Source organism: Lotus japonicus, chromosome 5 (assembly GCF_012489685.1).
Source record: "Lotus japonicus ecotype B-129 chromosome 5, LjGifu_v1.2".
NCBI classification, from domain to species: domain Eukaryota; kingdom Viridiplantae; phylum Streptophyta; class Magnoliopsida; order Fabales; family Fabaceae; genus Lotus; species Lotus japonicus.
In genome coordinates, this window is record NC_080045.1 from 47,918,128 (window position 1) to 47,990,216 (window position 72,089).

The 72,089-nt window shown below is 36.2% G+C and overlaps 3 protein-coding genes across 4 annotated transcripts; 2 read left to right on the forward strand and 1 right to left on the reverse strand.

Annotated features, from left to right (window-relative positions):
• The first annotated feature begins 1,400 nt into the window (after positions 1-1,400).
• On the forward strand, positions 1,401-2,777 carry LOC130721088 (uncharacterized). The gene is made up of 2 exons (XM_057571819.1): positions 1,401-1,578; positions 2,060-2,777. The coding sequence occupies exon 2, from the start codon at positions 2,101-2,103 to the stop codon at positions 2,491-2,493; it is 393 nt and encodes a 130-aa protein (XP_057427802.1). The 5' UTR covers positions 1,401-1,578; positions 2,060-2,100; the 3' UTR covers positions 2,494-2,777.
• A 6,079-nt stretch (positions 2,778-8,856) lies between these two features.
• Positions 8,857-10,548, forward strand: LOC130718636 (agamous-like MADS-box protein AGL29). Its single transcript, XM_057569251.1, has 2 exons — positions 8,857-8,992; positions 9,825-10,548. The coding sequence occupies exon 2, from the start codon at positions 9,836-9,838 to the stop codon at positions 10,388-10,390; it is 555 nt and encodes a 184-aa protein (XP_057425234.1). The 5' UTR covers positions 8,857-8,992; positions 9,825-9,835; the 3' UTR covers positions 10,391-10,548.
• Positions 10,549-10,893: 345 nt separating this feature from the next.
• On the reverse strand, positions 10,894-14,327 carry LOC130718871 (epsin-3). 2 transcript variants are annotated; one of them, XM_057569500.1, is made up of 4 exons: positions 13,911-14,327; positions 13,462-13,584; positions 13,168-13,329; positions 10,894-11,695 (listed from the first exon to the last, which is right to left on the reverse strand). In XM_057569500.1, exons 1-4 carry the CDS (start codon positions 14,015-14,017, stop codon positions 11,158-11,160), a joined length of 930 nt encoding a protein of 309 aa, XP_057425483.1. In that variant the 5' UTR covers positions 14,018-14,327; the 3' UTR covers positions 10,894-11,157. The 2 variants fall into 2 exon arrangements, with proteins under 2 accessions (XP_057425483.1, XP_057425484.1); XM_057569501.1 differs by having other exon boundaries at positions 13,462-13,598.
• Between the last annotated feature and the right edge of the window lie 57,762 nt (positions 14,328-72,089).

Sequence of the window (72,089 nt, forward strand, 5' to 3'; positions counted from 1 at the left end):
CATATATGTTTTTAGCTATTATAAAAATGGCCAATACTTTGGTGCCAACAAATTTCCCCTTGCATTTTTCATTTTAGCCACAACACCCTAATAAGAATGCAATGATGCATTTCATCCTATGAGGAAAAAGTTATCATTTGACTCCTATATATCTTCTTATTTTCCAAACTTCAATATTTCCTTGACCAAGCTAGCTTCTCTGTCGACTCTTTATCGTTCTTATTGTTGTCATTTAAACTCGCAACCTCACCTCCTTACTTGCTCCTTAGTCGGTTACTTTCGTATGTCTCATAACAACACCTCTGAAAACCGCAACCACCCCTCCGACCATTAGGGTCATCCCTTCTTCTCGATCTGCCATCGAATATTATTCATCCTTCGCTATGAAATCATCCAAGAGGAACAATGACGAGGGAAGTACTTTTGTCGTTGCACCCATACAAGTTCTATCTCCTTTTGACCTTCCGAACCATAAATAATTTTTAGACCCTTACGCTCAAAGCTACCCTAAAGTCCCTTCTGATGTTGACTGAGTTCATTGGCGCCTAGTGAATTCAAACATCCAATCACATGCATTGGTATTCATTAGTCGCATTCCCTAAAATCTTTAAGTGATGCCCAACAATCTTCGACACTTCTGTGTACTCTGTTTGGATAACGTGTGTAGCTTCGACTAAAGAAGCGTTTATAGTGTATGACAATCAATGGCTTCATGATGTTCCCCACATTGTGGGACGTAGTTACCATTCTTGGGTTACCGGTTGAGGACGATGAACTTCTCCTTTGGCGGGTAAGTTTTGTAGGGATCCATCCAAGCTTGGTATTAAGTTTAGCTGTGGTGGGAGTTCTTATCCGAACTTCCTAACGGTTAGTGCCAGGAAATAGAGACTTCTCTTAGATCCAGAACAAATTCCTTCTATACTAGTTATGCAAATCCTTCATTTGCTCAAATACAGTACTTGTAGTTTCATAACCCCATATTGTCTTTGTTAATAACTCCGGTCATAAATGGCCATTGACCTCTCTTTCCTTTTTTTTCTTTCTACAAATGTATGTTTAATCTTCTTCAAGTTTTGAAAGAAGAGAAAACCTTAGTTTGTAAGGTCGTTGAAGGTCTTTATGATCCCTTCATCTATAGATCATGATGTACTTTTATGAAATGAGTTACGCTCCAACTTTTCGGAAGAAAGCACCTAACTAGTCCAAGACAGTCACTCAATCGACCATGCAACAAAACCGCTATGAATCAGTTCAACTCAAACGGCTCAAGCATAAAACCGGTGTCTCGGCTCAGCCAAGTCTTGGTTGAACCATTAAGTCAGCAATTTTTTTTTTTACAAAAAGGTATAAAACGAAGTCGTTTTGGTAGGGAAAAAAATTGGAGTAAATTTTTTTGGAAGGCAGCATTTTGCAAAATGAATGAGAAAGGGATCTAGGTCTTCCATTCTGGGGTTTCAGTTTCAAGCCTGAACTCTCAGCAACTGGTTCCTTCTCGGCTTCTTCCCTGCCGTCGCCGCACGTTTCGCCGCCGGCCACCGCTATCTCTTCCGTTGGTCCCTGTTTCGCGCAGCTTGCAAGGTGAATGCGTTTCCCTCTCTGTGCTTCTCTGTTCAATTTGTGTTTCAACCCCGAACATGTTTATTTCATCCCTGTGTGAATTGTAGTCCTTTTTTGCTATTTTACATGCTTTTTTCATTCCTTTGGGGTTGTAAATTGTTGTCATTTCTTGCTACTTCACATGCTTCATGACTGAGATGATCAATTGGTGTTTGTTGACATGCATTTCTATGATGTCTGTGTTTTTGGCTCCTATCATTTTTCAATCTGCAATTTCTTTATATCTGGTCTGTAACTCAGTGTTTTTTGTTCACAATTAAGTTCAGTTATTTGACAATGGAACCTGTTTAGATGATGCTTTATTAATAACCATACTATAAGCATAATTACTGTGAAAAAAATGAAGTTTGTAATTGCGTAAACGAAGAATATATATCAACCTAGGAGCTGTTTGTGAATTTGCCTGATTGAATAATTGTTCTAATCTATTTTGCATGTGCAGAGAAGAAGTAAGTTGGCTGCGAAGAGGTAAAAAAGGGGGTTATGGCAGGAAAAGCTGCTGGTTCAGCTGTAAAGGCAATAGCGGAGTACCAATATCCGTGGCGTGAGAAGTTAGCAAAGTATAAGGATGAACTGGCCAAGGGTGTGTGGGGATACTGGGAGTTGGGGGCATGGAAGCCACTGAGTATCAGTGCTCGGCGTCGAGCTATGCTTCGAAAGGAAGTCCTTCTTGCCGGGGAAGATTGGCCCTATGATCCTGAAAGGAAGGAGATGAAGACCAAGAGGAAAGGACACAAGTGTGATAGGATAGCTGCTGAGAAAAGGGCAAACACCGCAAGGTTAATGGAGAAGATGCCGGAAATGTTGCTGGAACACAAGAAGAGAAGGTGGCTGAAGAAGATGAAGGAAGAAGACAAAGAGAAAGGCAAGCTTTGATTTTGCTCCTTCAGAATGGGTTTCTTTGTGCTTCAGATCTTCCTTTGGTTTCCAAGGGTTTGTCACAAACTGTTAACCATGAAAAGTGGATTTACTCATGCAATGTTACACCTGTTTTTTGTTGCTTGTGGGTTGGGAATGTTTGGGGTTAATGGTGATTAACTCTTGTCATGTATTTCTAACAATCCTTAATAAACCCTTTCAAGAGTGGCCTTGAGATTATCCCTGGGGCTTGGGAGGGGGGTTACTTAAATGGAAGTTAATGTTATGTAGTTTTGTTTTTAGATTCTCCTTGGTTGAATGCAGCCTTATTTGCAATTGCTTTTTAGGCACTAGTTACTTGTTTCAATATTATCATCACTTGTAGCAATTACCATTAGTGCACTAAAATTGGTGCACTAATAACATTTGAAGGCACTTGTAATCTCCTTGGCAGTAGTTGAATTATTTCTCCCATTTTAAAAGAGAAAATACTGTCCTATTTTAAGATTGACAATTATAGGGGTGATTGAAAGAATCTGCTAATGGTAAGAAGGGTCAAAATTATTTCAAGTTCGTAAGAAATGTCTCAAAATTGAATTCACTCTTAATATGTAGAGTTTCTATTTGTCATGGATTCATTCTCGATTAATCCTCTTCTTATCAACTTATAACAATTCGTTACTTTTTAGTCTTGAAGCCAACGATTTTGGTTATTCGATGTGAAGTGACAAGTTAAGCAGATTTTGCTTGTTCATTGGTGTGATAGCCATTACCAGTTTTATTCTTATCTACTTTCCTTCTTTCACTTATTGTTAATATCAGATTATACTCAATGTTTTCATTTGGAGTTTTGTATAAGAGAACAAGCAGAGGTTGTCTCCATTAATCCTATCTTATATCTTATATCATATACTATTTTTGAAACTAAAAAGTGACAACTCCGATAAGTGTCACCCCTCATTCTATGTTTTTTTTTTCCATAAGTTTTATCTCTCATATTATAATTAATAGGTAGATAATGTCATATTTATATTTTCTAATTTTTTTAGTAATTTAAATATTAAATAATTCCATATTTTCAAAAATAATTAATATTGCATTTAATAGTTATTAGTGACATTAGAATAATTAACAAAAGTCAATTGTGATTTTTTTCAAAAAATACGTACTATATTAATTTGAAATTTAATGGTTTTTAATGAAATTCTAATAATTGTTAAAAGTCAATTGTGACTTTTCTACCATTAAGATGTATGGTGACAGTTTTTTAAATGATTATGATTATTTTTATATTACTAAATAAAATAAAATTGAATGTAATATCTTACGTTCAAAATGATATCAAATATATCATCAAAAAATTGATATCAAACAGTTTTAAAGGATTGATTTGGAAATTAACTCATTTTTTTTGTATTTTATGTTTTCGTATATACACCTTGAAGATTAAAATGATTTTGGTATATTGATTCAAAGCATAACAAATTAGAATGTAACTAGGATTAGAAAAAAAAAAAAACTTAAATATGTGATATACGTATTTAAAAAAGAAAAACGAGAGAGAAAATATGAAAAAGTCTGTTGTATGCCGAAAAAATACTCTTATTCTATCCGTGCATGGCGCAGGATCAATACTAATTGTATAAGGGAAGACAAATCATCTTTGAGCCCATTCAAATACAAGAAAAAAAACACTAAATAAATTTCAATAAGTATTTTTAAGTTTCCATCCGAGTGGGGGGTTTGATCCACCAATAAACAAATGAAGTCCAAGGCGGTCTAAAAACACATTACAAACATAAGAACGAGCCATTTGGTTGTTTAGGTATTGCTTGACCCAACTTCTTTCGGTCTTAAAACCTATTTTTATGTTAAAGCTCAAAATAAGAGCTTTATGAACAAAGTATAAATTGTTTGTTAATTTTCATTTTTTATTTTTATTTTTTTATAGCTCAAAAACTACTTTTGATTTAAATGCTATTTTCAGTTTGTAAACTCTCGGCAATGAGTGATCACATGATATGATGGTAGAGAGGTAAGGTAGCAGTTGCAGAGGTTGTGGATGTCGGTAGCCGCGACGATGACGGTGGTGGAGGTGGTTGTTATCCTATGACAATGTTCGTTGTGGCAGTGACAACAATGTTGGTGGTAGTGGAGGGTAATGGTGGCGGCAGCGACAATGGTGTTGTGGAGGTGGTGGAAGCGGGTGGAGGCGGTAATGATAACAATGACAGTGGTAGAGGGTGGTGCTGGTAGAGGTGACGATGGTGGAAGAAGGAGGCAATGGTGGTGGTGGATGTGGTCCTGACGACAATGACAATTGTGGAGGGTGGTGTGGTGGAGGTGGTGATGGGGGTAGTGGATGTGGAGGTGGAAGCGATAATGGAGGAGGGTGGTGGTGTTGATGAGTGTTACTTGGTGGCGATGATGGTTGTGGTGGTTGCAAGAGCGATGTTGAAGGTGGAGGGCGACAATCTTATTATTGATGGTGGCGATGGTGGAGGATGAAGGTGGCGATGAAGGAGGCGGTGGTGATGGCGACATTAGTGGTTACATGGTGACAACAACGATTGCGGTCACGGTGATGATGGTGGTTGCGGTAGTGGTGATATGAGGTTGTGTATAGACATTTTGAGTCCTATGATGAAAATATTAAAGTGTCTTTCTTTTGACAAAAATCTTAAGGGCTCATTTGGTGGTCAGGATATGATAGGATAAATAATTGGATAAGGACAAGATATGATAAGAGCATGATAGACTCTTATCCTATCATGCGTTTGAGGTGGACAACATATTGATAGGATATGATAGAAACAATGAAAAATGTGTCATCCTATCCCGTCAAGATAATTTCTATCCTAACTCCCCCCTCAGGATAACTTTTACAGATGATAGAGGGGATAAGATAAGGGGCAAGATATTGTTATCCTATCCTGCTGGCGCAACAAACAACATATTACAGCAGGATATGATTACTGTTATCCTATCCTGTCTGTTTATCTTGTCCACCAAATGTTCCCTAAAGAGATTTAATATATCATATAGATTATCGATTTTTTATTAATCTTTTATCTTTTTTGAGCTGCGAAATTATTTACTAGTGTTTTATAATCAAACAATTCTTATATTTCGCTTTTAATTGATAAGATAACTAACTCAACTTATCTATCTTGTAATATTTTCGACCTTAGATATGATTTAAGCAATTTTAATTTTGAAAAACTTATTACAACATAGCAACCGTTACAGAGATTGCCAATAAAATTTTATTGGCAATATATACATTTGGAAAATAATGTAAAGTTATAATATAACTCAAGACTTATATCAGACTGTTAATTTCTTTTCTAAACACTTCTTTTAGTATTAATAACTTCTCTGAGTGTTGAAGTTTAGAGGGAAGTGAACGGACCTCTTCTCAGCGACGACCCTAAGTTTGGACTTCGAGAACTTCATTTCTTATGCATGGAGAATCAATAAAATATTAGTGACTTTTATGAAAAAAATTGATGATAAAGCAATGAAAGATGGCGAAGGAAAATGCATGATTTGGCGTTGGCATATGGTGACCTAAGTATTTGGGGGTTCTGGAGCGTTTGGCGCCCTCGATGACTTTGGAGCAGTCGAGGACGGGGAGTTGGGCGAAGAAGCTGATAATGTTCCTGTCTTTGGCAGTCAAAGAATATTCTGGGGGTTCCATGATTCCATTGGGCTTCTCAGTCCAATATAGGGAAAAGGGCGGTCCCGTCTCTTCGGGTGAAAAGTTCAGGATAGACATGGTGAATCGCCACTTTGAAGTATTTGCAGGCGAAGGTGTTTTCGGCGTTGCTTCTGTAGGGGTTAAGGCATTTGCGGCCTGGACGAGCCTTTAGGGAAACCCATCCCTTGGATTTTAGGGACTTCGCGTCCACATCGTATAGATAAAATAAGTGGACTACCGACGGGGTGATTTGGAGAGCGTCGCACAGGATCTCCAAGCACCGCATAAACGCCCAAGCGTTAGGGTGCAATTGGCAGGGAACCGCGTTGATGTCAGCCAACACTGAAATGAAGAAGGGCGAGACTGGGAATTTAATTCCCAACTCGGCGAACAGGTACTCATAGACGTAGAAAAAATGATAATAGGTTACGTCACCGTCTACTTTGTGAAGCCAGAGGCGTTCGCTGACTCTGCATGCGGCAACACGGAGTTTTGCATTGAGGGCATCCTCATAGCAGAGCCCGTCGACCGCCTCAATAAAGTCAGTCACAACGTCTCGCTCAACATACTCAGAGGGTTGGTCAATTGCCGATTGAGGGGGAACCACTTGGACGGGGATCGGAAGGGTTGTGAAAGTCCTAAGCCGGAAAGCTTCGACTTCCGTCGTGTCCAGAGGGAGTCCACCGATGGCATGAGAATCCAACGAGTCCTCTGGTGGTGAATCTTGTCGAGGGGTGTCTTGGGCGTTGGATGACATGACGAAGGGAAGGGGAGGAACTTGAAATGAGAAGAAAGCAACAACATGAAATAGAGAGAAAAGGACTCACCGGGGACGAAAGTGAACAAGGGGTAAAGGTAGGGATGGATTGCAACGACAACGGAGCAGGAGTTCGCCGGAGGTTTGTTGGAAGAGATTAGAGAAGAGAAAATTGGTGGTTTCGAAAGTGGTAAATGATGGAGAAACAAGGTTTTTATAGGCAAAGGTTGGTGGTTGGCATGGGGCGCGCGGGGGTCGCGTGAAGTTGGTGGGAGAGTGTGAACCATGATGGAAGGAGTGAATGATTACCTTGGGAAGAGCAGGTGGCGCATTGAAGGGGAAGTTATTGCGCGTGATTGGCTCAAAACCCTTATGATCCAGTTTTCTGCATGACGCGATGTGACGTTTGAGTGGAGCAGTTGGGATTTGAAAGGGCACGCTGACTCTCTAGCTTTCTGCAACGTGTCATTGTGACTAGTGGGGCTCCTTACCGTGATCGCCACTTTCGGACTGGTGGACTCATTGCCGTGATCACCACTTGTGGACTAGTGGGCTCCTTGCCGTGATCGCCACTCGTGGACTAGTGGGCTCCTTGCCGTGATCGCCACTTGTGGACTTGTAGACTTGTAAAGGGTGTTCGCCCTAGGCATTCCAAACGCCATGTTGGCGACTTATATTTCACGCATGCCTTATTAAAGTTAGAGTTAGAAAGTTTGTTGCATTCTCTAAAGACACACTCGGCTCTCATGCTTCGAGTCCGATGTCTTGTGGACTCGTGGACTGGGCGAACCCCCAGTAGGGCAACGCCCATGGGTGCCCGCCCAGTAGGCTCGGCCTTGGTCAGCGAGGCCCAACCGGCCTATTAGCACACGAGGGCCCAACCCTCATTCCTATAAATAGGTAGCAGTTACCATTTGTAAATGACTTTTGCTCATTTGATCAATACACTCATAAAATTCAGTTATCCTCTCTCTAACTCTCTCTCTAGTGCAATCACTTTCCTTGCATTTTACACGACTCTGAAGTTGATGGTAGAGAGACTGCCTATATAAGATTATGACACTTTGACCTCCATTAAAAATAGGTTACTTAAAAAAAAAAAACTCTTTGACACCTTTTTTTTTTCCAAAAAACATTCTTATAATCTCTTTCTCCAATAAAATAAGTTACTTATTTTTCAAAGAGCTTATCCTCAAATGTGTTTGACTGAAATTTTACTTTTAAGTTACAAAAAAGTTGGGTCAAACGCTACCTTAATTTATTGATTCATTTTATTGTAAACATATTGTATTTAAAATTTAATTCTTATAATTTTACATTAATTTTCAGTAAATAGTTTTTACATTAATTTTAGTAAATAATTTAATTCTTATAATTTTTTTACATTAATTTTAATGTGAAAAGTAAAAATACTTTTACATATTACTTAAATTTTGAGAAAATTATTTAATTCATAATTTAAACATTCTTAACAATTAATATAATTTACATTATTATAATTTTTTATATACTTTTGATTTGTATTTCAAAAGTTAAGTTTACAAATGAAAACAAATAAAGTCAAATATTTATTTTATCAATAATTATTTTTACTAACATCTCTTATAATTATTTAGGTAGGAAATACCATTCTGGTATTAACATCAATTTCTTACTAAATTTATTTAATAATAATTTATTCCAATAATATAATATTGAAACTAATAATAGAAGACTAATTAATTCACACAAATAAATAATTTTTGTAATTACAAAAACCATAAAAAAATTAAGAATTAGAAAAAAAAATTTGGCTCTTTGTTTTAGGCGCTATTATTTTTAGAAAATAGCTTTTCTAATTTTCTAAAAATACTAACCCCAACACTAACACTTAAATTATAAAGTGCACCAACACTGCCCCATTCCTCATTCCAATTGCTGCTGCCTTTCATAGAAATGGCAAGTATGTGAAGCAGTACTGCTCGCTTTTCAATTGCTGTCTCCGGCACTCCTTTGCGACTCACCATCCGTTCAATCATATCATCCGGTTGCCGCTTCTAATCTGATTTTTAGGGAATCCGGTTTGTATTTTTTTTATTCAATCAATCTCAGTCACCATCAATTTTTGATACACATTTTTCGATGTTACACGAGCACCAATTTGTATATGTATGTATGTATCTGTGTTGTCTGAGTTCTTATTGCTATTAATACCAATTTTCTATGATGTTTTTATTCTCCATCCATGTGCTATTTCACATTTTGACTAAAATAGAGAGTTTCAGTGATTTAGAAAGTGACTATGGAGTTTTTGGTTTCAATTCTGGCACTACTAGATGTAGATCCGTCTTTTTTAAAGTCAATGATTTGTTGTTTAGATTTGATATGTGAATCTTTTTAGATGTCGATCCACTTGTATTTTATAAACACACATTATTCGTTTTGATTTATGATCGAGCGTGACGCTCAAATTAGAAAATTAAACATCTAGTACATGGTTTGGTGTCTGGGCGGTGATGTAGTGCTTATAGAAAAAAAATTTGTTGGAAGATGTTTATTCGTTTTAGTTCTCAAAAGATTTTTATCAAAAGTCTCTGAAAGTGTAATTTACGGTTCAATTTAGTTTCTACATATACAAAAAGATAAACATTGTCATGTTTAGGAGAAACTAATATGATTTTGATATTCATTTTCCATGGTTTAATTGGATTTTAATATTGCTTTTTAAAGTTTAGTATGAATTTTAATTTACATTTAATTTCACCCCTTTCATATCAGTCAATATATAATGTCCACAAAATATAGCAATAGGAATGTTATAAGAGAAATGCTGAGGATCTCTTTTGCTGAGTGTGTATGTAAATCCCTTACTTTTCTTTTCTATTTTATTTAGTAATTAGAAGTGTGAAGCAGGTGAAGGAATCATGGGTCGAAGGAAGATTGAGATTGCACTTGTGAAGGATCCCAACACAAGGCAGGTCACATTCTCCAAGCGTAGATCAGGCTTATTCAAGAAAGCTCATGAGTTGTCCATTTTGTGTGGATCAGAAGTTGCCATTGTTGTGTTTTCTCCAGGGAACAAACCTTACTCCTTTGGCCACCCAAGTGTTGATGCTGTTGCAGCCAAGTTTCTTGATGAAGAGAGCAATCCAAATGATGATTCCCAAGATGGTAGCACTAGTGATGATGACTCTTCTACTGAAGTTGTTGTTGATGTGGAGGAACGGAATCTACAACTTGCTGATGTGATGGCTCAAATTCACAAGGAGGAAAAGAAGGCTAAGGAACTTGATGAGACCTTGAAACAACTCCAAGAGGGTCAAGAATTGGATGATTTGTATGTGGAAGCACGAGGTATGGTGAGAAAGCGTCTCGATGAGTTTGAGGTAGCGGATAGTATGATCCTCCTTTCACAGAAACCTGTGGAGGGAATCACGGCAACAAAACAAGTTGCTAGAAAAAGAAGAAGAAAGAATTGATGTTTTGTAATATGTTTGCATCTAATTTCTCCCTTTTTGCCTGTAACTTGCATTTTGCCATATGATGGGAGAAAATAGAAGTTGTGGTGAATAATGTGCCTTCTCTATTGTTGAATTCCTGACATTTAAGAGGAAATAAAAATAAACTCATTCTGGAAGATATTTGAAATATTATATAAGATAAATATTGCTCTTGTTTTGAACAGTTTTATTATTTGAACAATCAAATCTGGCCTATTTGGTAAGCTAGTAAACGTTTGATATGATTGTTGTGCAAAAGAAATTATCTTCATATTGAGATAAGGAGTAAACCAAGCAGATTGAATATCATTTTTTATCAAAAAAAATTTAGGCATTAGATGTATGAGTTCTTTAATTACTAGAAAAGTGTTCAACACTTTTATTTTCTTCCAATGTGTGACTTACTCATACTTGATATCGCAACAACAATATCATATATAATTTAAAATAGTATCATATATTTGATGTAAACATTGAAATACATATATTTTTCTATCTATCTCTTAGTTCTCATTGCATCTATCATATAACACATGTATTACTTCTCTCATCCATTTCTTTCTTACTTATTTTTGTGTCTGCATGCAAATGTGTAGTAATAATTTTCGATCGAAGTAGTAAAAAAGTGACTTCACTCTCGACTCAACTAGTAATTATATGCATCTTCAAGAAGAAAATGATATATATCAAATTTTGTACTTCACATCAGACAAAATGGAGACATGACCACATTTGTCTCCTATCCTTTAAAACCAAAGAGAATATTGGCGATCAAATCTCTTTTTAGTCACCTTGCTCCCAACATCAGAGATGCATCTGAATTCAATCTTTTCACGACTTCCCATTTTGCCACTACCAATAATCTTTGAGCACATTTCACTCACAAACCCTTTTGGTTTTCCCACTTCCCCTGCATCCTCATCAGAATCCACCAAAACATTCTTCTCCTCACTTCCAGGACCATCCCAAAGGTGGTTTTCATCCACATGCTTTACATTATTTGATGGGGACACAACATTTTTATGATGATCACTAGAACAAATGTAACTTGCAGGAGTACTCGAGGTAGAAAATGAACTAAATGATGAAGAGCCTGGTGATGCTTCAGAAAACAATGAGGTGGGTGATGTTGATGATGATGGAGAGTTTAGTGAACTTCCAAATCCTTGTATTTCATTAGTTATTTTGAGAGCCTTCAAACGTGCCTCTTTGAGAGCTTCTCCACTCTGTAGGAGTTTGAGTATTTGGTCTGATAGATTTTGCATTCTAGATCCCCAGTTAAACCTGAAACAAATAACAATTTCTATTACAATCTGGGTTAGACAAAACTCAAATTTCAAGATGGTATTAAAGGTTATTCTAGAATCGTTTATTTGAGACCACCCATATATGGGTCACATGCATATCTCAATTCCTGCAAATTTCACACTCCAAATATTCAACCTTGGGGGTGTGCTTAGATCAGACATTGATGAAAAATATGACCAAATAAATCTTTATATAGAACAACCCTCACTTCCAAACTAATTTTGCTTCAAATTAGAAATGAAACTAAAAGTAATGAATTTATAAGAAAATTAAAGTAAAATGAAAGGTATGAATATCAATTAGTGTTCATGTATTTTTGATGGTGTTGAGTCTTTTGCTTAGATTCTGGACACTAAGTTTATTATGAAGCTTTTTGAAGTAATGTAATTATGATATTCAAAACATCATTAGATAGGTTGATAGGTTACATGCTTAAGTTGCTTTTACTTCTGTGGTTTTCAAGAAACAATGTGCTGTCAAGTTGTAGCAGAAATCTTATCCTCACTCTATTTATTTACTCTATTTATTTAGTAAATCTTTCTATGAATGAAATAACAAGCAATTGTTTTTCTCCCATCTTAGACTCAAAAAACCAACAATTCCTACCGGTGAAAACACCAAAACTCTCCCCAACTCCTTCTAATTTCATTTGATGCAGTAATTTAAAACATTTCCTGTTACTACTGATCGTTGTTGTGATGGTAACAGATATACAAATAGTGTAGATATCCAGCAGATGTCTCATTTTTCTCTCAATCTCTTTTTCCTACCATATTATTTCCCTCTCTTCTCTTCCTTTTTCACTTTCAAGTGTCTTTTGATGTCTACATTATGCGTAGGAATACAAATTATTTTTCTTTTTTTACCATGCACTTTGACAAACTTGTATCTTTTAGATTTTGGGTTATGATTGGTGAACCACCAACACTATTACATACACTTTTTAAACACTTTTGTTTTATATATTCCCCACTTCTGATAACATCACAACTATTATTTCTTTTTCTATCTGGGTGTCTACCCCCTTAGTGATCTGCCTATCTGCTCTTCTGTTAGCATGGACATGAATTAGATTCTATTCGGCTTATTTATTCTTAAGAGAACCCCCAACCCGAATCATTCGTAAGAGTTAAGACCACCAAGCTCTCTCGAATGAGTTCTATTTTTTCTGCTTTCGAGATACACTGGGGGCAAAATCTCCTCCTAATTAATAAGTTAAACTTTGTGCCTAGATCGTCCTGAAGACGGATGCGATACTTTGATTTTTTATGTTGTTGCCAACATAATCATAAGTTGTTGTATACCTTACATGCTAATTTGAAATTTTTGCCCTCATTTGCTTCCCATACCTCTCAGTTTATAACCTCGCTATTGTAAAATGAATGAGAATAATCAGAAGATGACATCTTCAATTGATTTCCAACAAATGGCTCGGATTTAACGTTTACCCTTTGTCGTCAATATGAGTAAAACTTCCTAGCTCTTCAATAATTCCCGTATAACATTGAAATTCTCGAGCAAACTCTTCAGGACCATGTGTTAGCATGAATTCAAGAAGAACTAGTGCTTTGTAAGATTGCCTCCATTGTTCCCAATCAATACTGTACAACCTGCCCTTTGGATGATATAATTAATAGTAAACAACAAAAGAAATAAACTTTAGAGGAAGGGCATTTGTAAACTTTAAAGAAATATACTATCTTAAGAAATGTATAAAAAATGTATCAAGTGAACAAGCATACCTTCTATGAAGAATATCAACAATCCTCCAATATTCATCAATGTCAAAGGATGCCTCTGCAATTCTAGTCATTGTTTTGGCATCAGGGCTGCAATCATCCTTATTTGTTGCTTCCTCAGTCAGCCTAAGGATATAGTACTATTAACAAACAAAGAAATTAAGAGTTGTATTTTATTTAGCAGAAAAATGGGTGAGCATGCATAGCATATAATTTTTTATAAGAAATTATACATGTAGTTATTCTTCTTTTACTTTCTTAACCAAATTATTAGGTTCATGTTTGGATACACAATGAAAAAACTACAATGAAGTCAAAATCACGGTGGACAACTACAAAAGCTAAAAAAATTACTTTAGTCCACCGTGATTTTGACTGCATGTGATTTTCCATGAGACATCCATGCACTAAGTTTCTGCATATGCGCTTAAACACACACACACAACACTTACAATTCAATTTCAGTAACATCTGTAAACGTCATCCTAGCAGATTTGTACTTTTCTTGGAGGAAATTTGATGTCTGCTTTTTCATTTGTTCTAGCAATAGGCTACCCATCTCTACTTAGATCAAACTTTCAACTGTTTGATTGTGGATATAGTTCCCTTAATATGTTTGAATTATATATTTTTGGGTGGTACTTTGTTATGATATTGGATAAACTTCCAACAAAATTCCTAGGAAATGACTAAAACATGAGACTAATGACAAATGTGAGAAAGAAGGCAAAGCATGGATGTGAGTTAGTTGCAGGCTATGATAACACATTTATGGATAGCCAAAATTATAGCTCAGACAATGCAGGAAAAATGCTCATTGACAAAAGGAAAACAGAGGAAAAGAAAAACAGAGAGATTGAACCACTATTAGAAAGTTGACCAAATTTACTTTATGAATTTGCCTTTAGCCATGGATTTTTATATAACAGCGGCTATACTGAAAACTAGGATCTTCACATAATAGCAACCGTTGGTTCACAATGTTAGTTTAAAATGAATCAATGGTTAAAATCATTTTTTATCAGGCCAAAAATTCATTAAACTATACAAAGGATACCTTAAATACAACGAAACAAATTAAGAGTTTTCCAAATAATAAGAAAGGATTCACAAACCCACTCACAAAAAAAGAAGTGAAATCCTTTGTAACAGTCTAGTATTAGAGTAGAGGTTTTAGGGTTTTAGCTTGTGTTTCAAGATTTCTTTATGTATGTGGCCATTAGTCACTGACTGGTTGAGCATAATTTAGTTCAGTTCTTTAGTTGAAATAGGAGGTCATGGACTCACAATGGGATGATATTAAATTTAGAAAACATGTTAACTTTTAGCTATTTTTAGTCCCTATTTCAATGAAGCTGTTGTTGTTGTTGTTACGCACAATGTGTCTTAAGGTGAAAATTGGGCATGACCTTTCGTCCAAACACTCAAAGATAGGGAAATGCAATTACCTATATGTAACTTGTAATATCCCATGTCTTGTTGGAGATGCTTAACCTCAAAATCGTTGAAGATTACAGATAATTATTTCTTAGTACGTAGATTTGCCCTCTATCAGCAACAGATTTAATCAAGACCTCCCTACCTGTTGAGGAGAGGAATTTCTCCTTCCACCCTTTCAACTTCTTCCACACTCGCTCCTGAATAAAGCGGAAAACCTATTGTTTAGATCTACCCACAAAGGTTGGCAACCCAAGATACATGGAATGACTCTCAACCGCATTAATTTGCAAGCCTCCCTGAAGGGCATGTTTACAATCTTCTGGCACATTTCGGCTAAAAGAGAGTTCAAATTTATCCAAATTAATAAGTTGGCATGATGTTCACATTTGAACGCAAATACTTATTAAATAGATTCATTCTTAAATATATTTTTTGTGCTCACCGGGCGAACAATACATAGAGAAACCTCATGGGGAATTAGAAGCTCTTCAGGGGACGGACTCGTTTACTGTGGTTTAGTCTTTTTTGTTATGTCTAGTTTTCCGATGAAGAAAAAAAAACTTTAACTTTATAGAATAAAAAAAATATTATTACCTATGTGCAATTTTGCATAATAATAGTAATCTCTTTATGTATATATATGATGTATCATATAAGAATAGCTAGAGCTTTTATGTGAGAGTGAAAGGAGTTACTATGAGCCATTAGATGTAATTATGAACGACTAATGGCTCATAGTAACTCCTTTCACTATCACATAAAAACTTCATTCTCATATGATACATCCTAAATGTATGTTAAACATTTTTAATCTATATTAACTGTATACTTTTAATATAGTTATTTAATATAGAATATGATTTGATTATATTATTTGTAAAATGATATCATTTTCTAATATATGAATTCTAAAAATATATTTTTTAGAATCAGTATATACTACTTTATATTTTTATTATAAAATTCATAAATTTACTAAGTTATTTAATGTATTATAGGAATGTAATTTATTACATTGTTACAAATTTTTTCAAAGGTTACAATATTAAATATGCATATGATGTAGAATGTAAGTTATTTAATATAGATTTTATTTTAAAAAATATAATTTATTGGGTTTTTAATATATATTAATATATATATATATAATATAATGTATTATATATCATTTTATATGGCTAATATATGGTTTCAATAATTTAAAAGCTATAATATTAAATAAAAATTATCTATTAAAAATATAACTTAGTATCTTTATGCTACATAATATATTATTTATTATTATATGGTATGTATAATTTGAAAATAAATAATATACATTAAAAGATTGAATTTGTAATAAATTTTTTTAAGTATTTACATTTAATATGTATATAAACAAAATATATATATATATATATATATATATATATATATATATATATATCCGACCCTTCGTAACAAAATGTGTGTGTCTATATATATATATATATATATATATATAGGAGATGTATCTTATGAGAAAAGTGATCTTATGTGGGAAAATGAGAATAAATCACGACCGTTAGATCTAATTCTGAATGGTTCAGATTAAATCAAATTAATGGTCATGTGATCATTTAAAAAAGTCATGTGAAAAGTCACATGACTTCATGTTTTAATCCAGACCATTCATGATTAGATCTAACGGTCGTGATTTATTCTCATTTTCTCATGTAAGATCACCTTTCTCATAAGATACATCCTATATATATATAATTTAAAGTTATATATTTATTTATTTTGAGTTAATTTATTTTTGAATAAAGGTATTTATCATGGTAAACCTTATCATTATATTAGGTGCTATATATTAGTCAATAATATAATAACATATATTCCTTTTATAAAATAATTTCATTTAAATTTATTTCACATTAAAATGTTTTACTAATTGATATTTTAAATTATTTTGATAGTTTAATTTTGACCCATAGTAGTTATTAATGTTTGAGAAATAAATAAATCATATATTTGATATTAAATTTACTTCTAGATTTAATCAACGAAAAAATATCAACGTTATTATTTTATATAAATGAAAAATTGTCACACTTTTTTTTTCTCTAAATTTATGTAATGATTAGAATTAATTATGAGATAAAATCTTATCTTATCTTATATTATATACTATTCAAAACAAAAAATAGTAATTTCTATAAGTATCACCCCCCATTCTTTGCCTTTCTTGACTTTTCTCTATCTCACACTATTCTTAGTAGGTAGATGATGCCATATTTTAATTTTTCTGATTTTTTAGTAATTTCGAAAATGACCCATGGAATTGTAAAGAGAATCAGTTTCAATCCCTGGAATTGTTTTGCATCAAATTGGGTCCCTAGAATTTTTTTTTTTTAATTCAATTAAGGCCAAATGCAGCCAGACTTCAATTTTATTCTACTCAGCAATTACACGTGGCATTTTAATTTTTTTAATTAAAAAATTCTAAAAATTTATTTTTTAATTCCAACTCATATATTATATCATAAATAAAAAATAAAAAACTTAATAAAATCTATAATTTAAATAACAACCTAATCTAATACTCCCTAACCTAAATATATAATAATCTAATCTAATAATCACTAATCCCTAATCTACCTATTCAGCCTCAAATTGAACCCTAAAATATCTTGAGCCCCAAATTGATGAACACTATCTTCGAAGAAGGAAGAACACAGAGAGAACTCGACGGAGAGATCGACGAAGAAGGCGACGAGCAGTAGAGGGAGAGATAATCGTCGAGAACCGTCAAGGGTGAGTTGATGAAGGCCAAGAAAGGTCAAAGGTGGAGGAATCATTTCGAAGTTGAAAGTGGTGCTGTATTTAGAAAGGTCGAACCTCATCCTTCTTCGAACCAGGTATTACGAAATTAGTTGTTGATTTATGTATTAAAATGTTGTTCGGGTTGTTCTTACTTCTTGTTGGGGATGATTACTTGCTTACTTCTTCTTTTTGCTTGAAAAAGTTAACGAGTAAGGGTTCTTTCTTTCGCAGGAATGACAGAAGGTTTGATCATAACCAGAATCCACCACAAGGGTCGTTTCAGAGGCATTCCTATGAGATATGATAAGGGAGAGTTCATTGAAATTGATCGTGTTGATGTTGACTTGTTCTCATACTTTTCCATCAAATCCACTATGAAGGGAGTTCTGGGATATCCTGATGATGCTTACAAATTGTGGTGGTGCAAGTCAGAACTGAGGTTTGAAAAAGGCTTGAAGAAGATATTGGATGATAAGGATTCTATGGATGGCTTCTGGAAGGTGGTTGATATCTACCTGGAACATACCTTGGATCCACTGAATGAAAAAGAAGATGATGTTTTGCTTGATGAAGACTTGGCTGCAGTGGAAGTGACTGAGCAAGGTTCCACTGGTGTACTGCATGAAGCAGAACGAACTAGTGTGGATGAGAAAGCTTCCACTGGTGTACTGCCTGAAGTGGAACAATCTGGTGGGGCTGAGCAAGTTTCTATTGATGCATTGCCTGAAGTGGAAGTGATTCATGTGACTGAGCAAGCTCCTACTGGGAGAAGACATGTTAGGGAAGTTTCTGATAAGGGAAAGGGAAAATGTTTTGCTGAGAGTGATTCAAATGAGACCGAGATTACATTCTCTAGTGACAGTGACATTGATTGGAGCACTGATGGCAACATAGACAATGATGATGAAATATGTAAAAACCTGCCCAATGATGGGTTTGATGATGTCAATGGACCATTTCATGTGCACCAGGATGGTGATGGAAGTGAGGATGTGAACAGAGCCAGTGGGTCATTGACTTTGCACAATCAGCACCGGGATGGTGATGGAAGTGAGGATGTGGACTTTGACATTCCCTTAGAAGATGCAACCCAACATAACATTGATGATGAGTATGACAATGATTAGCTGATGAGTGATCTTTCTAGTGGTGAGGAAGATCATGGATCCATGGTCAGATATCTAAGGTTCATGAAAGAGGACCTGGACAAAGATTATAAGTTCAAACTGGGAATGGAGTTTGCCTCCACAACAGAGTTTAAGGATGCTATCCTTGCACACTCAGTGATGAATGGGAAGGGTGTGAGGTACAAGAAGAATGACAAGTCAAGGGTGAAGTTTGTTTGCAAGCAAGAAGAATGTGGATTCATTGCATACTGTGCCAATATAAAAGGGACTTCAACATACATGACTAAGACACTTGATCCTAACCACACCTGTGGAAGAACCTTCAATAATAGGGCATCAACTACTAAGTGTATTACAAAGGTTATTGAGAACAACATGAATAATTCCAGTTCAGTAATCCAAGTGAAGGACATTATTCATGAGATGAGGACAAGATATAGTGTATGTGTCAGTTGGGGGACTGCTTGGAATGCAAGAAAAATTGCTAAAGATGTTGTTGAGGGAGATGCCCTAAAGCAGTACACCATGATAACATCTTATGCAACATAGCTCAGGAGGGTGAATTATCAAAACTCAGCAGCTATCATTCTGAGATATGTTCCCACCACACTTCAGCCCAGATTTGGTTGTTTTTATATGTGTTTGGAGGGATGAAAATATGCTTTTAAGCTCGCATGCAAACCATTTATTGGAAATGATGGATGTCACCTCAAAACCAAATATGATGACATCCTTCTCATTGTTGTGGGAAGGGACCCAAATGATCAGTACTTCCCACTGACTTTTGCAACGGTTGAGGCTGAGTGCAAGGAATCTTGTAGATGGTTTTTGAACCATTTGATCCGGGATATTGGTGACAAAAGATTGGTGTTCATTAGTGATAAGCAAAAGGTAACCTAAATTAACATCCATGGTTGTGTTTACTTACATTAAAATCTGATTGTGCTTGCTTACTTTACTTACATTACAATCTGATTGTGTTGGCTAGGGATTGCTACAAGTGTTTGATGAGGACTTTCCTGGTGTAGAGCACTGCTTTTGTGTGAGGTATTTGTACGCAAACTTCAAGCAGATGTTTGGTGGAGGAACTGAGATAAGAGACCTTCTGATGTGGGCATCCAAAGCAACATATACGGAGCTGTGGCAGGAGAAAATGCAAGAAATCAAAGCAATAAATGAAGATGCTTACAAGTGGCTGATGGCTATCCCTACAATACCTTGGTGCAGGCATGCTTTTTCTTTTTACCTTAAATGTGATGTAACCATGAATAATTTGTCTGATGCTTTCAAATGTACCATTTTAGTTGCTAGGGACAAACCCATTATCACAATGTTTGAATGGATTAGGAAGTATTTAATGACCATATTTGATACTTTGAGAGAAAAAAAGTAAAAGATGGAAGAGTAATGTGATGCCTAAACCTAGGAAGAGGCTAGATAGAGAGATAAAGGATAGTGGTAGGTGGGTAGCAACTTGGGTTGCTCAAGGTCTATTTCAAGTTGAGCATACTGTTTTTGAAGACCAATTATAGTTGATATAGAGAAGCAATCATGTACCTGCAACTATTGGGAATTAAATGGAATTCCCTGCAGACATGTTGTGGCTTGTCTCTCTGAGAAGGGTCTTAATCCTGAGAATTATGTGCATCAATATTACCTTAAAGCAGCTTATAACACTTGCTATGGGCACATGATCTCCCCAATTAATGGTGAGAATAAATGGCCAAAGCTTTGTCAAGATGAGATCCTTCCTCCTGAGATTAAAAGAGGGCCTGGAAGGCCAAAAATATTGAGGAGAAGTGAACCTGATGAACCAGATAAGAAGAACCCAACCAAATTGAAAAGAGGAGGCACTTCTTATACATGTAGTAGGTGCAACAAAAAAAGACACAACCAGAGGAAGTGCCCTTTGCCTCCACCATCTCCACCACTTGATGATGGGCACATTGAAGAAGAGAATGAATCACAGTTAGAGGATTTCTCACAGGTATCAACTAAAACCTATTATGCTTATGTTTGTGCTTTTGTTTCACCCTGTCTAAAAATCTCTATTCTACAGGTATTTGGTGCTCCTTCTGCCCAAGATGTGCCTCCTTCTGCTCCTTCAACACAAGATGTTCCTACTTCTGTTCCATCAACCCAAGAAGCTCCACCACCTCCAATGCCAGTCCAACCCAGAGGAAGGCAACAACCAACTGGTTCACAACAAGTTGCAGCTGCCAGAGCAAGAAAGCAAGCAACATCACCTCCACCTCCACAACCAGTTGCAGCTGACAGTGAAAAAAAAAAGCACCACCACCTCCACAACCAGCTGCAGCTGCCAAAAAGCAAGCACCAGCACCTCCACCTCCACAGCCAGCTGCAACAGCCAGAGCAAGACATCAAGGAGAACCTGCTGCCAGATCTGCTGCACAGCCCAAAAAACCTGTAGCTGATGCTTCTAATCAAAAGAGAAAAAAGAGGGGAGCAAACAATGAGATAGGTCATTGGATTCCAGGAGAACTTGTAAGTGGGTCTGATAGAGCTGTTGGAAAATGACATAAGGGCAAGGCAACTGTTGCTAGTCAAGACCAAGGAAAGAAGAGACTTATCAAAAGGAGATGGATCTGAAGAAAAAGAGGGTCACATGATGCCGCAGGACAACTTTGGATGCTCATATATGTCTTTTTTGTAATAGTTATTAAGTAATAGTGTTATTTAGTGGAAGATGAGACCATAACACCAACTATTGTAATGAAATGCTTGGATGACATTACTTTGGCTCCATTACTTTTGTAATAGCTTTATGACTCACATATGCTATGTTCAAGACTCACATGTTTTCAGGTTGTGTTTTCTATAAGAATTGTTGTTTATTAAGCATTAACTCAATTCTGCATCATGTGCATACACTGCCAAAACAGGGCAGCAACTATACATTTTTGTGTGCATGAGTTATGGAACACTGCAGGGAAAACAAGTCAGAATTTAAGTCCAGTATTTATGTTCAAAACAACCAACACATATTGCATTAAATCATAGCTGGAGATTGCATTCATAACATAGGACATCTTAATTCAATTCAATCCTGGCAAAATACAAAAGTCATTCAATACAGGCAAAAGACAACATTTTCATTCATAACAACCTAACACACATAAGAAGATCAACAACAACAAAACACATAAGAACCTAAACCCTAAATCCAACATACCCCATTCCTAGAAGAACTTTAACACTTCTACAACCAAAGTAATGCCTAAGAAGAACAACATGACATTAATCTTGAATCTCTCTCTCTTTTCAGCTTCATCTTCATCCTCTCTATTTTCTTGTCCTTCTCATTCATGTCTTCACATAACTTGACAATTGCCTTGTGCACAATTTTGTGAATATCTTCCCTCAACCTAGAAATCCTTTTTTCCATAATGTCATTTATGTCTTCATTCAGATTTGAAGAACCCTCTTTACCATCTTCTTGCAGCTACACCTCTATCCCACTCGAAAAAACTACAAGTCCCTTTCTCCTAGAACAATTTCGAAATCAAACATTACAAGCAGAAGGCAGAGGAATGAAAATACATGAATCAGTAGAGAAGAAATGACCTTCCAATCAGGGCACCTCCAAAATAGCTTTCATGGGTTATTCTTAGAATTGGATCGGTAAAGAATAACCTCCAAAATAGCTTCGTGGTTCTGATAATTCATTTTCCTCCGCCGACTCTCTCCGTGCTTCGTTCGCTTCTCTCCTTCTGCTTCGTTCGCTTCTCTTCTCGTGGTTCTTCCCCCTTCGTTCGCTTCTCTTTGTGTTCTTCCTTCTGTTCGTCAATTTGGGGCTCAAGATATTTTAGGGTTCAATTTGGGGTTGAATAGGTAGATTAGGGATTAGTGATTATTAGATTAGGTTTTTATTTAGGTTAGGGATTATTAGATTAGGTTTTTATTTAAATTAGGGATTTTATTAAGTTTTTATTTATTTATTTATGCTATAATATATGAGTTGGAATTAAAAAATAAAATTTTAGAATTTTTCAATTTAAAAAAAATTAAAAATGCTGCTGAGTAGGATAAAATTGAAGTCTGACAGCATTTGGCCTTAATTGAATTAATTTTTTTTCTAGGGACCCAATTTGATGCAAATTTTTTTCAGGGATTGGAACTGATTCCCTTTACAATTTCAGGGGTCATTTGACCATTTAAGCCTTTAATTAATTTTGAATATTTTTACGAGGTACATGTATTCAATTCATCTTTAAATTATAAAGTCGTGCCCTATGTACTCTATCCGTGAATGACACATGTTCAATACTAGTTTAGAGTAAAATATGCTGACCCCCACAAGATTTCTCGAAAAGAAACTTCACCTCATTATTATCTAAAATATGCATTCCGACTCCACTTCATTTTAAATATCATATCATCAATAAATATTTTTTTATTTATTTTTCAAAGCATTAACTCATTCTCCCTTAGTATATTTGTTAGTAATTCATACATTCCATGTGAATGAACATCTCCCCCTATAAAATGTCCTCATTATATATGATTAAAGTACTCCAAAAGTGATTTCTCACTTCCTTGCCCTGAACCACCACAATCATGTCTGACAATTCTTCCAGCTTCACCCGACTTCTTTTCTTTGGCCTTGAAGAACACCCCCTGGATAACAATCAGTATGAAAATACTCCATGCATATTGTGCAACCAAGTTTTCTCTGATTCACATTCCTTCATTAGACATATTGATTATCATTATCATATTGCTGAACAAAGCCTTTCTTTGAGAGACTCGACTCTCAACCCTTTGCCTAATTTTCCCAGGCCTCTATTGATACAAGATGTAACACCCCGATTTCGGTGGCGTCACTTTAGCAACCAAAATAAACTTAATGCGGAAAAACGTACATATTTTTTTTTTGATAATAACTAAGACAAGACTGAATTAAATAAAACCCAAATGCGAAAGGCAACAGAGCTAATATACAATATATATAGCATCCCCCGCTGTAAATAGCGACCTCGTCACGAGTAACCTCCAATGACGGAAAGTAGAGAAGTGTAACGCCCGTAGGCAAAATGTACAATCCCAAAATGTTAGGTCAAGTGTCAGCAACACAAGCCCTCAAAAATAAGAATAAGTCAGAGCTAGGACACTAACACCCAACCTTAATAGACTCTAATCACCCATCCCCCATACTTCCATCATCGACTCCCATCTGGTCATGCATGAAGTCCGGTCCACGTCGAAGGCTCAATAGTAGTCATTTCGCTCCGGGTCTTCCCCGAACGACGAGGAATCACGGAAGAATCCACCAACGACATCTGACAAAAAGGGCATACATAGCCCCCCAAACACAGGTAGCACGTGCAAGGGTCAACTTACGGAATATAGTATAGAGAATACAAGACAACAGGTAAAGTATAAGGGGTATAGATATATATGTTATATATATACATATAAGTTCTGCATTGTCTACCCTAAGGTTTAAACATAGAATGTTATCAACACTCTAGTACAATTCCATCATCAAAGCACATAACGATATCTATCAACATCTACTCATCAAAACACATAACGATATTTAATTAGAGTGCATGATATGCCAATGCAACGTCAATCTCGACGATTCCGGAAAGAGTAGGCTGGGCACGTTTGAGTCGGTCCTAACACTGGCATTGTGTCGATCATAACCCCCGAGTGTCACTTACAACCTTGACATAGCCGGATCAGTCCTAACCCTGCGGGTCGACTTTTCCCTCCGCTATGCCCGACAATCAACAGGTCGATCCTAACCTCACGGTCGATCATATCCCCCGTCGATGTCTGAATTACCCGAAGGTATAAACTGTACCCGAAGGCATAAACTGTACCCGAAGGCATAAACTGTACCCGAAGGCATAAACTGTACCCGAAGGTATAAACTGTACCCGAAGGCATAAACTGTACCCGAAGGCATAAACTGTACCCGAAGGCATAAACTGTACCCGAAGGCATAAACTTAACTCATGATGATTCCTCGAATCATCCGACTCATCTCCATCCGATGGTCAAAAACTGCTCAGCGAGCAAAGAGTATCGACATACTCGAAAACTATCAGTCTCCCGGCTTATCCCTCGGATAGCCCAACGACATAACTGCTCCCACAGCACAAGAGTATCAACATACTCAAAACTTCTCAACTTTCTCAACACTTGGATCCGACGACACTTCTCGTTTTCCAAAACTAGGATCTTCATCCCAAGCTTCCTTTCGAGGTTTACGCCATTACTTAAAGATTTAGAGGTTGTTTAATGTCTTATGAGTTTTCTTTTCAAAATAATATCCTTTTAATCTTATCGCGAATCTTATAAGTTCCCGGGATCTCCAAATCCCAAATGACTCCAGAGAATGTCTCGACCCATGAAAAACCATAACAAGGCCCGAATCTCATTCGTCCTATCGAACTTTCTCAAAACTCTCAAAATAAAATCGGCATGACCTGCCCGCTATTCTCACTACTCAGAATCACAGATATGAGTACAAGACATAGTTTAAATCATCACCGTCATCAAACATGACATATGACAATACATCTCAGACTAAACACGTAGCACTTAGCATATAAATCATGCACCACACATCCTAGATTACCCACATAGCACATAGCATGTAAGTCAATCTCAAAAACATAATAGTAGATGCATCATCTACATTGTCAGCCGAAGCCTCAGAAAACATTTTCCCAATCATACACAAACAAGTGCATAAACAGTAAATCAAGTCGAATGCGTCGACACCTAAAGCATTAGCTAGTAAGGTAAGTTGCCCTTACCTCTAGTTATTCCAGCGTTCTCCTCAAACGTTCCTTCACAATGAGCTCCTTGATCTTCAGGAAATTCTTCAAAAGAACCTTTAAAGTAAAACCACAGAATTCTATCAAAATCTATCGGAAACTAAGCTATCAATGCTCACTAAGGTTACACGAAGTAGTTCATACTCCGAGGTACGATAATCTAGCGCGAAAGGACAAGTTTTCGGAAAAGGAATTTTCCCCCTCCTCCCCTATAGGGCTCGACCACTTTTCACAATTGTGGGGCTCGATTTTTCTTCGATCAAACTTGGTTCCTATGCTTTCATTAGCCGTAACTAAGGGTATTCTGAACTCGGAAAAATTATCGGATCAAAAACTGTCGCAGGGGTATTTTGGTCATGATTTTTAACTTAGAAATTTCAAAACTGAAATCCCAAAAACCAAATTTTGCAGGGACGTTACTAACGACGTTTATGACAACTAATCCTACTAACACTAAGCTAAGGCGATAGTTTTTAGCCTAAAGGTTGAAGCTTTACCTCAAAAACTCCAAAAATGGGTATTTAAGGCTAAAATTGATTCCGGCGGAATTCCGGCGACATAACGGAAAATCTAATCCGGCAGAAGTGATCTTGGGCACATATAGAAGAGGTTTAGAATCAGAAATGAAAGATTCAGGATAGTTTTGCAAAAACCCATAAACTATTAGCTCAGAAAAGTCTACAGAAAAAGCTATGGAAAAAGCGATCAGAGGTAAGGATTAGCGACTATACCTCGAAGCCTTGAAGTAGCAACTGATTGATCGACGATCAAGCAAACGATGAAGAAAATATTCTCTTCTCCCTCCCTTGTAGAACTCGCGGCCTTGATGAAGAAAATGGAGGAAAATTTGAGTTTTTCTTCCTTTCTTTGCTATATATAAAGGTTGGAAATTCGCGGGAAAAAGAAAGTTTCGCGAATCTAATTTTTCCGGCGTCATACTCCGTGAATTAATAGATATGTTTTGGCGAAAAAATTCCAAAACTAAAATGAGGTCTCTTTGTATTTTTGGCAACTAAAGCATAGTCGGTATAAAACTATTTTACCCGATAAGTTGCTTTTTGCATCGAATGTCGGAATGGAAAACTTCCTTCGGAAGAAAGATTGAAATCATCAAGAGAAATGAGTGCACGCGTGTAGAATATTCATTTGAAGCTCTGAATAGAAAAAGTCTTCATCGTCGAGAAATTCTAGGGTTTTGAAATACCAGGGATTCGGTTTCGGCAAACTTCCGATGATTGGAATCGGACGTTCGTAGATCCTAGAGTTTCGCCTCGAAACGATTGTGATATATGGAAAAAGAGAAGTTCTAACATTTCTCTGAAGATTTTTGGAATTAACTTCCGTCGTGCCTAAAAGTGAAAATTAGCTATATACTAGGGTTTCTGACCTAGGTTTAAGCGTAAAACGATCGTGCTATAACTTTTATCGACTTCGATACGATCCTTTGACTTTTCCTGAACTTTCTCCTTCATAAATTTATTTCATTTGGTAAACTCTTGTTCAGGTTTCCTTTCACGATACATCAAGCCTAATCGTAAATGGAAATCTCTTCCACTTATTCTAAGCTTAAAAACTTGGGTCTTACATTACTACCCTCCAAAAAGAAAGTTTCGTCCTCGAAACTTAGGGTTCAGTAAAAGCTCTGACTATTGTTCTTGATCTTTTCCTCTAACTCCCATATGGCATCGTCTGTGTCTTTGTTCCAAATAACTCTTACTAAAGCACTCTGCTTTCCCTTCGATTGTTTCACTCTTCTAGTCCCAATGTTGACCAACAGCGTCTCAACAGACATATCATCTTTCAACTTGCCGAGGTTTAACTACAATCATCAATGGTAACACCACTAAAACTCTTACTCGAATATGATCTACAGCTTCTGAAGTCAATCTTTACCCTAAGATTCTCATTCCACTTAGCAAAAATTCACTCGCTAATCTCTAGCTTGTATCACCGAAATCCATAACAAGTTTCATTCACTCTTAGACTTTAAGCAACTTGTCCAAATATGACAACCTCAAGTGTTCATCTTAATACTAACACTTCCCTTTTCTGTAACTTGATCACCATCTCGTCAATCAACTTCTTAATCTCTCTATCAAATTCTAACCAACTTCGAGTCCTAGAAACTTAAGACAACAATTCATAGACTTAAAACCTGAACCCTCACCAAGTTTGGACCTCTAATGTCCGTTAATTCTTCAATGCTTCCTAAATGAATATCCATTTCTTCAAACTATATCTCCTTCGCAAGAGAACTTATACTTAATGCGAACTTTTTCCTCCCAGATCGACTAATCCTCGATCCAATCAAGTTAATCTTACCAATCCTTCTATCAAAGTCCATAGCCAGCTCTGATTCCGAATATCACCCCCTCAATATTAAGTTGATCAAGCCTAATACATCGAAGGTGAAATTTAGAAAAACCCACTGGAACAGTCAATGAGTTCCTATCATCCAATAGTCACAAATATCCTGACCTCACATCCTCAACGATTCCGCTACGGAACTACACGCCCTCGACATCATACGTATACTATCCATAAGAAATCTCTATGAGATTCATCTTCAGCTTCTAACTTCTTGTTAAACGCATTGGTGCAGAACTACTTTCTAGGTTTACCGTGTTATTCTAAACCTCGTGTAATTTCTATAGCTAAAATACGAGCTACGGTCAAATAAGGTGTTAATAGGCGTAATAACTATAAGGTCAAAGCTCAAACAAACAGTTAGTACTCATCATAAGATAGCATCTCCATAACTATACAATATGATTAAGCAATAACTTCAATCAATTTTTAAGCGAAAAATCGCTTGCAGACAATCAATTTTCACTCTTTGCAGAGTCACACAACCTAGCACAGAAGACCTATTCCCCAACAACTCCCGAAAGACTCGACAAGCTCTGATACCACAATGTAACACCCCGATTTCGGTGGCGTCACTTTAGTAACCAAAATAAACTTAATGCGGAAAAACGTACATATTTTTTTTTGATAATAACTAAGACAAGACTGAATTAAATAAAACCCAAATGCGAAAGGCAACAGAACTAATATACAATATATATAGCATCCCCCGCTGTAAATAGCGACCTCGTCACGAGTAACCTCCAATGACGGAAAGTAGAGAAGTGCAACGCCCGTAGGCAAAATGTACAATCCCAAAATGTTAGGTCAAGTGTCAGCAACACAAGCCCTCAAAAATAAGAATGAGTCAGAGCTAGGACACTAACACCCAACCTTAATAGACTCTAATCACCCATCCCCCATACTTCCATCATCGACTCCCATCTGGTCATGCATGAAGTCCGGTCCACGTCGAAGGCTCAATAGTAGTCATTTCGCTCCGGGTCTTCCCCGAACGACGAGGAATCACGGAAGAATCCACCAACGACATCTGACAAAAAGGGCATACATAGCCCCCCAAACACAGGTAGCACGTGCAAGGGTCAACTTACGGAATATAGTATAGAGAATACAAGACAACAGGTAAAGTATAAGGGGTATAGATATATATGTTATATATATACATATAAGTTCTGCATTGTCTACCCTAAGGTTTAAACATAGCATGTTATCAACACTCTAGTACAATTCCATCATCAAAGCACATAACGATATCTATCAACATCTACTCATCAAAACACATAACGATATTTAATTAGAGTGCATGATATGTCAATGCAACGTCAATCTCGACGATTCCGGAAAGAGTAGGCTGGGCACGTTTGAGTCGGTCCTAACACTGACATTGTGTCGACCATAACCCCCGAGTGTCACTTACAACCTTGACATAGCCGGATCAGTCCTAACCCTGCGGGTCGACTTTTCCCTCCGCTATGCCCGACAATCAACAGGTCGATCCTAACCTCACGGTCGATCATATCCCCCATCGATGTCCGAATTACCCGAAGGTATAAACTGTACCCGAAGGCATAAACTGTACCCGAAGGCATAAACTGTACCCGAAGGCATAAACTGTACCCGAAGGCATAAACTGTACCCGAAGGCATAAACTTAACTCATGATGATTCCTCGAATCATCCGACTCATCTCCATCCGATGGTCAAAAACTGCTCAGCGAGCAAAGAGTATCGACATACTCGAAAACTATCAGTCTCCCGGCTTATCCCTCGGATAGCCCAACGACATAACTGCTCCCACAGCACAAGAGTATCAACATACTCAAAACTTCTCAACTTTCTCAACACTTGGATCCGACGACACTTCTCGTTTTCCAAAACTAAGATCTTCATCCCAAGCTTCCTTTCGAGGTTAACGCCATTACTTAAAGATTTAGAGGTTGTTTAATGTCTTATGAGTTTTCTTTTCAAAATAATATCCTTTTAATCTTATCGCGAATCTTATAAGTTCCCGGGATCTCCAAATCCCAAATGACTCCAGAGAATGTCTCGACCCATGAAAAACCATAACAAGGCCCGAATCTCATTCGTCCTATCAAACTTTCTCAAAACTCTCAAAATAAAATCGGCATGACCTGCCCGCTATTCTCACTACTCAGAATCACAGATATGAGTACAAGACATAGTTTAAATCATCACCGTCATCAAACATGTCATATGACAATACATCTCAGACTAAACACGTAGCACTTAGCATATAAATCATGCACCACACATCCTAGATTACCCACATAGCACATAGCATGTAAGTCAATCTCAAAAACATAATAGTAGATGCATCATCTACATTGTCAGCCGAAGCCTCAGAAAACATTTTCCCAATCATACACAAACAAGTGCATAAACAGTAAATCAAGTCGAATGCGTCGACACCTAAAGCATTAGCTAGTAAGGTAAGTTGCCCTTACCTCTAGTTATTCCAGCGTTCTCCTCAAACGTTCCTTCACAATGAGCTCCTTGATCTTCAGGAAATTCTTCAAAAGAACCTTTAAAGTAAAACCACAGAATTCTATCAAAATCTATCGGAAACTAAGCTATCAATGCTCACTAAGGTTACACGAAGTAGTTCATACTCCGAGGTACGATAATCTAGCGCGAAAGGACAAGTTTTCGGAAAAGGAATTTTCCCCCTCCTCCCCTATAGGGCTCGACCACTTTTCACAATTGTGGGGCTCGATTTTTCTTCGATCAAACTTGGTTCCTATGCTTTCATTAGCCGTAACTAAGGGTATTCTGAACTCGGAAAAATTATCGGATCAAAAACTGTCGCAGGGGTATTTTGGTCATGATTTTTAACTTAGAAATTTCAAAACTGAAATCCCAAAAACCAAATTTTGCAGGGACGTTACTAACGACGTTTATGACAACTAATCCTACTAACACTAAGCTAAGGCGATAGTTTTTAGCCTAAAGGTTGAAGCTTTACCTCAAAAACTCCAAAAATGGGTATTTAAGGCTAAAATTGATTCCGGCGGAATTCCGGCGACATAACGGAAAATCTAATCCGGCAGAAGTGATCTTGGGCACATATAGAAGAGGTTTAGAATCAGAAATGAAAGATTCAGGATAGTTTTGCAAAAACCCATAAACTATTAGCTCAGAAAAGTCTACAGAAAAAGCTATGGAAAAAGCGATCAGAGGTAAGGATTAGCGACTATACCTCGAAGCCTTGAAGTAGCAACTGATTGATCGACGATCAAGCAAACGATGAAGAAAATATTCTCTTCTCCCTCCCTTGTAGAACTCGCGGCCTTGATGAAGAAAATGGAGGAAAATTTGAGTTTTTCTTCCTTTCTTTGCTATATATAAAGGCTGGAAATTCGCGGGAAAAAGAAAGTTTCGCGAATCTAATTTTTCCGGCGTCATACTCCGTGAATTAATAGATATGTTTTGGCGAAAGAATTCCAAAACTAAAATGAGGTCTCTTTGTATTTTTGGCAACTAAAGCATAGTCGGTATAAAACTATTTTACCCGATAAGTTGCTTTTTGCATCGAATGTCGGAATGGAAAACTTCCTTCGGAAGAAAGATTGAAATCATCAAGAGAAATGAGTGTACGCGTGTAGAATATTCATTTGAAGCTCTAAATAGAAAAAGTCTTCATCGTCGAGAAATTCTAGGGTTTTGAAATACCAGGGATTCGGTTTCGGCAAACTTCCGATGATTGGAATCGGACGTTCGTAGATCCTAGAGTTTCGCCTCGAAACGATTGTGATATATGGAAAAAGAGAAGTTCTAACATTTCTCTGAAGATTTTTGGAATTAACTTCCGTCGTGCCTAAAAGTGAAAATTAGCTATATACTAGGGTTTCTGACCTAGGTTTAAGCGTAAAACGATCGTGCTATAACTTTTATCGACTTCGATACGATCCTTTGACTTTTCCTGAACTTTCTCCTTCATAAATTTATTTCATTTGGTAAACTCTTGTTCAGGTTTCCTTTCACGATACATCAAGCCTAATCGTAAATGGAAATCTCTTCCACTTATTCTAAGCTTAAAAACTTGGGTCTTACACAAGAAACTATGCATCATGCTAGTAGTAGTGTTTTCCAAACATCCCCACCACCACCACCACCACCTATGGTGATGTCCGAACCCACACCAAACCCATTTTCATACACTGACTTGCAGGTTTCTGCTTTACCGCCACACCAACACCCACCCCAATTTATGGTATCAGCTGGGATGAGGAATAATGTCCTTGAAATTTCACAATTGCAAGCTCCAATTATTCACCAAAGGGATATAGACATGTCTCCAACTGATGCAACTAAGTCTTATATTGAGAAGCTGGATAAACCCATAGACAACAATGTATCTGCTAATATTGATGATGAAAAATTGAATTTAACATTAAGACTCTAAAGTTTTAGTGGAATATTGAGTCTTTTTTTTCATGTAATAAAGTATTATGTTGGTTTTGAAAACAATAATTTCATATGTTGATTTACCTTAATATCAACTATTAATTAGATATCCATGTGTTGAGCCATGATTAATAAGATCGAGCATAGCTGGTAATAGCTGAGCTTCTTAAGCATCTAGTCCAATGTTTGATATCTGGGTAGTGCGTATGGAAAATGATTTGTTGGAGAGGCCTTCACACTTAATGTGATCTCTGAGCCTTGAGAGTATTAATCTCATAGCTGTCAGTTGTGGGGATAATAATAGATAAAGATAAATAGTTCAGAAGAATCATAATGTCAATTTCAGCTTTCCATTAGTGATATTTTTATGCGCAATTGTCTTTTCCAATTAGTAATTATTTGTAATTTTATTAAAATTTTCAATTGTAATTATAGTGTGAACTGTGTAGTAACATTCTAGGCCAATACAGGTAAATAAAATTTGATAATGAAAAGTCACTGATCAAAAGTAATCCTTATTACTCAGTTTAGGTATTGACTTCAAAGCGAAAATTTTCTTCCTTATTTAACCATCTCTCTAACTTTAGAACTCATCAGCTCTGCCGGTGTTGCAATCTGTCCAATCAACACCAACATCAATAAAAATGTGGCTTCCGTGACACCAAATGAAGTCAAGTCATAGTGTCAACACGATAATGAAGAGGATAAATGGCTCTCATAGAAAACCCAAAATAGCAGAGGAAGATAAACATATAGGAGGGAGAGGAAGATGGTGGCAGAAGAGGCGGGGTAGGTTGTGGGGTGATGGTGGTGAGCGGAAAAGGAGAATGTGAGAGAAACAACACGTAGAGAAAAAATGAGAAAATAAAAGGGTGAGAACATGGAGGGGAATAAGATATGGAGGATGGTGAAAGGAGATGGGAAAAGGGTGGTCCTAAATGAGGGTGGTTAGGGGATGCAACAAAATCCTAGCTAAGGAGAGAAGATGACCCGCTTAATGTTGGTCGACCCTTTATTTTGGAGAAAAAACTCCATTACTTTGAGAAGCCCCCATTGGGAATGGCCAAAGAAAGCGAGTAGAGAAAGTCTGAGTTCATGGAATGGAGAACAAGTGGTGGGAAGATGGTTGCGGCCGCTAGGGTTTTCTGTTTTTCACATATGATTAAGGAGTTTAATTTATACTGACAAGATTTATGGAGATATATAAAATTTTAATGAATTACAAATAATTTTTATCTCGACAATATTAATTTATATTCTCCTCCTCCTCCTCCTTAAATTTCAATCGCTCACAAGCTTTATTGAGATAAATAATATTTTAATAAATTACAAATAATGGTTATCTCTAAAAATTTGATTAAACCTCCTCCTCATTCTTCTTCTTCAGGGATTTTCGATTACAATTTCATGTTCCTCCTTCATCTCGGACACTACTTTACCTTTTTCGTGGGATGTAAGTACCCTAAGAAATTTCAGAATTTGACCTACATTCAGTGGCGGACCTTGGTAAAAAAAATTGGGGGAGCTAAAATAAAATTTGATACATAAATTAAAATATTTTAATCATCAAAACACATATATTTATATAGATGTATATAGAGTCTTAAAAAAAATGTGTGCATTAAAAATATTTAAAGAATAGTAAGGATTAATAAGTTGAAAAAATAGTTTTAGCAGCCTGTATCGAAAAAATTTAAAAAAGAGTAAAGAAATAAATACATATACAGAAAGGTACAGAAAACAACTCAGCAAAAAAGAAAAAAACGTAATATTAATGAAAAACAAGAATTGAGGTCTGGCGGGTTCGAACCTTGTCTCTCGTGGAGATAGGAAAAGTGTGCTACCACTAAGCCGCCGAGCTCTATCAAATAATGTGCACATTATTATTAATATAATACTACAATGACTAAAAAATTTATATAAACCTTACTATTTAAGCTTTTTCTAAATTTTTTGGGGGAGCTTCAGCTCCTCCCTGTCTCCACTAAGGTCCGCCACTGCCTACATTCCCTTCTAATATTTCAATCTTCTTCTCCACGGTTTGGTTGACATTTGGGTCACGAATTTCAACCATTGTGGTTTGAAGTGAAGCGTTGTTTGTTGATGAGAACATGCTTGAATCGGGCTGCAGAAGAACTTGTGTTGCATATCAATGATGATATTTTTGTAAAACAAAACAATTAACATCGGGAAATGTATTTTTAATTTCATTGAAGAAACTATTATTTTTTGGCAAATTCTGTGGTACCCTGAAATTCTTTTAGGTACGGTACCCCGACTAGAAGAAAATGTGAAATTGAAGGGCAAAGAAAGAGAGGAGATTATATCTTTTGACTTTTGTTGGAATCTTAGACGTCATGTTGGTTGTTGCAGCTTTTTTTAAGTCAGAATTTAGTGGTGGAAGTGGAAATGTATGCGATGTAAGAACAAGAGAGTTATTGACCACAATAAGAGTGAGATATGGAAATTAGTGTCTGACGAACGACAAGATCTATATATATTAGAAAAGAACAACTTCTAGCATGACGTGTCGCTCTCACAGGCCAAGTTAGTGACGTGTCGCTCCCAGATTAATTCTCATAAAAATTATTCCACGTGTCAATTTGTTAGAGGATATAATTTTCAATTGATATATATTTTAATTTTATATATTCTAACCTAATTAATTGATATTATTTTAGAAGATATAATTTTCAATTGATATATGTTTTAATTTTATATATTCTAAAATAATTGATTGATATTATTTTAAAAGATAAGATTTGGTCTTTTAATTTATTTTTAGAATAAATTGATTTATTTTTATTGAATTTTCGAATTTTTTATTAATTCGGGATTTTATGAGTTTTTATTGTGATTTGCTAGCTTTTGTTAGTTTTTATCTATCTTTATTTAATACCATTTTTAATATTAGATTTGATTGGGATTTAGATTGTTTATTTCTTAATATATTAATATACTAAAGGAAGGTTTAGTATTTGCTAGCTTTTGAGTTTTTCTTTTCTAATATATATAATATACTAAACGAAGGTTTTTTTCTAGAAGGTTTTGCCACGTGTCATCTCCATATCATCCCAAAAAAAAATATGCAAATTTTGTTTTTCTTAACTTTGAAATACATTTTTTTAAAAAATAAATAAATTCGTGCAAAGAAAAGCAAATAATGAAAAATATATGAATAAATATTAGATTTTTTTTTTGAAACTTAATATTGGTTTTCTAAAAGTAAACGTAATATTGGATAAAAATTCCACTACTTATTTTGCTTGATTCATCATCTAAATAATAAGGCAACTAAGATTTTTCAAAAAAATAAAATCCTAAAGTTCTACCTATAAATAAGAGGTAAGAATTCACTTAACACCACCACATATTCGCAGCTCCCAACTCAGGGTAACAAAGGTTTTTTCTGGGTTTTTTTTGTTTATAAACACTAAATCACCCCTTCATGCATGTAATTATCCCTACATACATGTTTATTTTCCCTCTTTTATTTAATTTTAAATAATTGTTGGTTTGATTTACAGTACATTTATGTCTAATTTTTTCTCTAAGGAATTCTTTTTCTTTTCTTGCTTTTACTTTTGCAGGTGAGGTTTTCATCACATCTCATCATGTACATTTACTTTTCTCCTCTCATTTAACTTTTAATTTCTTTTTTCGAGAGCAAAGAGAGATTATTCAATGATCTTTTAGATTTTAAATAATTATTTATTTAACTTACTATCCTTTCGGATCTAATTTTTACTCCAAAAGATTTTGATTCTTTTTTTTTATTTGATTTTGCAGATGTGATTTTCATCACATCCCTTTATACATTTTTACTTTTCTTCTTCTATTTAATTTTAAATATTTCTTGCTTGATTCCTTATCCAAATAATAAGGCAACTAAGATTTTTCTTCTATTTTGCAATGTGTTTATACTTTTTTTTTTATTTTTTTTTCTAGAAGGTTTTGCCACATGTCACCCCCATATCATCCCAAAACAAAAGTATACAAATTTTGTTTTTCTTAACTTTGAAATACATATTTTTAACACATATTAGTATTTGGACAAACTTGCATTTTAACCTTTACAATTTAGTATTTTGGAGAGCTGTTGCAATTTTGAATTAATGTAGACAAGAGAGTTGTTGTTGCAATTTTGAATCAATGGAACTATCTACTATGAAAGCTACAGACCTACAGTTATGGAAATATGCCTGGTCGCAATGGATTAATCAGTGGTTGAGGCAAAAAAGAGACAAAGTGAAACAGAGCAAAACTATGTATGCAACTATTTTGATTAAACCTATCTACAACTATTAAAAAAAGGCAACTTTTATAATATTCGTTTAATTTAATCTTAAACAAAATCCATCTTGGTTGTAATCAATAAAAAAAAGTCAAAATTTTCTTAAAAGAAAACAATGGAAACGAATTTCATTTTATTACATGGAGTTTTAAAAAAATAAACACAGAGTGCACGACCAACTCATTTGACTAACTTAAGCACCTTCTTACCTACTTGATAATTTCTCCAACTTGAGCACCAATTACTCAAACATAGACGCCAGACAAGCTCGATGGAAGAGACAATTGATATTGAGAAATAAAAGAAAAAGACAACATCTCATTAACCATCCAAACATGACTATTGACTATTCGTGATGGCAAGGTTGGACAGCCAATTTATGGCGAATATGAAATTCAAATACCCGATGAAATCCTTATAAAAAAACTCAGAATTTAGTTTTGAAGACTTAGTCAATTTTACTTACCCTGATTTATTGCGGAACATGTCTAAATCAGAATACTTCAGAGAAAGATCCATTTTGGCACCCACAATTGAAATAGTTTGAAAGGTCAATAATGACATGATGTCCCGGGTATCGGCAGAAGAAAGGAATTATTCGAGCTCTGTTTCAATATACATAGAAGATGGCAATGTTGAGAGTGAGTTTGATGCATTATCCCCTAAGGTATTGAATGCAATAAACTATTCAGGACTACCTCCACATAAGTTGACTTGAAAATTGAAGTCCCGGTAATATTACTGAGAAATATCCATCAGTCCAACGGATTGTGTAATGGAACAAGATTGACGGTGAAGAGATTTGGAGATCATGTCATTTTGTGTACCGTTCTAACTAGGACTAAAGATGGATCTATTGTACTGATTCATAGGATGACCATGAATACGAATAACACAAATCTACCATTCCAATTTCAGAGAAGATAGTTGCCTATATGTGTTTGCTTTGGTACGACGATCAATAAAGCGCAAGGTCAAACGCTAGGGTACGCTAGAGTACTATTTTTCCTTCACTAGATTGTTTATTTCTTAATTTTATTTTAATTTATCTTATCATTTATTTTAAATCCAGAAAATACTTTATTTTATTTTAGATTCACTTTTAGAGTATATTAATTAAATTTTCTTAAATTTTCAGATTTTTAATTAATTCAGGATTTTATGAGTTTTTATTATGATTTGCTAGACTTGGTAGTTTTTATCTATCTTTATTTAGTACCTTTTTAAATTTTAGATTTGATTAGAATTTAGGTTGTTTATTTCTTAATTTTATCTTATTATTTATTTAATTTTACTTCCAGGAAATATTTTATTTTATTTTACATTTATTTATAGAGTATAATAATTAATTTTTATTGAATTTTCGAATTTTTAATTAATGCAGGATTTTATGAGTTTTTATTGTGATTTGCTAGATTTTGATAGTTTTTATCTATCCTTATTTATTATTTATTTAATTTTAATTTCATGAAATATTTTATTTTATTTTTGAGTTACATTTAGAGTATTAATGAATTTTTATGGTATTTTTATTGAATTTTCATATTTTTATTTAATTCAGGATTTTATGAGTTTTTTATTGTGATTTGCTAGATTTTGGTATTTTTATCTATCTTTATTTAGTACCTTTTTAAAGTTTAGATTTGATTAGGATTTAGGTTGTTTATTTCTTGATTTTATCTTAATTTATCTTATTATTTATTTAATGCTAATTCTAAGAAAAGGGAGTTGATTTGGTGCTGAGGGTCCACAAAGCTACCATGGACACGCAGAGATTTGATAGCTGCTATTTCTACCTCTGCCACATGTCGCGATCACGACAGAGGTATGCCGTAAGATGATGTTACGTGAAGAAGAGTTTATCATGTTGTGATTGATGATTTGTGTTATTTCAGTTTATCCTTTGTTCGTAATTCAATCCTGGATTCTTAAATTTCACATATTTTGTGTGTTTTGATCCAAAAGTTTACAAATTTTTGCATAGACCCTTTAACGAATCATTGTTGAAGACGTAATGTTTTTTCTATTGTTCTACTTCCGCTTTTGTATTTTTTTAAACCATATTTTAGTATAGTTTGTAGAAATCCATGCGTTTGAAGCCATTCTAAACCAGATTTTGGTATAATTTATAGAAATTTACGAAACTTAGGATAGCCCGAATTTATATTCATTTCTCAAATTTTGCACGTTTTTATTCATCATGTTTGAGCTGTGTGTATAAGCATACTATTTGCACTGTATGTGAATAATGCACAACTTACTAAATTTTTTTTTAATGATGCACAGGTCAGTCAAATTGATGAAAGCATATGAAGAGCTCACATTTAATCTTCATGAGTATGGTTAGCTCATTCTTAAGGTTGGTTCATCCTCAAACTCATTAGTTTTGCATATACTCATGTTTTAGTATGTCAATTGAGTGACTTATCTTACTTTACTCTATATATTTCCTTAAGTTCAATTTAAATTGATTGTTAGTATAAGTTTATTGGTGAAGTAACCACAATTATTTTGGGTGAGATAATTATTTTGTTTTTTTCTTACATATATAGATAATTTGCTGGGGTGCGCACATATGAGGCAATACATCATTTTTTGTTTCTCTTGACTGAAATGTTCCTTTAATTTTTTGTTTCACAAGGGCTCCACCCCAAGATTCACAAATACACTAAATACAATTCTTTCACAACAGTCCTTTCAAATTGGTGAAAGAGGGTATTTTGTTCTTCAAGACTTCATTTTGGGTTTCTGTTTCAATCTTCTTCATGAATTGATTTTGTTCTTCAACTAATTGTAAGATGTCGTATGCTTTAAGGATTCCTGCTTTTATCTTCTTAATCAAAAGCAAAAGGATTGAGGAAAAGAAAATCTTCTAGGGTGCAGAATATTCACTATTTGGGAAAAAAAATAACACGTGTCATTCTCAGATTAATTCTCATAAAAAAAAATACATTTTAAAATTTTAGATTTGATTAGGATTTGTATTGTTTATTTCTTGATTTTATCTTAATTTATTTTTGATTTATTTTTAGAGTAAAAAAAATACATTTTTAAATTTTAGATTTGATTAGGATTTAGGTGGTTTATTTCTTGATTTTATCTTAATTTATTTATTATTTATTTTTAGAGTATTAATTAATATATCCCAAACTTTTTTTTTAAAAAGAGTGAGTTTGAAAGCTATAGCTTAAGTTAATTTGTTAATATATTCCCAAATAATAATAATAATAATAATAATAATAATAATAATAATAATAATAATAATAATAATAATAATAATAATAATAATAATGATAACATGTGTGTGCGGATATGGGCCGGTTGGGTACTATAGTACCCATACCCGCACCCATACCCTCTATTTTTTGCGGGTAATTATCTATACTCAACCTCATACCCATTTAACGGTTTTTTACGCTACCCATAGTGGATATTTTTTGCGGGTACCCTATGATTTTGAGACTCATTGTCATCCATAGATTTAGATTTTGGCAAAGATGGTTAGCTTCCTATAATGACATTGAATTGTCTAAAGGTGGAGAGCTTCGAGTTGCTACCCACGTGAGTATGGAGACGGGTACATGTAATTTTTAAAAACGCGGGTATGGAGATGGTACTATAGTACCTACCCATTGTCATCCCTACTTAGTTGGAATAAACACAATAATGTTATACTTTATGATATATCTTACACAATCCTGATTTGTGCTACTATCACATTAATTTTTTTTAAGATTAATATGTTGATAATTCCTTATATCTATGATTTGTGTTATCGTCTTCATATTTACAAAGAATGTGAAACGAGTTCCTCTTGGTCTCAATCGGGCTTAGAAGAGAAGTCTTTATGTCCACTTTACTCATCAATTCTGACTTTTCTATTTCATTCGTTGTTTAATATATTTTTATTAATCAAAGTATTAATTAATGTATCAAATATAATAGACATATTTTCCGTGCAACGCGCGGGTAAAAAACACTAGTAATGAGATAATCTACTAAAATGCTCATGAATGATGGTGCGAGAGACTTTTAGAAGTTAATTTTTTTTAAAGATAAATAGGTTTTACATCATTTAAGGTACCATACCCTCATTTAAATTAAGGTACCACAACAAGCACCTTTTTTTTTTTTTTTTTTAAATGACCAAAAGAAAGAGCGAAATAACAGGGAAACAAATGATTTTATTGAGGATTTTCTAAAAAGAATGACAAGTGAGCTCTCAAGAACAACTTTATTGTTCTAAACCATGAAGATTGAGTTACTCTAGAGATTAAAAAAATCATAATTCAAGTAATCAACTAGGGCCAGCCACCAACTAGTGTACTGTTCAAAAATGGACCTAAAACATCCACATCCAAATGTCCCTCCCTAGACTACTCATGTCACACAGACACGGTCCCAATTCATGAAGTGACCATGAGTAGGGATGAATAATATATCAGTTTGGCTGAGCTGAGGTGTGCAGAACACTTGACTTGAGAATATTTCATGATTACAAATAAATTATTCGGTGCAGATGGCCTCACAGTGAGTACCCTCAACCACTTCCTACGTACTAACAGTGCACATGAACTAACAAGTAACAAGGACACTAAAACACCTCTATTGGAATGCTCAAGGGCACTTTTCTTTGTAATATGTTTGAATCGAGGCTTGTTTTTTTTTTCTTCTCTCTAATATTAATAAAATAACAAACACCCTTCCCGTGGCTATGATTTTGGCAAAAACAATTTTTTCATCGTACAAAACTAATAAGCCTTCTATTTGGTTGACGTTCTATCGAAAAGATACATACCTCAATTTTACATAAATATCTCAACCTGACCTGGTGCGTAGTGTTGATGCTCCTCGTTTTTTCACCCTTGAATTGGATCCTTGGCTGGCTTTGAATTTGCAAATGGATGCGGGTAGAAGACAGACATCGGAGTGGCATGGGAGAGTTATGATACATACACACTTTTACCAATTTTTTATCTATTTATCTCCTTTATTAATCAAATGACGTATCACATATTTATTTTCTCTCTCATTTCTTTCTATCTCTCTAGCTCTTCTTCCACCTCTCCATACCTAAAAAATGAGGTGTGAAGATATAATTATTCTGGCCCGGTATCTTCTCAACAACGGTTTGGGCTCTGTGGAGGATGTAGAATGAAGTGGTTTTCCAGAATCTCTCGCCGGACTGCAACTTCGTGTTGGCTTACATACATGTGGCAATCAGATGTTCATTATCAGGACGCGACAGTGTCAAGTGTTCCTTTACAGGATTTGCGGTATGCACCTCGTTACCTCTCCACAACAGCACCTCGACTGTTGGTGCAAACCTGCCACTTGGTGCTTAAAATTAACAGAGACGACACGGTTTAAGCGGATAGGGCAGCGGGCTGTGGCAGCGTTCTTCGTGACAGCAATGGAGCTTGGATCACAAGGTTATGCTACAATTTGGGGACCTCGAACTCGCTCCACGCCGAACTCACGACCATTCGTTCAGCGATTGAGATCGTGATTCACTATAGCTATCCTTTGGTCACCATTGAATCAGACTGTCTGGAGGCCATAAACCAGATTAATGCAAAGGTCACCATTAGTGGTCTGTTTATGAAGACCGTGGAGGCTATCAGGAGTGAAATTGGTTTCAATGGAGACATAACGTGCTGTTTTGTGCATAGGGAAAATAACCGTGTAGCCGATTGATTAGCTAGTGTCGTGTTAGAGTTTCCGCTTGAACTCCATGTGCTTCATGTACCGTTTGGGGATAGTCATCGTCTGTTGTCCTTGGACTTAGTTGAGGGGGAACCCTCTTGTGCTGTTGCAGGCCCTAGTGGCTAGTTCGTTTTTCGGGGGTTAGCCCTTCCATGTAACAAAAAAAAAAGTGTGTAACTGAAATATAAGATTAAATTTTGCAAATAATAATTGGCGCTTGTTGTGGTACCTTGAGTTAAATTAAAGTGTGGTACCCAAAACAAGTTGGTTCAATAATTTGAAAGATATATTATAACTATAATATTTAATTAAAATTTGTGATTTCATTTTTTAACAGTACTTAAAATACTTAAATATTTTTTTGGTGTAAGACATGTATCATCCTTCGGAGACAATCGAGTTTGGAACATCCACATCATGATGGGGCTAACTCTCCCAGCAGAGGTTTTTTCCATCTTACTTAAGGAGAATCAAGCATGTACCACTTGAACCAGCCACCCGTTGGTTAAAATACTTAAATATATTAAAAATGTACATATTTTATTTTTAATATAAAATTATATTAGGCTTAAATACCCTTATGGTCCCTAAAATTGTAAAGGGAATAAACCTGGTCTCTGAAAAATTCACATCAAATTGGGTCCTTAGAATATTTCTTTAATCAAATTAAGTCATTTTGCTCAATTTTGACCGACCAACGGTCCAGTGGCAAGCCTAATCAGCTAAGGATGTCCACATGGACTTCTTTGTAACGCCCCGATTTCTCGAGTGTCACACAGTAACCAAACATCACCATTTTCGTAAAGAATTTTCGCCGTTCAATTATTAATCTTGACTTAATGACAAAAGTTCAATTATTACGAAGCTCTTGAAAACCTTTATGATATAAATCTGCGGAATAAATAAGACACGTTTTACTGAATAAAATAACTCATAAATAAACGGAAGAATAATCAAATACATAATGAATCCTTGGGCTAAAGCCCTATATCAACAATACATCAAAACCGGAAAACAAACTGATAAAGATAGTTCAACACCACGAACACTCAACCCCCAACATGGCAATATCAGTCACTCGTCGAGCCAACCGCACTGTCGCTGGCGCTTCTTCACAGGAGCCCTGACCTCCGGTGCATCTCCACCAAGTTTCCGTCCCTGTCCATCCCCATGAAGCTCACATCCCCGACACAGACTTTTCGAGTCCCGGAGGAGTCGGCTCTCCAGGCCCGATCGTCAAGCTGACTATCAAGTCTCAGTGTCCAGTGATGGACGTGCGTCGTCGTCGTGGACGTCATCTACCCCCCCCAAATAACACATAACACAAAAAGCAGGGTCAGGTCTAAAAGAAAAACACATAGCAGGATAAATATAATGTTTCAACTTCCAAATTAAATAATTAATCCTTTTGCATTAGGGTTCCTATAGTTAGTAGATCATCGAACGGAACCTCACTTCACACAACCCACCAAAACTTCCATGGCCATCTTCGTGCTTCCGCAGAGGCACGGTTATCACGGTGACCGCAGTCAACCAATTCACGTGGAGCCGCAATGATCCACAAAAGTTCACGGTGACCGCAGTCAACCAAATCACGTGAAGCCACATCGGCCCACAAGGTTCACGGGAGACCGCAGTCAACCCAAATAACTCCCTCGCGTGCAAGCCCATCGTTCTCATGGACCATAGTCTACCTGACCTATGTCCGCTAGTTAATTTCACTTGCAAGCGAGTCACAGCATTATTAATTCTCTTTCTCTTTGTTCTTAAGGCTCTAAAGTCAAACCTAGAGTCTTAATTTCATGTCGCAGAAATGAAACAACAATCCAAGCGTCCAAGGGAATTACACCTGGATGAGCGACCCTTGAACAATTCTCCAATAAGCAATACAACCCGCTTAAGGTATAACATAGGCATACACATATGCATGGCACATCATGACCAATTATCAAGTAAAGTATCATAGGACTTGTACAAGAAAGCGAAAGAAAGGAATTCTCCGAACCCTCATAAATAGGGTTCGGCCGAACCACCTTTGTGGCCCTTAGGGTTTTAAAAAAAAAACTTCTTCTTTTCTTTCCTTTCAAGCACACAACCCCTAGTACAGCCCTAACCATCAATCAATATCAAAATTTTCAGAATTAGAATCATCACCAACAATCATCACTCAACATGTCAAAAACAAGGGATTTCACGTAGCCAAGTTTCAAGCATGCGTATGGATTTTATCATGTCATCATGATTCACTATAAATTCACCAAACGAGAACTCATACGACATGTGCATGAAAACGAAAGAAAGTATGGCCCGATACCCCCAAAATTGGGTTCGGCCGAACCAAGTAATGGTCCCTAGGATTTTGCAAAAACTTTTCTTTCTTTCTTTTCATGTTCACAAGCATTGTATAGTCCCCAAACATCATCATATTCACAAAAAATTCCAGAACTCAAATATTCACTATAGTCATATTGAAAACAAGCATAACATGGTCCAAAATTAGCAAGGTAGCATGAGATCTAGACATAAAAGCATTGGACAGTAGCAACACGTCAAAACAAGGTTTATAAGGCATGAATTTCACTGCATAAATTGCAGCACCAAGAACATTCACATGCATCATGCATAGACCTCCAAAATTACCACTTTTCAACTTAGAAAATCCATAACATCAACCCTAGCATCATCTGAGAAATTTACAGCAAGCATACCATGCCCAAACCTCATGGAAAAACCTTCAAAACACATCATCACATAAGGCAAATCATGGCAAAACCTCCTAGATAACCAACCCTTCCTAAGACCAGCCCTTACCTTGGGTTCTTGGTCTGAAAAGGAGAAAAGATTGCAGGTTCAGAGCTCAGTAGCTTGCTGTCCTCGTCCCTCTCTTCCCTCCTCCACGCGAATCCTCTCCCTCTCGCAAGGCTCTCTCACTCGCACGGCGTCACGGGTGGCGGTGGTGGTTTGGTCGGCGGCGGCTAAGGGTGCAAGGGAAGGTTTCTCCCACTCTCTTCCTCTTCTGTTTTCTTACGTAAAGAGTGCTCTAGGTTTCTGTTTCTGATATGGAGAAAAAAAACAAGTTTCCCCCCTTTACCCCTCTTGAACCTGCAACACACACAACCTAGTGGGCTAGGGTTTCAATTTTCTTTTCAAGCCCGAACCATGCCCAAACCCTTGACCCATCAATTTAGTTCTTAATCTGGTCTAAACTCAATTAAAAAACCAAGTCCTTTTATGTAAAAACAGAAGCAAAATCGGGATTAAAATAAAACACCTCAATTAGTTCGCTGGTACTGTACAGCCTGAACGACAATCACTAAAATGCGAATATCTCGAGCTACAGAGGTTGGAATGACCTGATTCCACTTCAAGAATTTTCTAGACTTAAAGGGCTACAACTCTTATGAAGGAAGTTTTCCCAAATGAAGTCGTTAAGACCCTCTAAAAATTCGCACAAGTTGACAGTTCTAATCTGCCAGTTATCAAACATTAGCTAAAACTCCAATTTTATTCAAACTTTCATAAAATTGTTCCAAATTGAACTTAGGGCCTTACATTCTTCGCATCAATTTTAGTCCATTGAAAAATATTTTAATCAATTTTAGTCCCTATTCTTCCACCTTCCTCTTCCACCTTCTTACTCTTTCTCCTTAACTCAAATCCTTAAACCCAGAAATTCAAAACCCTTAAGAAACCCATAAATTTAATAAAAAAGTAATCTTTACAACTTCTGTAGCACTTAGACCCTACACCATTTATTTGGGGCAAGATATGAAGACCCATTGGAGCACTCACTTAAAACTTTTGCTTTCTAAAAAAATAAAAATTTATCCTTGGCCATGCTCTGTTGTTGCTGCTCTTTTCATCACATATATATATATATATATATATATATATATATATATATATATATTTTCTTGAAAGCATATACCAATTTGAATTTATCCACTAAGCTGACCCAATAAAGTGAGATGAATCTTGGTTGTTTATTATCTGCGTCTATCCTTCATCTCTTTTCATATTTTGTTCGTGAATCAGTGTTAGTTTCTCGTTTCTGGGTGGTGTATTACTTGAGGTGCATGAATAAGGTTCCTTGGACGGTAGGAACAAAAAGTAAGATGTTGAGAATTTGTGAAATGTTAAGGTAGTATAAAATTAGAAGGTTAAGAGGGTGCTTCAATGGGTCTTCATCTCTTACCCCAAATAAATGAGGTAGGGTCTAAGTGCCACAGAAATTGTAAAATTTACTTTTTTATTAAATTTCTAGGTTTCTTAAGGGTTTTACATTTCTAGGTTTAAAGATTTGAGTTATGGAGGAAAAGAAAGAAGGTCGAAGAGGTAGAAGATGAAGGTGGGAAAACAAGGACTAAAATTAATTAAAATATTTTTCAAGGGACTAAATTTGATGTGAAAAAGTCCATGTGGCCATCTTAGCTGACTAGGCTTGCCACTAGACCGTTGACCGGTCAAAATTGAGCAAAAAGACTTAAGTTGATTAAAAAAAATCTAGGGACTCAATTTGATGCGAAAAATTTTCAAGGACCACATTTGATTTTCTTTACAATTTCAGGGACCAAAAGAGTATTTTAGCCATTATATTATAATTATTTGAACATGAAATATATAATATAGCAGTAATATTTTACAAAAGGATAAAATAGTTTCTCTTGGGGTTCTTTTTGTCTGTGGGCTTTAGCGGGTTTTGCTAGGCCTTAGCGGATGTGCTAGACTTTTTTTACCGTTTGACTGTTGTTTTTGGTGGGCTTGCCGAGTTTTTTTTTGTAGTTTTTTTTGGTTTGCTTTGCCTTTTTGGATCCCCTTTGAGGAGGGTGAATATCGTGTATATCTCCTCATATTTATATCATTTCATTTTTGCTTTCGAAAAAAAAAATTATGAAAACACCACTCTCACTTTTTCTTTCATTATCTCTTCTTTTTTTCTCGATCCAAACAACTTAAAAATTATTTCATGTTTCTCTTACATTTGTTCCTCTTATATTCTTTTCACTCATTTTCACCCCGAGTCCGAACAAAGCTTTAGGGTTTAAACTTTAAACCCTTTAAGTCTTTAAAAGCCAACTTGGGCTACGACCCATAAAAGAAAAAAAAACAAATCTTTTTCCTTTCCTTTTTTTTTTTTTATCTTTGAAGCAAGTTAGTGTAGCCCATCGAATTAAGGAGGGACCACCAAACAATTGCCAACATGAGATCGGTGTTTGCAGACGCAAAAAACTTTCAATTGTGTAGTTTACCATACGTGTTCCCATTTTGCAATGCAACTATTGTCAGCTATTGTTGATTTTGTTTCTCTTCAATTCTATCAAACGAGTTAATTAATTGGTTTTGTTTGATTTAAACTTCTCATAAAATCAACAACATTTAGTTTTTTTTTTGCCATTTCTTATTTCATATGCATAATGATTTTTGAATTACAATCCACGACGATACGAAAATTACAAGCAAGGTTTTAAATTATGATCACGGTTACAACCAAGTTAAGAATTATAGATAAATGTGTATTGATGCATTCACAATATTTTATAGGGCGAGAGCTTAAAAAACTTTTATGTGGCGGGTGATTGCAATTGCAATTACGAGTCGTAAAGTACTTAGTTCAAATGGCAATTGCGATCCAGAGTATAACAGTTGGAATGGGTATTTAGTCAGGGGATGCAATTCAGGTCTAGATTTATATTTATCCTACTCTGAATTCAAAGGAAGGGGAGATATTGGATGGGTGATAAAGGGAGATAATTTGAAGTATTACTAATATCCTGATGATTGCTGGCAGATTGGAAATTATGGAGAATTCATTGGGTTTCGGGCATTTATTGTATTGGGCTCTACTTGAAGATTTCATTTTGATCTTAGAGAACTTGTACTCTTTTTCCTTAGTAGGTTTTCCCAAGGGGGTTTTGTCCTAGTAAGGTTTTAATGAGGCTTGTTCTCTAAGATTTTTCTTCAAGGAGAGGTGGGGGTATATTAGTAGTAGATGGATCTTTGTCTACTATACTATTAGTCATCGATTATTCCTCTTGTCTTTTGTCTCTCTCTTTGTATTGGGTTGAAGTACCCCTTGTACTTCATCTTAATATATTCTTTTTTGCCTTTCAAAAAAAATGGCAATTGCGAATAATAATCACTAACATACAAAAAATTACCAACAAAGACAAACTAGACATACAATAACAGAAAACCAAATAGTAGAAAATATCTAACATTTATCTTTAAGATGAAATAACAATAAAAATGATATAACGTTAATAAATAACTTAAAAACTTTGACACTGTAATTGATAATTGAAGCAAATAAAACTATATTTTTAGGTAACTAAAACACATGAAAAATATGAAATGTTATTTTCACAAACAAATATCATGACTAACGACACTATAACAATATGAAGCTCTAAAGCCTTAATGTCAAATTCAACATGTTGTCACCATTCATGGTAGGCAAATTAAAAGGCACATTGTTATTATGGATTGGTTTGTCCAACATGTCAATAAATGGCCTTGTTCCATCAATTGGTGAAACATCCATCTCCCCTTGGTGGAATCTTGCCATTCCAGCATATGGCATGACTCGTGGTGGAAGTTGAAGCGGTTTTGAGGCTTGTATATTATTGTTAGCATAGGGAAATTTCCATGTTATTGGTTGAGGCATCACCATAGGTGGTTGTGCTTGTGGTGGCGGTGGCGGCGGCAATGGCAGCGCTTGGAGAACCTTATTGTTGGTAAAGTTTCTGGTTTCCTGCTTGAGCAATGGATTGGGAAAATTGGGTTGCAACAAAGGGTTGCCCTGATCCAGCTTGTTCACACCATTTTTTTCTTGAGCCAAGTGGGACTCAATATGGGCTATGAGTGAATGGTAAGAGGTGAAAACTTGATTGCACAATCTGCATACAATATTTCCTTTTGGGCTGTTACGCTGAGGGCGTTGGGCATTCAAGTTGAAAAATCCGTTGGCCATGGTGAGATATGATATGGTTTGGGGCAAGGAATAATGAAATCATGCGAGTGCTTTAGTCACTTCTAATGTGTGCCTTTTATATATGAGAAAAGTGCAATGTTAATGAACATTAATTACATAGATCTCATATTTTGAATATGATCCTAACAACCTGTGACCTTAAGTAGCATAATGAATACAAAATAAAAATATTAACTAGAAAATATTATATTTATTGATTAGAAAATATTAAATAGTAATATCTTTAATAAATATTTTCTTTCTTAATTTCTCAATCAATGTCCTTCAGTCTAAGTCAAGATTTGGTTTTTAAATATTTATGGCTATGCCAAAAAATTATAGTGTGTCTTTTCAAAATAAGATGTTGACTGTAATTCTGTCAAAAAAGATCTTGACTATAATAAAAGAGGAGAAGTGTTGAATCATTTAATGTGAAGATATATTTTAATTAGGGAAGAGATCATTCTTTAAAAGAATGATAACATATACTCTAACATCATCATTAAGTCAAAAAGAAGTAATCAGTATTGCTTGACTGTCAATTAATTAAGTCATAATTTCTTTTTAATCTGGTAATAATTTAATTCATTATATATATATATATATATGAATTTTTATTTTTCATAATATTAAGTTTTAATTTTTTGTTACAAGGGGAAGATGTATAATATGAAGTTTAGAAACATGCTTTAATTAATTAAATGACGATAAAGTTATATATTAATTGGGATTCTTTCTTTCCACAATGTCAAAGAATTAGCATTTAATTTTCAAAAATAATTGTCATATTTAGAGAGTTATTAATTAATTTTTTTATACTAATGTATCAAATAGTAAGTGAAGATAAAAAAATAGGACAAATTACACTTACCTCCCTTCAGGTTTACCTCCCCTCTATTTTTTAACAAGACACTAACCACCCTTATTTAATTGGAAACATTGCATTAACCTTCCCAAACTCAAACCCAAATCCGTTGAGTTTCGGGTTTACCCAAACCCGTTATAGCCTCAAACTCACGTCGTTACCTAACTTGATGCATAGAGTTTTTTGCAAAATAATACGCAACTTATATGATTTTGTTATGAAAAAATCTTTTATATCTTCTTTGCAAACAAATATAATATCTTGTTGTTCAAATATAATCAAATTGTTAACAAATCAAGTTGTTTTTTTTTTACATCAACTTGTTAACATGGTATATATAAGAGTAATTTTGTATTTATATATATATATATATATTGTTCGGGTTCTGATGCGGGTTTCACAAATACCAAACACAAACTTAAACCTAATCATATCGGGTTTTACCTGTAAAATCGGGTCGGGTTCAGGTTATGTTGCCATCCCTATCAAAATGAGATATGAAGGAGGGGAGGTCAATGCATTTCGTAAACTGAAGGGGGTTAGTGCAATAATATTAAACCGCATGGGAGGTGAGTATAATTTCCCCTAAAAAATATAAATAATTCGTCTGGCTTGGGTCGAGATATAAGTTGAACATGCTGGCCTCTGATTTGCAGGATGCCCTATATTTTCCTCAAGATACAGGGTTTGCTCTTACAACTTACAAGTTCAAAGACCAAGCTTAACTTGCTTTTGCTGCTTGGGTTTCCTGATGACTATTCTGTGTTCTGTTGGTCTGGTGGTTTGGTACTTTTCACCCTGCAGCAGTTTTGGGATGTGTTTTGTCACCTATTGTGTGTGTCTGGCTGCTTCTGATTTGAGCTAGTGGGCATAGGGAGTTACAGGTGTGCTTGGAGTTGCAGGAAAACACTTCATGGAGTCTCTAATCTTCCAGTCTTTCGATTTACAAAAGCTGGATTTCATAGAAAGATTCAATCCCAACTCTGAGTGGTAGAATTAAGTCTCTTTAGTAACCATTTCAGATCCTTTATGTAAGACAACTGAATTGCCCAATTCTCATTAATCTCAATAGGTATATATAATTACATACATGATTGTAGCCTAATTAATACATATTCCTATTCTATCACTTTTACTTTGGACCACGCTGTCAGGGCCGTGTAAAGCTTTCTAATAATTAGGCAATTGCCTAAGGCCCCAAAATTGATTAAGGCCCCATGTTTTTTTACCTATATAAATATTTTATTGAGACTTAAAAGAGGTAATAGAACAGTGAAAAATCATGTAATTTTAATCTCAATATAGGCAATGAAATGTGGGAAGTGCAACTTTAACAGTTATTAGTAGTAGTGTTTTAAATTATCAAATTTATATTTTCCAAAAAAATAATAAATTAAATACCCATTATTTTTACATTTTCAAAGTTAAAAAACTAATTGTGTTTACTTGTAATCGTTAGTTTTTTTTTAATTATATATTTGTAGTTTCACTCATTGTTTTTTTCTCTAAAACAATCTATTGTTTCTACCTTGAAGTGAATTATCAAATAAGATCCTTGATATTAAAGTGTTGCAAAATCTTTCAGTGTTTCATTCCTTACGTTTCAAGTTCTATTAAAATTTTAGATTCTTTTCCAAATGTATATATTGTCTATCAAATTTTATTGACAATCCTTGTAACGATTTCTACTGCTAGAAGAAGTTTTTCAAAATTAAAATTTGTTAAATCAACAATATTTGTACAAAATAACTTGAATAATTAACTGTCTTATTTATTGAAGCGAAATGTTAGAATTATTTCATTATAACACTCTAATAAATGATTTTGCAGCTCCGACAGCCTAGAAGATTAATATAAAAATGAATAATTTATATGATACATTTAATCTCTTCAAGATTCTTATCAAATTAAAATAAGTCTGAAATTTTCGCCTTAGGCCCCAAATTGTCTCTACACGGCCCTGCACGCTGTGTGCACACTTTGGCAAGCTGTGCCATCTTGTAAACGAAGAGTTAATTGAGTAGCTACCGTGAAGCCTAGGCCTCACCAATCTTACAAGAATTTCCCAAGGATATAGCTGATCACTCAAATCCTCTTTAAACATTGCTACGATGCCCTTAGATTGAGCACTTTTTCTGTTTGCTGTGCGGTGGAATGCTGGTTGTGGTGAACATTGGCTCATGACTTAGGGGCCTATTCTTATTGCTGGGTGTTGCTTTTTTCAGTGCAATTCTGCTTTTTAGTTCTTTCCTATGTAGTTGTTTTAGTTTTGTCTTTTCTTTGTTTCAATTCCTGTATGGTAACAGTACTCTTTTCTCACTTGGGAGAGATTGTTCCCAAGTTTTTTTATCTATTTATACACTATGACTTTTGTTTTAAAAAAATATATATAAATAATTCCATATCAATAAGGTTTGTCATAAACTACTAAATCTTCGCAGGTTATATATAAAATTTAGTACGTATAGTCAATCAGATCCAGCTCTCCTAAAATATTTTAAGAATCAACATAAATTTTTCCGTATATACTAATCTCATTATATTAATTATTAATTTTTTTCTATATTTGAGGTATCAACTGGTATAGGAAAACATTTAATTATAAGCCTCCATCTGTTCCAATTCCCAATTTTTTTTGTTAGGGTTTGATCTTGTAGGCAAGGAGGGTGAGAAAACGCGTTCATCATTGGATTTTTTTGGTGATGGAGTCTTCTTCTTGTTGTGAACCCAATTTTAGCTTCGCTTTCAACGATATGCATTACTCCGATAGGATTCTCCGTATTGAGATCATTCACGAACCGGTTTATGCTTCATCTCAACCCAAATCAGATCATTACTCTGACAAAGTTTTGAATGGGAATAAACCTGATATGGATGATGATGAGACTTGTGTAATCCCTTCTGGTGATGAAGCTGCAAACAGCAGTGATTCAAACTGCACCATGGATTGCTCTGCAGCTATAGTTGTTCGAGTTAAAACACTGCATATCAGTTATCCTATACTGGCTGCTAAAAGCCCTTTCTTTTTTAAGCTTTTCTCAAAAGGGATGAGCAAGACTGCAAGACAAAGCAAAGACATATCTCCCTCAGGATTTATGCATCTGAAGAAGCTGCTGTCATGGAGCTACTGAAATTTATGTATAGTATACCTTGAATATTATGACAACACCTGCTTTGCTGGATGTGCTTCTGGCTGCTGAAAAATTTCAAGTGTCTTCATGCATGAGATACTTGATAAATTCGCGTATGACTCCTGACTCTGCATCACTTTACCTAGAGCTTCCTCGTACCGTTGATGCAGTTCAACCGCTGATTGATGCGACAAAGCAGTATCTTGTGGGTCGATACAAGAATATAACCATGGAAAGCTTTCAGGAAGAGCTTATGGTCTTGCCTCTTTCGGGAATAGAGGAAATCTTGGCTAGTGATGATCTCCAGGTTGCATTTGAAGATAATGTATATAACTTTGAATTAAATTGGGTAAGACAAAGGTACAAAAGTCAGAAAGAAAGGAGAGGTGTTCTTCGTACACGACTTGCAGGTTTATTTCGCTACGCTTATATGACACGCCAAAAGCGTAAGAACGTCATAATTGAATTTGAAGAAGAGGGTGCATCTAAGCTTATACTTCAAAAACTGAAGAATATACATTGCCAACTGTCAAAGGCAAGGTTAGAGTATATTTCCCTGAACTGTTATTGAAATTCAGGTTCCCTTAGAACAAATGTCCTACGCGATGCTGGGACAACAGGTTCGACAATCGACTAACAGTAATAGCAATAACTTAAAACACAAGTAAACAAGACACAAGAATTGTTAACCCAGTTCAGTGAAAAACTTCACCTACGTTTGGAGGGTTTGCACCCAAAGAAAGGAAATCCACTATCTCAAGATTCAGGAATTACAGACACTCATGAACACCACAGTTCATAGTTCACTTCCTAATCTACCCAGTGTATTTCTACTTAGTATCTCAACCTAAGTATGAGAGCCCCTCTCACTTTCTCTTAATCCCCGCCACAGTGATTGACAACTAACAATCAACAATCAGAGTTTGAAGAATCAAACAACACAGATCACTACTTTACTTTATAGAATCAGGGAGCAAAGTATGATCACAAGTAACAAGGACAAAGAACAATGAACAATCCTAAAACACTTGATCTCTCTATTAGCTTCGGTAGTCTTCATGCTTTAGGTCTTCATCCTTTTATACATTTCAGCAACGACAACATAAGCATTAGGGTTTGATTGGGCTGAAGTAACAGATTGCAACAACAAACAAATAAAAACTGAATCTCCAAGATATTGTTGCGTTTTTTCCAAGTAAAGATAGAAACAAATCTTTTATCAAAGATTGTTTCAACAAATAACAACCCACAATTAAAACCCTTCTGGAAAAGCTACTTGAACCGCAAGTAACTTATTAAAACATATCTTCATAAGATCTTCAAGGGCCCACAACAACATTCGAAGCAGAGGACTGATGTCCTAGCAACACAAAGTCAGATGCCACGACATCGGCTTCGACATCCAGTTGTTTTATACAAAATGCAAGAAACAAAGTAACAACAGTTATTTTGTGCCGAGGACATATAAGAGTGTGATGCACATGAGTTTGACACGGAAAGATTGGCTCACTATCTTCCCATCTAGAAATCTGTATTCTGAGGACTTTCCATTTGGTGGACATATGTTTGTTCTATTAGTGTCATGCTGCAAGGCGGAACATGATTCTTCCCATGGCTTTGGGTTTGTTGTGGGAATGAGTAAATGGTGCAAGGGGGAAGCATTGACGCAGACTATGAACTTGCTATAATGTTGAGGCCAATAAAGAAGTTTGTAACCATGTACAGTTCCAATTCCACACTTTGCCCATCGAGCCTTTGGGGCTGTGGAAACCTCTTTAGTGTTCCGTGGACTTCGAAAATTGGTGAGGACAGTCCATTCTTCATCGGAGGCTCGCTCTGCCTGTGCTTCCAGATGCGGTTGAGCCTTTTTGAGATCAGAGTCAGCTCATATTCATCAGAATCTTCTGATGCTTCTTCAGATTCTTCTGCTTCAGCTTGAAGAGCTTTTGACTTCTCATATTTAGCCTTCTCAGATTTGGATTTCAAGGCTATAGATTTCTTCCTCAGATCCTGCATCTCTGAGCGCTTCAGCTCATGACATTTCAGTATGCTGATGAGTTCTTCTAAACTCATACGCTCAACATCTCTTGTAAGCTCTATTGAAGTCACTAAAGGCATCCAGCTTTCAGGAAGACTTCTGATGACCCTTATGACATGATCTTTTGTAGTGTAGCTTTTGTTGAGAGGTCTTATTCCAGCTACAAGCAATTGAAATCTGGAAAACATATCCTCAATGGACTCGTTAGGTTCCATGATGAAGGATTCATACTTTTGGATCAAGGACATCGCCTTTGATTCTTTCACTTTCTTGTTTCCTTCATGAGACATCTTCAAGGATTCAAAGATGCCCTTGGCAAACTCACGATCCGTAATCTTCTGGTACTCTTCATAGGAAATAGCACTAAGAAGAATAGCTCTCGCTTTGTGGTGCTGTGAGTAAAGCTTCTTTTGCTCAGCAGTCATCTCTAATCTGGAGATCTTTTTGCCATCTGCATCAACTGGACGCTCATAGCCATCCACAATGATATCCCAGAGATCTGCATCGAAGCCCAGAAAGAAACTTTCAATTCTGTCTTTCCAATATTCGAACCTTTGACCGTCGAACATGGGAGGCTTTGCATTGTAACCATCTTTTTGCATCTCACTGGTGGTAGCCATTTGTTTTCCACACCGGCCCGGATCACTGAACACTGTTAGGTGTGGTAATCAGAACTTACGCTATGATACCAATTGAAGGTATGAAAAACGGTAGAAAGGGGGGGTTTGAATAACGTTTTCAGAATAAAACTTCCACCTTAAGATTTTATCAAATCTTTCGAGACACAAGTAAAGTTCTTAAGATAAGAGATGAGAAAAGCACACAAGGATTTTATCCTGGTTCACTTGATAAATCACTCAAGCTAGTCCAGTCCACCCGTGAAGGTGATTTCTTCCTTCTTAGAATGAAGGCAATCCACTAATCAGATAATTGTTACAACTGCACTTGAAACCTACAAGTGACTAACAATACACTGACTTAGCTCACACTAAGATTCACTCTCTTAGTCTTCTCTAGGATCCGATCAACCTTGATCTCCTAAAGGTAAACTAAACAACTGTTTAAGAAATATTGTTTACAAGGAAATTGCTTCTGAAAAGCTTGTAGTAAACACAATGAATTCAATGAAGAAAGAATGCTTAGAAGATTTGAATATAGCTTGCGCGTGTGAGATTCTTCCAACCGCATCTTTCAATCTTTAGCCTCTATATATACTCCAAGGATTAGGGTTTGAACATTGCATGGAAATGCTACCATTGGAGGGCAGATCTGGAATTTCCAGCTTCTGCTGTGGCTGAGAATGTTAGGTTAGGTCGTCAGGATAGTACATTTGCTTTTTTACTTTGGATAGTGACTTGACCTTTAACCTTGTAGACTTCTAATGAGACGAATGCTTCGTGTTGGAACTTGTGAAGCTTGTTGATCAGAGTCAGAGGGAAGCATGGATCCTCTGACCGTTGTACCTTCTGATTCTGACTCAGAGGAGAAGTACTTGGTCTTCAGAGCCATTTTGCTTCTGGACTTCAGAGTCTTCACTTTTCAGCTTCTGGATCTTCAGAGTCTTCTACACCATCAGAACATCTGAACCTTCAGAGTGTCTGGGTTATCAGAATGTCTGGATCTTCAGAGCTTCAAGTGAGTTGAGTCCACGCCAGAGCTTGATTAACTTCAAATCTTCTGAAGCTTTTCTACTGTTCAGATTGAACATAGAGATTGCGAAAGCGTTGCTGGGGTCACTCTTTAAACAAAGTGCTTCTGATTTGTGTGAGATTAGATTAAGGTCAGAGCCTGTAAGAGCACACTCAGAAAAACACGTTAGAGTACCATAATTGTTCATACTAAAATGTTAACTTGTAATCATCAAAACATAGAGTTGTACTACTCGATCAAAACTTGATCTTACATTGATGTGGTTTAAATTGTGAAACTTGTTATCTTTTGTTCAAATCTTATTTGATAAGATTTGTTACTGGTTTAAAAAGATTTGTTCCAGATCTGTTTGTGGACTCTATTTTTGTGCAAGCCCATTGAAGATTAAGGCCTGCTGAAGAACAGTTATTTAAGGAGGCTTAACCCTAGTTGCTAAGTGTGCGTTTGGCACCGTTTGGTGGTGTTTTAGGGTTTGTGGTTGTGAGTCCTTATTGTGTTATTTGTACACCACTCTACTGCCTCCATTGATAATCATATGGCATAGAGTTGGTTTGTTTAGTTGAGTTGTAATCTCTTCATCTTTATCTTGTTGTTTATTGTTTCAATCACTGTGGCAGTGATTGAAAGAGAAAGTGAGAGTGAGTTCTCATACTTAGAGGGAGACCTAAGTAATAAACCACAGGTAGGAATAGGTAGAAAGGCAGTGAACTGGGGTAGTTCAATTAAGACTTTTTTGTACTTGATTCTCTATAATAGTGGATTATCTTTCTCGGGCTGAAGCCCTCCAGATGTAGGTGATGTTGCACCGAACTGGGTTAACAATTCTGTGTTCTTTACTGTTTTTGTTGATTTAATATTGTGCTGCACTTCTGCTGTACGTTGTGCCAGATGTCCTAGACATTTGGTTCGACATCTATCCTGTGCGTGAACTATAATTTCAATCATCCTTCCTCCCCGGTGGCTTGTGCGACGTTGTGGTGGGTTTGGAGCGCGAGGAACCACTGGTGTTTTGAGAACCAGCTTCTATCGGATCAGACACTGGCTGTTTGCATCACCTCCATGGCCAGTGATATTGCACAGTGTTTCCGGCAGCTGCTAGTGTTCGCCAGTCGCGTGTGGTGCAGTGGACCACGTTGCTCTCCCAAGGTGTCGTTGTGAATATTGATGGCAGCGTCCATGGAACTCCAAGGAGAGGTGGATTTGGAGGGTGCATCCGGAACATAAATGGCTCTTGGATCTCGGGTTTCTTTGGCCATGATGTTGTTCCTGATATTCTGCTTTTAGAATTGTTGGGCATTTCTCATGGTCTTGGTCTTGCTTGGAAACGAGGCTACAGGATTCTCGAATGCCAATCAAACTCCTTGCATGCTGTGTCTTCGGTGAAGAGTTCCCCGCCATGTCGCCATGTTTATGCATCGCTAGTTTGGGATATTAAAGATCTTCTGGAGAGACCGTGGCAAGTTTCGCTAGTTCATACTCTCCGCGAAGGGAATACATGCGTTGATTTGATAGCTAAGAATGTGGCTAGCCAGGATGATGCCTTAGTTGCTATCGATGTTCCTTTAGATGGGTTAGGGATCCTGTTGGTCGCTGATGCGTCGTGTCTCCTTTATGAGGCCTTAGTTTCTTTTTCTAATCTTTTGTCCTTTTGTTCTATTTCTCTTTGTACAAAAAAAAAACTATAATTATATGTCAGAAAAAATTATAAGTGTTCCGTATCATCTACAACTTATTCATTCTTTTTTAAAAGCATTCTATAGCTTATTCATAACCGTTTCCTATCATCCTATGTCAAATATATATAAAATTAAGGCTGTCGGCTTAATACATCAGAAGGCCCCTGAAATTGTAAAGGGAATCAGTTTCAGGGCCTGTAAAATTTTTGCATCAAATTGGATCCCTAAGAATTTTTTTTTAATTCAATTAAGGCCAAAGTGTGTCTGATGCTGAAGTAGCTTCAATTTTAGCCTAGTCAGCTTTCCCACGTGGCATTTGGAATTATTTTTTAATTGAAAATTTTTAAAACTTAATTTTTTAATTCCAAACCCTCTCAAATTAACCCCAAATCATCTTCTCATAACTTAAAAAAAATAAAAAACTTAATCTAACCTAATAACTTAAAATAACCTGATCTAATCAAATACTAATCCCTAATCTAATCTGAGAATCCCCAATTAAGCCCTGACTATTCATCTTCATTCTTCATCCCCAATTTCAACCCTAGAGTGGATGAAGATAGAACCATCTTCTCCCCACCTTCATCCCCATGTGGCCAACCTCGCACTGTCTGATTCCCCTGTCTACTCAACAACCCAGATCTGCAACCCTTCCCCTTCGTGGCATTAATTTTCGCTCTCATTAACCAGATCTAAAACGCGATCAAAATGCAGAGAGAGGGATGGAGGTTGTGATCAGTGAGAGGGAAAGAGATCAAGGAGAAGATGGCGGTGGTGGGAGGGAAGAAGAAACCTCATTCAAGCCCTGTATTGCTTCTTCATCTCCCCAGCAGCCACGATTTCTTCAAATTGAAGAAGAAGCTTCTGTTTCATGACAGTAGAATCGAAGAACTCAGGGAGGTGACGAACCTCACATTGGTGAATTGAATCCATGAGAACCATCTGGAGTGGCTGGGGACCAGGATTACGTTAGCGTCTGGAGTGGCGGAGGGTTTGGGTTCTGACGGTGGGGCATCGGGTTTCGCCGGCTGTGGTTGGTGAAGAGGAGGAGGAAGAGGTGGTGGAGGTGTTCCGGCGGAAGAAGACGGAGGGGTTTTCTTCCCCTGAGTACAAAGTGAACAAACAAGCATAGAGCCCAGTGAAGATTTTTCCCCATTTTTCAAAGAAAATGAACTAGCAAGTAGCGATTTCACTGCTCTGATAGTTACTCACCAACCATGTACTTTCCCATGTGCAATAACCTCGCAAGTTCTATTTTTTCCCCATCTTTTATGATTACTGGTATATATATCCATTTCAATACTGGGTTCGTGATTAATCTGAATGCAGTGAATTAGTTATTGGTCCTCTCTCTTGTTCTTATTCCCCTATTTTTTAATCCCTAAAAGTTTAGGTTTTGTATTAGGAATTTATTTTTAATTTAGGCTTTAATATATGAGTTGGAATTAAAAAATTAAGTTTTAAAAATTTTCAATTAAAAAATAATTTCAAATGTCACGTGGAAAAGCTGACTAGGCTAAAATTGAAGCCACTTCAGCATCAGACACACTTTGGTCTTAATTGAATTAAAAAAAATTTCTTAGGGACCCAATTTGATGCGAAAATTTTACAGGCCCTGAAACTGATTCCCTTTACAATTTCAGGGGCCTTCTGATGTATTAAGCCTAAAATTAATTTCTATGCATTTACGGTGTAATTAAATTTTACACAATACTACAACCCTCCATTTTGTTAGCTAATAGTTAATTTTAAATTTAAAAATATTTAAAATAAAAATGGAAGGATATGATTGAATGACTCTGGAATTTTTTTTACAATGTTGATACATAGAAATTAATCTTATTATGTATAGAATATTAAAATATATAAATAAAGAAAAAAATTAATATCTTGGAAATACGTATGCATAATTAAAATTAAAAATTTAGGCTTTAAACTAATTAAAGTTTGGTAACATAATGCATAATTAATTCTTTTTGAATACTTTTTTTTGAAGAAAAATATTTTTGAATACTTAAAACATATCAAAAAATAAAAACATATTTGATTTTGGAAAATAATAGAATATGCATAATTAATTAAAAAACTAAAAAAATTGTCATATACTATCACGTTGTAATGAAAAGTGTCGTTTCTTCAGCTTGGTTGTATAGTCTGGTCGTGGTGGTTGTGTTCTTCTGTTCCTCTGGGCTATTTTGCTAGGTTGAACTTGGTTTGACTGGTGTGTCCCATTTTTTGTTGGGCTGCATATTTTTTTTAGAAAAGAGAAACATGATATAAATAAAATAAATATCAAGGGAACAAGCTCTCCCTAGTGAGCAAAGAGTTCAAACAGCAAAATAGGAAAAAAAAAACAGAAAGAGACAACAACAAAACACAGTCACACGACTGGAAGAAACAAAACCAAAATTAAAGGAACAAAACAAAGCAGAAGACAACAGCTACAGGCTACCAGACAACACCAAACAGCACAACACCAGGATCACGAACCAGCCAGCCAAGCCAACCAGGAGCGGGGAGCCACGCGACAGTGAAAAGGTGAGAGAGATAGCAGAAGAAAACCAGCAGACCAGGAGAAGCAGACCTGTTGGGCTGCATATTCTCAACAATCATATACTATTATTGCTTTATAAAAACTTATGTTGAAAAAGGTTAGGTCAGATGAAAGGTAGAGGGTCTAGGATTTAAAGTCTAAAAAAAGACTAATTTACTAATAACTAATATTTGTTTATAAAAAAAAGTGCACTAAGAAATCAAATCAATTTTTTAAAGGGTACACATTAATATATATTGGATGTGGTTGTTGAGGGTGGTTTGCCGCTCTGTTTCTTCAGCTTGGTTGTATAGTCTGGTCCTGAAGTGTGCTCCTTTGTTAATATGTGGGCTTTTTTGTTGGGTTAATCTTGATTTGGCTAGTTTATCTCTTCTTTTTGTTGGGATGTGTATTCTTAACAATCATTCCATTTTGACAAAAAAAAAAAAACAATCATTCCAAATATACCATTTTTGCTATTAAAAAATCATGTTGTATTGGAAAGTGCACTAAAAGATCAAATTAATTTTTAAAAGGTACACATCATACTCGATATCCTATATCGTATACTATTTTTGAAATAAAATAGTGGTAACTCCGACAAGTACCACCCCTTCATACTATGTCTTTCTTCATAAATTTTCTCTCTCATACTATAATTAGTAGGTAGATAATGTCATATTTATATTTTTTGATTTTATTAGTAATTTAAATATTAAATAATTTCATATTTTTAAAATAATTCATTTATTAATATTTCATTTAATAGTCATTAATGAGATTAAATAATTGACAAAAGTCAATTGTGACTTTTTTCAAAAATAACTACAGTATTAGTTTGACATTTAATGTTTTTTAATGACATTAAAATAATTAATAAAAGTCAATTATGATTTTTCTACCATTAACATATATGCTAACAAAGTATTTTTTCTATTGATTTGATTATTTTAAATATTTTAAAATAAAAAAATAATTTAATATATTACGTTCAAAATTATATCAAATAATATGCCATAAAAATTGATAACAAATAGTTTTAAATGATTTATTTGGAAATTAAATAAATTTTTTTTTGTATTTTATGTTCTCGTATATACATCTGTAAGATTAAAATGGTTTTGGTATATTGATTCAAAATATAAAAAATAAGAAAATGGAATTAAAATGTAACAATGATTAGAAAAAAACTTAAATATGTGATGTACGTGTTTAAAAAAGAAAAATGAGAGATGGAATATAAAACTGTCTGATGTATGTCGATAAATTAAGTACCCTTATTCCATTTGTGCATGTCGCAAGATCAATACTAGTTATATACTATTTTCGAAACCAAAAGGTGACAACTCCGACAAGTGTCACTCTGTCATTTATGTCATTCTTCATAAGCTTTCTCTCTCACACTATAATTAGTACGTAGATGAAGTCATATTTATATTTTCTAATTTTTTAGTAATTTCAATATTAAATAATTTCTTATTTTCAAAAGTAATTAATTTATTAATATTACATTTAATAATTATTAATGACATTAGAATAATTAACATAAGTCAATTGTAACTTTTTTCAAAATAGCTACTATATTAATTTGACCTTTAATGATTTTTAATGACATTAGAATAACTAATTAAAGTCAATTGTGACTTTTATACCATTAAAATGTATGCTGGCAAAGTATTTTTTGAATGATTATGATTATTTTTTATTTTAAAAAATAAAAAAAATTGAATGTAATTAATATCTTACGTTCAAAATGATATCAAATGTGCCATAAAAATTGATATCAAATAGTTTTAAAGGATTGATCTGGAAATTAACTAAGAAAATTTGTATTTTATGTTTTCGTATATACATATGGAAGATTAAAATGATTTTAGTATATTGATTCAAAACATAACAAATTAGAAAAGAAAAAGAGAATTAAAATGTAACTAGGATTAGAAAAAAACTTAAATAGGTGATATACATATTTAAAAAAGAAAAACGAGAGAGGAAATTTGAAAATGTCTGATGTATGCCGACAAAGTGATATTATTTCATCCGTGCATGGCACGCCTCATTCGTTAAAGATATCAATTGACTACTTTCAGTGATCGCACTTAAAGAGATAAGTTATATGACACTACAAGAATAAGGCTCATTAGTGTGGGGCATGCCAACGCTAATGAAATTATTAATTATGAAGTATTGTCATTAAATTCCTTCATTGATTATGGAATCTATTAATTACTTGACTATGTATAATTATTACTATTAATTTCAATAAATATTATTCAAATTCAAATATAAAGATTTCCATTTATGATTTCAGAAAAAATTGTTGTTTAAGGTTGTTACATGTAAGACCCAAGATTTTAAAATTAAATAATTAATTAATTTCCAACTCACGCATAAGATTTTGTGTAACCGTGAGAGGAACTTGACTTGTGTTTGATTTTTGGATTAGTATTATGTAGAAGAAAATTCAGGAAATGACTAAGAATAGTACTATAGTCGCTATAGGTTGTAGCACGAGCTTTATTCATTTCCGCCTTAGGGCGAAAGCGTTAGTAAATGGCTAATCTGCTCTTAAAGCACTGTAGAAGCGAAATTCAAAAATCTTCAGAGGAATATAAGAATTTCTCTTATTCCTTTCCATGACAAGTGTATCGACACGAAACCCTGGACTGTACGAACGATCGATTTCAATTCTCGGAAGTTTGCCGAAACAAAGTTCCTGACGACTCAAGAACCTCAAAATGAATCGTACATGAAGACTTTTTCTATTCGGAGCTTCAAACAGTGATTCCACACGTGTGTAGTCATTTCTTTCGATGTTCCCAATCTTTCTTCAGAAGGAAGTTTTCTCATCCGACATCAACTGCAAAAAGTAACTTTTCGGGTTAAATCGATTAACACTGTTAGTGAATCGTTTGCTTTAATCCCAAGAAACCTGTTTGAGTTCTGGAATTCTGTCGCCGGATTCTCTCTTATAATTCACCGAGGAATGTGCAGGAAAAATCAGAATCGCGAAATTTTCATTTTCTCGCGTTTTCCATCTCCTATAACTAGGAGAAAAACTCAAAAATCCTCACCATTTCACCCACCAAACCTGCGGCCAAGGAGGAGAGAAAGGGAGGAGGGCTTTTCGTCGTTTCTTGCCTGATCGTCGCTCTGTTCGTTGCTACGCGTAGACCTCGAGGTACTGATGCTATTCCTTACCTCTGATCGTAAATTCTGTCGCTTTTCTCTATGTCTTTCTATGCTCAAAGTTTTGAGCTTTTTGTAAAACTGTCCAAATAACTTGATTTCTCTGTCAAAACCTCTTCTCTACTAACCCAAGAGCATGTTTATCCGATTACATTTTGCAACGCTCCGATTTCTCGAGTGTCACACGGTAACCAAAATGCCACAATTTTCGTAAAAAGTTTTCGTTGTTCAATTAATTAATCTTTAATTAGTGACAAACGTTCATTTTACGTAAAACTCTTGAAACCTTAATTTTCCAAAAGGCGCGGAATCAAATATCATCGCAAACCTTTGAACAATTAACTTCTTTAATAAAATATCCAAACGGTAATCGTAACACAATAGTTGTCTGAATCTCAAAATCCATTACATTAAAATTTAACCTCAACATGAAAGTAAGAAAATAGTTCGGTACTATCGGTCACTCAATCCCAAAGGAAAAAAGAACATCCTTCTGACTCAGTCTCCTCGAGCAACCCTCCACATTTATTCTGCGCTTCCTCATCTTCATCAACTTCATAGGGCTCCGGTTGATCAACGAATCCCCTGAGCTGACGCCGTGGCTTGCCCTGATCCTCAGCCTTCAGCTTGACGGTAGCTGCCTCCGGAGCTGGCACTGGTGTTGCACTGGGCCTTGCCAATGGTCGCCCCAGAGCGATCACCATATCCTCCGAGGGATCTTCCTCCTCTTCGGATACCTGTGCAGAAGACGTCCTCAAACCCTCGTCCATCGGATGCATGAAACGACAAGGCACGAACGACATCTTCACTTTTCCTCGCTCCATCTCTTGGACTTGAATGATGTTCCCATTTCGATCACGACCAGTGATCGTAGCACCGCCGACGTATATTCGACGCTCTTGGCGTGAGTCGGTCACCCAGGCATTGTCGTTCGCTTGATGATGGAGATCGATTGTCCAGGAGCGCACCCAGCTCGTGATCCGCACCATCTAGGCCCCCCCAGAATAACACATAACAAATAAGCAAGGGTCAGATGTAAGACCTAATTTTATTAAATAAAGTTATTGGTCTATTTTGATGTGACTTGAACTATAGATGATTTGGATGATTTTATGAGGTTGAGTTTTATAAGTGATCCATGTGACTTATATGTTTTAATTTATTTAGTTAAGTTTAATTAATTAAATAAGTTTGATTAAACTTTATTTAATTAATTAAAAGATGGAAAATTGAGCTTGAAACCCAAGCTGGGCCTTGGTGGCCGCGGGTTTGGAACCGTAGAGGGAGCTTGTGGCCGCCGGCCACATTAGGGTGATGGGTTTTATTTGGTTTTTAATTCTGATTATTAGTAATTAATGAGTGATTAATAGAATTAATTGCTTGGTTTTTGGCTTGGGCTAGAAATAAGAAGAAAAAAAAGAAAACCCTAGGCCTAGTAGTGTTGGAGCCGCCAGTTTTGTGTTGTGGAGAGGGGGAAAACCTTGTTTTCTTTCACAAACTGAATTAGAAACCTTACCAAACACTCTTCACGTTGAAAACAGAAGAAAGAAGAGAGAAAAGAGAGAGAAGAGAGAGAAGCCGCCGCCGCCCTTGCAACCCTAGCGCCGACCGTCAGTGAGCGAGAGCGAGAGGAGAACGCGAGGGAGAAAGAGAGTGATCGAGTGGGAGAGAAAGAAGAGGGACTTGGACAGCAGCCGTTGGACTCTCTTTGAGCATCAAAAACCTTTCTTTCTCATCAAGTTTGATCAAGGTAAGGGCTGGTTTAGGAACAGGATAGAGGTTTAGGGTTTTGCCATGAAAATCCTTGAGAAAAGTTATGTTCTTGCATGAGATTTGTGGAAGTGTTTGTTGCTGTACCTTTTTGCCATGAAAGCCATGATTCTTAATCCTTATTTGATGTACCTTGCATGGCCCTATATTCTTATGTATTGATTCCATGATTATATGCTAAATTTGACTTGATCTTCACATGTTTTAACATGAAGGTTGATTGTAAGACCCTAATCTTACTATTGTATTGCTTATGTGAGTTAATGAATAAATGTGAAATTTTTGGTGAAGTTTGGGTTTCTTGTGAATCTGTCTGTGATATTGTGTGAATTTTTGAGAGGTCTTAACGACCTAATCTTGAGAAGCTTTCTTCATGAGAGTTGTATCTCTCTCAGTTATCTAAATTCTCTCGTTGGTTTCATGTCATTCCAACCTCTGTAGCCTGAGATATTCACGTTTTAGTGACCATAGATCTGGCTGTACAGTCCTTGCGGTTTTGCTAAAAAGAAGGGAATTTTTATTTTGTGTTAATTCATTTAATTAGTGATTAATTATTTAATTAAATTCAGATGTTGTGGGCTTAAGAAAGGTGTGAGAAAATTCTATTTGGGCTAGGATTGTCATGGGCTTGAGAAAGGAAGGAAATTACGGTTTGGAAACCCTAATTTTCCTAATGGCCGCCGGCCACACATGAGGTTATGAGGGTTGGTTGTTTTTTTTTAAATATCTGATTATTTAGGGGTTAATGGGAGTAATTAGCAATTAATGAGTGATTAATAAGTTTGACTATTTGATTTTGGGCTTGGGCTAGCATGTAAGGGAAAAGAAAAGAAAAACAAACAAAACCCTAGCCCAATTGGAGTGAGCTGCCGGTTTTGCATGGAGTAAGGGGGGGAAAACCTTGTTTTTTCTCACAAACAGAACTTGAAGCCTTACCATACACTTTTCACGTGAAAACTCAGAAAAGAAAAGGGAAGAAAGAAGAGAGAAAGAAAGGGAGAAGCCGAGAGAGAAAGAGAGAAAGCGAGAGAGAGCGTGAGAGATAGCGAGAGAAGGAAAGAGATCGAGTGGGGGAGAAGAAGAGGAGTGCTGGACAGCAGCTTCTTGGAGTCTTTGTTCATCAAAAACCTTTGCTCTTTCATCAAGATTCATCAAGGTAAGGGCTGGTTTAGGAAAGGGTAGTTGCTTAGGGTATTTGCCATGAAATTCCATGAGAAAAGCTATGATCTTGAATGTGTTTGCATGAGATATGTGAAAATGGTTGTTTATGGACTTTTGTGCCATGAAAACCGTGTCTACAAACCCTTATTTGATGTACGTGCTATTGCTCTATGATCTCATGCATAAATCCCATGACTACTTGCTAAATTTGGCTTGTATTTCACTTGTTTCAACATGATGATTGATGGATGTTTAATTCTGGAATTTTTGGGTGAATAAGTTGATGTTGGGGGCTGGACAAAGGCTTGTGTGGTTGAAAAGAAAGAAAGGAATTTTTTTTACAAACCCTAGAGCCATGTGTGGGTTCGGCCAAGCCCTATTTCAAGGGGTTCGAAGTGTTTCTTTCTTTCGTTTTGAGGCACAAGTCGCTTGATGTCTTGCTTGATGATTTGCCATGGTTATGTGCTTGAAAAGCATGAGAATATGATTATGAATATCTATGTGATATGAATATTGCCTGACTGAGAAATCAAGGGTCGCTCATCCAGCTGTAATTCCCATTGGTGTTGTGAATATTTATTGTCGTTATGTTGCTTTACTCGACGTTAACATTTGTTAAGACTCTAGGTTGATCAATTAGAGCCATGAACAAAGAGAATCGAGATTTAATCGCTTGCAAGTAAATGTGAATTAAATGGAACATAGGTCTAGTTAAGACTATGAACCATGAGAACGATGGTGCCGTTAGAGACAAACAGTTACTTGCACGCGAGGGTGTTTTTTGTGGATCATTGCGGCTCCACGTGATAAGGTTGACTGCGGTCTCCTTGAGATTAAGGGTTGTACTGTGTGTCCCCTTGAGATGACTGCGTGTCTCCCCGTGAACTGAGGGTTGTACTGTGTATCCCCTCGAGAATTGTGCATCTGCGGATGTTCGAGATTGGCCAAGGTGTTTTGGTGGGTTGTGTGATGTGAGAATAATTGGTTTAACCAATACCTAGGTGACTAACTGTTACATAAAGTTCTATAAAGCGAAGGGATAATATGTGTTGTGAATGGATATATACTTATGTTGATTTGTAACCTGACCCTTGCATTGTTTTGTTTTGTGTTATTTGTGGGGGGAGGGGGGGTAGATGGTTTTGAAGACCACGTCTTCGACCCATACCTGGGAGATGACATTGTATGACACAGAGAAGGATCCGACCTGGATGACCGACACGTCCGGAATCCGCCGAGTCTATGTCGGTGATGCTAAGCTCACGGGGAAGGACAAGCATGGTAACATCATGGAGATACCACGGATGACAGGTGGAGTCATCACTTTGCCCTATCCACCTCCACGGTTCTATTTCCTAGAGGATGTAGGCTCTCATGTGGCTTAAGTGGAAAGTGACCTTTCTGAAGAAGTAGCCGTTGAGTCCCAGAGACCAATGGAGCAGATCGTTGTTCCAACTCAGACGCCAGCTGAAGAACCAAGGCTTGATGACAAGACGGAGATGGCTGGACGTGTACCTGTGGAACCTTCTTGGTGGGGCGATATGGAGGCTTGTTGTGTGTTGGGTCCTCTTGATCCTCCGCCACTTGAGTCTCTTCCCCTAGCCGAGCCGCCTCTGAAGAAGCGCTGCCGGGACAGAGATTTATTTGGGATTGAGCTTGTTGAGATTTCCAGTGAAGATGAGGATAGAGATTGAGGGTGGTCTACTTTGGGGACTCGGGAGTGAAGCGTCGGAGTTTTAATTGCTTATTTATTTTGTTGAACCATTTATTATGATTTTGTCGTTTCATTTTTAGATGTAATACGTTAACTTTTTTTGTACTTGGTTATTTACACACAGGGGTGTGGCTACCGTTACTCTTATTTAATAGCAAGCAACGTTTCAGTTATTCCGTTGATTTGTATTTTGACGCACGATTCATTTTTAAATGATTTGCGATTAAAGTTTTAAAGAGTTTTCTGTAAAATGAATCCTTTATCACTAAGTGAAGATTAACAATTGAATCGACAAAAATTCTTTATGAAAATTGTGACGTTTGGTTTACTGTGTGACACTCGAGAAATCGGGGCATTACATTGTGGTATCAGAGCTCCGGTTGAGAAACCAGAGCACTAGGGTTTTGGGCACTCGAGTTTGGACTCGTTGGTGTTTGTTTTGATGAGTTCTAAGTTTCCGCGGTGAGATTGGGTAGACTTGTTTGCTAAGATGTTTTCTTGGCTGTGAGATTGTCTGTAGTTAGTATCATTGTCGTGATACTTGAGACTAAGTGTTTGATTATATTAAGATGTTTGAACTCTAAGATCGATTGATGGAATGTCAACCGAAGGAATAGTGAGCTTTGGAATCCCTTTTGCGCCCCAAGGTGTACGCCTGTGTGCGTTTGTGAGCACCAGTGTTATTGGTGAAGAAGAAGGATGGGAGGTCCAGACTATGCGTGGACTACCAACAACCCAACAAGGTGACGGTGAAGAACCGTTATCCGATGCCTCGGATAAATGACTTGATGGATCAGCTTCGGGGATCTGTTGTTTTCTCGAAGATAGATCTAAAGTCAGGATATCACCAGATCCGTGTCAAGGAGGCTGATATTCAGAAGATTGCATTCAGAACTCGATACGGGCATTATGAGTACCTTGTGATGCCGTTTGGAGTTACCAATGCACCCGCATTATTTATGGACTACATGAACAGAGTGTTCAGGCCATTCCTGGACAAGTTCGTGGTGGTGTTCATCGACGATATTCTAATCTACTCGAAGAGTACCGAGGAACACGAAGAGCATTTACGACAAGTGCTGGGAGTATTGCGAGAGAATAAACTGTATGCTAATGGTTCCAAATGCGAATTCTGGATGGAAGAGGTTAAGTTCCTGGGTCACGTCATATCAAGTCAGGGTGTGGCTGTTGACCCCAGCAAAATTGAATCGATTTTATCGTGGGAACAACCTAAGACGACAAGCGACATCAGGAGTTTTGTTGGGCTTGCTGGCTACTACAAACGCTTTGTGAAGGACTTTGCAAAGTTGACTTCGTCGTTGACTCAATTGACGAAGAAGAATCAACCTTTTGCATGGACGGAGAAATGTGAAGAGAGTTTTCAGGAGATGAAGAAGCGACTGACTACTGCACCAATACTAGCCTTGCCTAAGGTGGGAGAACCGTACGACGTATACTGTGATGCTTCACATAATGGGTTGGGTTGTGTAATGATGCAGGAGAAAAAGGTGATTGCTTATGCTTCGCGACAGCTGAAGATCCACAAAAAGAATTACCCTACGCATGATTTGGAGTTGGCTGCTTTAGTGTATGCCCTCAAGATTTGGAGGCATTATTTGTATGGCAGTATGTTCACGATCTACAATGATCACAAGAGTTTGAAGTACTTGTTTGATCAGAAGGATCTGAACATGAGGCAGCGAAGGTGGATGGAATTTCTACAGGACAACGAGTTTGCTCTGCAGTATCATCCGAGGAAGACCAATGTTGTAGCTGACGCTCTTAGTCGAAAGGCTATACATGTATCCTCGTTGATGGTCAAGGAGTTAGAACTGTTGGAGGCATTCCGAGATCTGAGCTTGGATGTTAAGCTTGCGCCAGGAAAGCTGAGTTTCGGAATGGTAACGGTGTCGAGTGGACTCTTAGACGAGATAAAGTCGAAGCAAAAGACCGATGAAGGACTGATTGAGTGGCGCAAGCTTGTTGCTCAAGGAAAGGTGCCGGAGTTTGCTATCGGGAACGATAACATTTTGCGTTGTAGAGGGCGAGTCTATGTACCCAATGACGCAACAATGAGGAAACTGATCTTGGATGAAGGGCACAAAAGCAGGTTGAGCATTCATCCGGGAAAGAACAAGATGTATCAGGACTTGAAGCTTCATTTCTGGTGGCCTGGGATGAAGAAACAAGTAGCTGAGTACATGTCGACATGTCTGACATGTCAGAAGGCGAAGGTGGAACATCAGAAACCAGCAGAGAAACTTCAGTCGTTGGATGTTCTGGAGTGGAAGTGGGACAACATTTCTATGGACTTCGTGACGGCGTTACCACTAACACGAAGGAGATTCGAAGCAATTTGGGTGGTGGTTGATCGATTGACGAAGACTGCTCACTTTGTGCCAATCAACCTGAACTACAAGGTGGAGAAACTAGCAGGGATCTACATCGCTGAGATTGTACGTCTGCATGGTGTGCCGTCTAGCATTGTGTCGGACAGAGACCCGAGGTTTACCTCACGTTTCTGGAGAGCTCTGCAACAAGCTTTGGGAACCAATTTGAGGTTGAGTTCCGCTTATCATCCGCAGACGGATGGGAAAACCAAAAGGACTATTCAATCCTTGGAGGATTTGCTAAGGGCTTGTGTGCTAGACCATAAAGGGAGTTGGGACGAGTTGTTGCTGTTGGTTGAGTTCACCTACAACAACAGTTTTCATGCAAGCATAGGGATGGAACCTTACGAAGCTTTGGATGGTCGGTGGTGTCGTACGCCTTTGTGTTGGCATCAAGACGGGGAGAACTTGGTTATTGGACCTGAGTTGGTGCTGCAGACCACAGAAGAAGTGAAGCGAATCCAGGAAAAGATGAGGATCTCGCAGAGTCGTCAGAAGAGTTATGCTGACAACAGGAGGAAGGAGCTGGAATTTCAAGTTGGAGATCATGTCTTCTTGCGGGTTACCCAGAGGACAGGTGTCAGAAGGGC

Bases quoted from the DNA above. Each gene is read 5' to 3' on its own strand.
- LOC130721088 (XM_057571819.1), top strand. From the start codon at position 2,101: ATGGCAGGAAAAGCTGCTGGTTCAGCTGTAAAGGCAATAGCGGAGTAC.
- LOC130718636 (XM_057569251.1), top strand. From the start codon at position 9,836: ATGGGTCGAAGGAAGATTGAGATTGCACTTGTGAAGGATCCCAACACA.
- LOC130718871 (XM_057569500.1), bottom strand. From the start codon at position 14,017: ATGGGTAGCCTATTGCTAGAACAAATGAAAAAGCAGACATCAAATTTC. The intron at 13,330-13,461 runs GTATGCTTGTTC...TCCAAAGGGCAG, and splicing joins GTTGATATTCTTCATAGAAG to GTTGTACAGTATTGATTGGG. The intron at 11,696-13,167 runs GTAAACGTTAAA...TATTTGTTTCAG, and splicing joins ACTCATATTGACGACAAAGG to GTTTAACTGGGGATCTAGAA.